Raw genomic sequence first — 63,736 nt, forward strand, 5'->3', positions numbered from 1 at the left:
AATGCTCCTAACCTAACTCTTGAATAATTTGCTGTAGAGTTTTGCCATCAACCTTTTTCCCCCTCTTTTGAAAGTTGAGGCCGTTTTCACTTTTCCAAATTTTTGGCACTTCTCATATGTATTTTTAGGATGTTGCCAGTAACATTACCAGTAATGACGTCAAATCTCATCTTCAGTTCTTATGTTTTACGAATAGTGTTTCAGAATCATGAAAAAAGTCTCCAAAGGTGGAATTCTCTCCCCCCAAGACATGTAAGACATTTCTAGTCGATTTTCACAAACTGCCCATCACGTCAATAAATAAGCGCAGGTAAACTGTACTCAAGCATGAGCCATTTCTTCTCAGTTAAATATTTTAAAACATGTTTTGCTGAAAATTCTACTCAAGAAATGTATTGCAGACCAACTTCCTTTTTGTCAACTTGATTTTACCAGGACTTGAGTGGGGCATTTACACTTAAGTGGGGACCATGGTAATGGAACCCACAGTTTTTGTCCCAGGGCAATTCTTCCATCTATACCAGTTGGTCGCCCTCTTATCCACCGCATGGTGCAGAATGGTTGATATCTGGAGATTATTATTAATCCTCAGGAGTGAGGACTTCTTTACAATTTGTAGTACAGATAGGACCTTAGTGAGCATCTGGTACAGTGAACCAGGCCACCAAAAGTAGCTCAGATGAGAAAAGCTTCCTCTGATGAGTTGGTGGAGCAGTGGAACTAGTCTGTATGACACCATAATGGTGCATACAAGTCATTATGCATTTGTCCAAACCCATAGAACATACGACGCAAAGAGGAAATCCTAATGGAAACTATGGACTTTAGCTAACAATAATGTCTCAATATTGGCTAGTCAATTATAACACATATTGCACACCAGTACAGGACGTTAATAACAGGGAAATCGGAGTGGGGAGTGAGGGGGTTTGTGGGAACTCTCTTTACTTCTCCCTCAATTTTTTCTGTAAACTTAAAACTGCTAAAAAAAAATTAAAGTCTTCTAATTAAGAAAGAAACAAAAATGCCTTCTCTTAGCCAGTGCACAAATCTGCTGCAACAAAACAATAAGAAAGGAGAGAGAGATGAAGGAAGAAAAAATTACAGGACAGGACCCAATTAGGAAGAATGTATAATTTAAGAAATGGAAGACATTCAAATACACCCTAAGGAAAAGGAGAAATTCCCCAAGTTCTTTCTACTATAGAATTTTGAAAACACATGTTAATAAATGACTAGAGAATGTGGCTGTGATCTAGCCAAGGAAAATGTAAAATAACACCGAATCCAACAAGGCAGTAGAGAGATTAGGTGAACCTATCATGTCACAATGTAAATTGGCAGTAAAATGAGCATGGTGCAGAATCCCACTATCCAAGTCAGGGATTAACACCAGAGAAGAGCAGAACTGAAAACACGAACAGTGAGCACAGGATGGGCTGGTTGCAAAACTAAATCCCACCCAAAAATGACGCCTTGGGTTCTCTACTGATCTAACCCTGAGCATGAGATAGGGTGAGTGTGTTCGCCCGTGGCTTGGGGCCACCACTAATGCTTGATCATGTAAAGTGCCTTTGTACAAAGTAGAAAAAGGCACCAGCTCTAGGAGAATAGGTTTATGAATAAAAAGATGCCCTTGTGGCTGTACCAGTTAGAAAAGTGCAAGCCCTCTGGGCAGAACAACTGGTACAAGTGCCCTTCGTCCAGGCTGTTGCACACCCTTGCGGGGCTGTGGCTTGGCAAAGTGCGGGCTGGACTTCAGCTCCCGTAATGCCCCCTTGCAGATATCCTGGTGAAGGGCACAATCTGCACAACCCTGCCTGACTTCTTCACTTGGACAGACTCGTTCTGCAAATGTGGAGCCCCCAGCTCCTGCATCCTGGGCTCAGATCCCTGCTTGACAAGCAACTGAAGTGACGCCTAGAATCCTTGGTCCGGGAAACCCCAGTACACCTGAGGAGGCTAAACTCCTCCTCCTTGCTGAATATGCAAATGTATCAGTACATGGGCCTTTTAAAAATAAATATAGAGACGAAGTAATTCAAACGTATAAGATTATTTATTTGGGTTAAGTTTATATGTATAAATACAACAATAAGATTTCTGGGTTAAACTTGAAGTTTTGAAATTAGATTTTAGCATTTAAAATTTTAACCAGTCAAATATTCATTTTAAGCCAAATAACTCATAAATAATTGTTTCTGCACGCAAAATCACTACTCTAACATTAAAAAGAATTTCATAAAACAATAGGCAAAATAGGATTTTAAAAAAACACAGATTAAGGATTATAGAATTGTAGAGCTGAAGAGATAAATTGAGCACAGAAATAATACCATTACAGAACCAATTAATAGATTAGAAACAGCAAGAGACCAAACAGTTACGGTCAGAAATCAACTACTAACATAGAAGAACGGCTTCAAATAATCAGAGTAACAGTAAAGGAAAAGGACAAATCGCTTACAACAAAGAGAATATAGTAGATGTAAAGTTAATATTCTTAAAGAAAGAAAGTCAGCAAACGAAAAACTGAAAGCTTTCAAATATACACGAAGAAAAGAATTTTCCTGAAATGCAGGTAGAATGGAGCTTCCAGATCATAGGGACACATTTCCCAGAAAATTGATACAAAAATTATGACTATTGAGACTTATCCTGTTGGTAATTAACCTTCCAGGCAAAAATCAAGAATTCTTCAGTCCTCCAAATAAAGAAGGTTCTAGCCACTATCTGGCTGGCCTCAGACTTGTCCACAACAATATTCATAGCCAAAATACCTTGGAGCAATGTCATAAGGGAAAGAAAGCCGACCCAAGAACATTACACCCAACCGTGATGTCACCCAAGGACAAAAGCCCCAAAAATGAATGAACTCAAGAAATGCAGAACCCTGGAGTCCTTCTTGAAAAGCTATGTATTGATGTAGCTAAGGGATAAATAGAGAGACTGAGTACTAACATTTAATGCCTGAAGATAGTGAAGCAACATCTACAAGATTCTAAGGGAAAGTTATCCAGGAACGGGACATCCAGCCAAGTTTTCCTCTCAAGCTTTAAGAATGAAATCCAGCCAACCACGTGATAAATGAAAATAAAGAAACAAAGAATAGAATAGGCACAATTAAAGAACTAGTGGTGAGTAAGGCATCATTTACAAAGAGGACTAGGGCTAAACAACCTATGGTGACAGAGTGAGATATAAGTGTGACACAACTTAAGATCATAGCAGAACAGGAGTGGGGAGGCAGGAAGAAGAGCAAGTGTCCCCAGCCGTCCCGTTTTCCCTAGCTGAATCCACCGTATCCAAAAGTGAAATGCGCCTCAAAGCAACTAACCACTCCTACCACTTAGTTTTCCTCATCTTTTTCATTAATCATAGGAGAATCTCTTAAGGAAAGAATCTTTCCAGGAGGAAAAACCATCAATCTGAATTCCTGAAATCCCTTTGTTTTACATATGTTTCTGCTTAATTTAAGAAAACTTTAATCCTTTTAAAAAACAGAATGCACAGCTTAATCCCATCTTTATGAGATGATGTTGTAAGTTTGTCAATGTTTTTATTTGTATATGTTCACAGAAAGATGGCTGGAAATTTGTTCACATAATGCTAATGACACTTAATTCTTTGTGATGAGACTTGGGGTGATTTTTTTTCCCTTTCTTTGTATTTTTATGCTTTGCTTAAATTTTTATAACAATTGTGTATCATTTTTACAAAAAGTGTAATGTAGTTATTCTTAAAGGAAAGTGAATTAGCTTCAGGGGGTGAAAAATTGATGAATAGGGAGGGAGAAGCTATGTACACAGATACTCAGTTTAAAAGGCACTCCCACAGGCACAAAATTAACCTTAAAGACAAGCAGAGAAGACACTTCGCTACACTGTGTGATTTGAAGACACAGAAAGACACCAGCCCATTCAAAATTATCATCCCTTTGAGTTACCAGCTATGGTTCCATCCACATGAATTCGTTTAGCAGATTCCCTTTCAACCTGCTGGTGGCTGCAAGACAGCGATGCGAAGGAATGAAGGAGGTATGTTGGCAGCCTGGACTGAGCTTGGAAAAGCAACACCCAAGGTCAGCAGGTGCCTGGGGGCCTGGAACCCCGGAGAAGGAGGATGGGAGAAAGCAGAGCTGATGGACAGAAGCAAAACTGGCTAAGGAACAGATATTTGCAAACCAGAGACCCCAAAGACTGAGTATTGCATGAAAGGAGGCCAGTCTGAGAACCAAAGTCAATGACGGACTAAGGGCCAGATAGAATGGAAGAATAAGGTTGAGATGGGGACACTAAGAGTAATTTCCTTTGGGCAAGAGCTATTTGCTGCATCTTTCTTTGGGAGGTGCTGGCTCACATTACAGGCTCAACTTGCTGATTTGGGCCCCTGATAAGGGTTTGATAAGACTGAGATATTAGGCATAGTCTGAGATGGGCTAACTTGGGTGGGTCCCATAAATAGCCTGGGAGCAGCAGGAGACATCTGAGTCTCCACTGGGAGTGGGGCACAGCGCAGCCCTGAAAGGAGGGGTGTGTGTGGAGAGGCGCAAGGAGTAAACCCACAGATGAACTTCACAGTCTCCACGCTTGCCCTATCTCCAGCTAGTCTTGTCCTGTTGAAGCGGCAGGACACAGCCCCACAATCAGCCAAGGCAAAGATGCCCAAGAGCCACTAGGGAAGTCTGTTCAGGTGGCAAGCAGCTGGTCTTCTTTTGATCAGCGGACAGGGATCTCTCCATGCTGGTCACTCCGCGCACACAGTCATTCCCAAGACTCCCACCTGTTTCTGAGTTTTACACTGGTTAACCATAGGCGAGGGCAAAAAGCCTGCTCGGCTCAGTTTGCACAGCAGTAGCATAGAAATAGCACCGAGCTCCTGTTAAGGCAGCTGACTCATGCTGAAACTCGGGATTCATCTCCAGTTAGCAGTGACGTGAAGTAGAAGGTGCTCCTCACTCAGCCTCGAAGCGCTCCCACTGTGTCAACACGGCTCACAACGACTGTGTTTGGAAGCAATATTATACAGCCGGCCAAAAACGGAGAAGGGATTAATTTTAAGCAATAGAAATGCATTTAAAAACCAGTGTTAGTCACTTTAGTGTACACCCAACGACTGACAGAGGCCAAGTATGCGCACTGCCCACGGAGGTGAAACTTGGAACAAAGGCTAGAAAAAACAGGCGTGTACAGGGGCAGATGAGGAGCAAAAGCCACAAGTGAAACAGAATAAACGGTGTTCGCCCTCTGAAAAGAGGCAAGAGGCCTCCCTGAAAGGAAGTCAAGAACTAAGAGCTGTTCTGAGCACAGCTGCTGGAAGCAGCCTCTTGTTACCACTGCCGTCCTCATGGCCCCGATGAAGACCACTAGACAAACACCATCCCTCCCTAGCAGCTACGAGGGTGTAAAATCACTGTATAAACACTGCTAGTGAATAAAGTGTAGTATGAATACTAGAGCAGTATGGCAGAAGACAAGGGCTGTCAGGAGACCTTTGGCTATGGCTCCTCCACTGGCTGACATTCCAGCCTCGGACAGTCACTGGAACTTTCCATCTCAGTCTCCTCATCTGTGAAATGAAGCACTGGTTATCAACACCATCCACTCAGCCCCAAGCGCGAGCCTGGGAGTCGTCCTGGTCTTCCATGCCTAGATTCCTCAGTGGGCCTGCAAGTCTAGGGGATTCTGTCTTTTAGCATATTTTGCATCTTTTCCTCCTCGGTCATCACCCAGCAAACAGCTTGCCTCAGGTCCTGCGTCTCTCAGCAAATTCACTGCAGCATCTTCCCCTTGCCTGAATCTCACCCTCTTCTAACTAGCATCCAGGGGATTTTCAAAAAGACTTCCTAAAGCATGAAGCTTCTTATGACTCTCCTCCGCTGAAGGCCATTCTACGGCTGCTCCTGGCTTCCCAGTGAAAGCCCCTGATTGGGCCCAGGACGATCAGGGTGCCATTACTCCCACCCGCCTGGCCTCATCTCCTGCTGTTCCCAGGTGACCAGGCATCCAGGTTCGCCCAGGACTGTCCTGGTTCAGCCCTGCAACCTGAGAAACCTCTCAGTCCCTGGCCAACCAGGACGAGTGGCCCCCTTCCTGGGCCTTTCTCTACGTCCCTAAAGCCTATTCATAGCTCCCCAAAGGCTCCCCAGCTGAGCCTTCACCCTTGGTATTTTGCAAGCCTGGAATGGTCTTTTCTCTCTCCCCTCCTACAAAACCCAGCCAAGCACCTCAACCTTGGCAACAGTGGTTCTCAAAGGTGGGCTCCCAACCAGCAGATTCACATCCCCTGTGAACTCCTCAGAAATACACATCCTTGGGCCCCACCCAGACCTACTGCATCAGAGCCCTTGGGGCAGGGCCCAGCCATCTACGCTTCACCAAGTCCTCCCGGGGACGCTGATGCTCCCTGAAGTGCAGAACCACCGCTCTGGGAAAGCTTCCCTGAGCCAGTCCCCCTCCCCAGGCAGCCTTGCCAGGTCCCTCCTATCCAATACCGTGAGGCCTGGTTCGTGTTTTGTGTGGTACCCCTCACTCTAAATTGCAATTCTTTGCTGACACCCCTACCTCCCCAATCTGAGTACATGTTCTTTGAAGGCAGCATAGCCTCTTTCCGTGGCTTTCCAGGTAAAATCAGTCTATGTTTATAAATCCTTGGCAGTTTTATTAACTCTTTTATTATGGGAACAGACTTATTACATTATATTTAGTTTCCTAAGTCAAACCATGTTGCAGAGAAGTGTGTAATCCTAGGAGAAAGGATGTCAGAGAATGACAAAGGAGCAGGTGTTCACATGCTGCCTTGAAGCATGTGTATAAGTCAATTTTGCCCTATTTCTCATTAAAAGCCACAAGTCTTGGCTACTCTCATTTAATCATAATGATAGACATTCTTTTCCTGCTCAAAAGATTATCACTACTTTTCAAAATCTTATCTCTTGAGCCCTAAGGCTGCACACTGAATTTTTAGGCATAAAGAAAAAAAACCTCCGGGAGACTAAAAATCGATTTTGCATATTTCATGGCCTCTGAGTTTGCACCGTCTTTGTGCTGTGAAGAGTCCACACTTTTGGTCTCAATTAAAAGCACTCCCACATGTCTGCTATTAATAATGACAGCAATTTACTTCTGTTGAAATTGAAAGCCTTCAATTCTCTTTGAAAAACCTAAATGCATTTCACATGGTTTACAGACATGTTCCAAAGCTTTCTTCTCCTTTATAGTTTTTTAAAATAGACTTAGTCTTCAAAGTTTATGATTGCCATTTGGTGTCTGAAGATAGAGATCTATGCACACACATACGTCTGTGCGTGTGTGTATTTACATTGATGTTGATATTTATATGTTGTGGTCAACAAAGAGTTCTGCCTTTTGAGGCAACTTGTTAATGTGCATGTGAATATAATTTAACTGGTTTTTTCCCTAGCATTTTTACTTGACATTTTAAGAGGCAGTGAAACTATGAAAAGAAAAAGAAAAAACCTTTCAATGAAGAAACATAATTGTTTTCAGAAAACCACATGTAACATTTCAGATGTATGTTTTATATGGTATTGTCTTAAAAGAGTATACATTTGTGAAGTTTTCCTAAAATAAATCATAAGGAGAAAACCTAAAACAACTAATTAACATTCATCAAACACATAAGAAGAAGAGATGTGACGCGGACCACATCAAATGTTCAAGTTTTAATAGTCCAGTTTCACACAGAGAACACTTTAAAAAAACAGATTCTGATTCAAAAGGCTTATGCCCTCCCCAGGCAAGTGCACATGTTCCAGAGTTGCTGGAATGGCCAGGAAAAGACATCTGGAAGCAACTGGGGCAAGACTCTCCCAGTACTCAATAGAAGGCAAATTCTAGGCCAGCGCCTTGGATTTCTGAAGGACTCAGACAATTTAGGGACTTAGAAAATTTAGAGTCAACATTATGTAGAAAGTTTTTAAGGCAGCAACTTGGAAAATTCACTTTAAAATTATCTTAAAGTCATTAATAACAAAGTTTGGGATTTTATTTGGAATTGGTTCAGTTTGACCGTCTTCATTGATCGTATTTGTTGAAAGAGCTTTGCTGTTCCATTTTGCTGAATAAACCCATATGCAATCATGAAATCACCTACAAAATAGTTCATACAGAAAATGTTCTATATTTATGATGGGTCAATTGAGCAATTTCACTTATTCCTTTATTTATTGCTCATTACTGAAACAGTGTTTGGTTCATTATAGATGCTCAATAGATTGGATATTTTAGTAATTGCTCAGGAACTATTGTAAATTCCTAACAGATATTTATCTTGCATTATGTTGCCTTTTTTACTTAACTTTGGGCCTAGCAGCTGAACAGACCAATATTTCCAGGTTATATAGTTCAGCTGTGTGCAGAGACATGCTGTGAAAACAGTATATATATATGCAGGTGGTGATTATGAGAAACTAGTTGGAAGTCACAATATATTGGTAAATCAAAAGTAATCAGGTCAAAAGACCGAAAACCATGAGATTCTATAATTAAATCAAGTTAAATGTGAATCAGAAAGAGCTAAATTAAAATAACTAGATTTCACTGAACATGTAGACTATATAAATCTTTGTGATAAAGCTAACGTGGCATAAACATTCCCCCAAATTCCACTTTAGAGCATATCCTTTGTAAGAGCCCCTTTTTAAAAAAAAAAAAAAACGAAACTCTGATATGATTTAGTAAAGCACTATTTAAAATGTATCAATATTAGAAGCTGAAAATAAGCCTTCAAAGATAGATAGAAATTAAATTAAACAGGCTAGAATTCCTTTTACTGTGTTCAGTTGGTCAACAATTTCTGTACTGTAATTTTTATTCTACTGCTAACAGCTACTTGATCCTTGCTTATTCAGGTAATGTTTAAGAAATTTTAATGATCAATATACTTATAAATAGCTCAACAAGTAAAATTATACACACTTTCTGAAGTTAATACTCTAAACTTTGTCCGTAACTTCTTATTTGAGACACAAAATTAGCAAAGTTCAGTAAACCCCTTGAGGTTTTTAATTTCGCTTTATCTGGTGCAGGAAAGCAGTTCCACCCAAGGGAGGGACGATTGTCTTCCATTTGCCTTGCCTGGAGGAAAGGATCCAATTTCCTCCAATTTTAGAAAACACCTAGAGCTGAGGTCTCTGAACATTTTTGATCATACACCCCTATGGGTTGGAAAAAAAAAGTATCCCTCTACTATGTCTTTAACAAGACATACATAAAGACCATGATTTTTAAAAGGTTAAACCAGGGGCTGGCCCCATGGCCAAGTGGTTAAAGTGGCCTGGGTTCATGGGTTCAGATCCTGGGTGCAGACTTACTCCACTCATCAGCCAAGCTGTGGAGGCGTCTCACATAGACCACATAGAGGAAGATTGGTGAGGATGTTAGCTCAGGGAGAATCTTTCTCACCAAAAAAAAAAAAAAAGGATAAACTAAATAGTATATTAAATATTATTAATGATATTAAACATTATCGTTTTGCTTTATGATTAATTATGCTTCTTTGAAAAAAACTTTGAAAATCTTGCTTTAGTACTTTGTGATAAAGAGATTTAAGCATTTGTCCTCAGGCTTGGCTCTAATAGCTATGATGGCTGAAGAAGGCACTCCTCAAAATCACATAGCTCCAAATGGAAGAAACTTTATATTGGTTGCATATTCCAAATCATGACACTTGTTTTTCAATCCTATCCACCAATTTCATGAAGATTTCATTGAAATTGGCTAAAAAATTTCCATTTCCTTTATGTCAATCAAGACTTTGTACTGTTCTGTTTCTTTGCAAGCTAATCAGAAAGCTTTGCACTTTACTGTTTGGGTGATAAATTGGACAGTTTAAACAGTTTTCTTTCCAAGTGTTTTACAAGTAGAGATATGAGGGCTTTGATATTATTTCAGCAACAAAATCGTACAATGATTGAAACAATTGCAAACATTTATTTTCGATATTTTTGGGTAGCGAGAGTGTTTTGAAAACCAGTTTCTTCCTCATTTATTTTTTTTAATGTCACCTTTGCTTGGAGAGAAATATAATAAATAACTGCTGTTACTTATTTTTGAGCTTTGCTTATCCAAGAGATTGCTTTCTGCCCGCCCCCTCGCCCCCCAAAACCCTACTAGGTAGCTTTCCACTGACATGGACTTATTATTACAGAAAAGGTCAGAATTTCTGAAGCATCTTGCCCTTTATGAAGAAGAAAAATATACTACTTATTTTATGCTAGACAACTCTCCCAAGAAATTTCCCATAAGATAATGGTGAACCTCACGGTGATACAGAAGATGTTCATGCTAACTCAAAATCTCCTTAGAAACGTTTGTAAAGGTTTCCCATCTAAAGTTCTTAGTTCATGAAAACAGCGCATCCAAGGCATCTTGGGATGCATACTGCCCCACTGGCCTGGGCTGAAAGGGAAGCTGGGAGACAGGTGGGGCTCCCCAGGCTGTACGTGCGATACGAGACTTGAGACCTCCTGACCCGAAGACCCAAGAGGGTGATGGTCAGCCTCTGCATGAAAAATTAGGAAAGCTTAATTTTTCTCCTATTTTTAATGTAAGAATAAAAGTAAGTAGAAATGCTGTCTCCCCATGAGGCAGGAAGTGCACACACTGCACTTGAAAACCGCTGGCTGAGTGGCTTTCCCTGCAGTGTTTGTATGTTCCACCCTCCTGTCTCCAGCCTAGGGTCTGGGAATAGGCAAGGGAGAACCATGTTGTAAGATGCAAAATCAACACATGCCCCTCACACCCAGAGAAAGCTGATGCTGGTAACCCTTCCTCGCACAGAATGCACCGAGGGGGCAGGAAAGCGTTGGTGATCGTTCTGGGACTTTCCTGGCTTGGCTTAAGGAGGAGTACAAGTTCTGAGTGCACCCAGTAGGCGCACAGGAGCATCTTCAGTCCTCCTCCGTACACAGGGCTGGGGCTCAGACAGTGCACGCCAGAGCCACCAACAAGGAACAAGATGCCCTGAGCTGCCCTCCCAGCACCTAGGTGCCCAGCCCCTGCTCAGGAGTACGGCTCCCTGTGCTGGTGGTTTTGAGTAGTTGTCTTGGCGTCCTCTCTTCTCAACATTCAGTGATCTGCCTTTCATACACACTGGCACAGTGCTTTCTATTCCCAACTTGTTTTCCCTCATTTAATCCTCTGGATGTCATCTCCAAGGAGGCCCATCAGTTTCTGTCTTTTGAGCTTCAGGGAAAACCGAGGCTGGTACAGCTGTGTGGGCCAAAGCAAAACATGTGGGGTATCCAGAGGCCAGCCGCCATCCAGTCCTCAAATATTCCTTCTTGAGCCACAGCGCCCAGTGCTGGAATCGACTCCATTCCCTGAAGGCAGAATCAGGCAGCCCCTGGAGGGAGTGGTGCCGACAGCCTGAAGGAGAAGAGCCCCTCCCCCCCCCCAAGAGCAACTACCAGGGGTCCCAAGGGTGCAAAACAGAACCCCACCCCTCCGCCCCAGGTTTGTGGCTGGAGCTCATGGTGACAAGAAGGGTCCCCTGGGAATCCATTCTGGTGTGAGTCAACTGGGCAGGGGCAGCAGTTCGAGTGGCTGTTCCCCGGGCCCAGTGTCAATGGTGTTCACAGGGCAGTCTGCGTGGCCTGCTCCAGTGGCAGCAGTGGCTATGACTTTACCAGAGCAGCTCTGTGCTTTCTGTTTAAACTAGCTAAAGTTGTTCTCTGGCTTCACAGCCAGCAACCGTAGCTCATACGATCAGTGACTTCAAGGCAGAGGTGAAGAGCTGCGATCAGCTCCGAGCTGGTGGCCAGCACAGGCTAGCCCCAGGAAGAACGCTTCTAGTCAGCTTATCTCAAAGGCTACTCCACTATCACCACTACCCACTCATTCAGTGACATTCACTAGACGCCAGGCACTACGCACAGAGCTTTATGTGTTATCTCATTAATCCTCACAATAGCCCTGTGAGATCCACACTGCTGTTGTCACCATTCACGAGTGAGAAAACAAGCTTTCTGAGAGAGAATAATGCACCAAAGTTACATGGCGATACTAAAGATCTGAAACCAGGCCCATCGCACAGCAAAGTGTACCCTCTCACTGCTGCGATCCTCTCACCCCGTGCATTTATTACCATGCACATCAGCAACTCATTTCTGACCCTCATTGGACCCCACAATTTGATCCAGTATGAACTAATTTTAAAATGGGGAGCAGTTTTCAACCTAGGCATCTGGACCTCTGCTGCCAAAATGCAGGTGTGAGAAACAGCTGTCAAAACGACCAGTCCTGATTTTTGTAAGGTGTGGCTGTGACCGTCAGTGTAATTGAAAAAAAAATTGCTTAAACCATTGTTGATGCCGAAGCCTTAAGTAACTGAAGAGAAATTGGTTTCCCCCCATTCAGCGGCCCGTGGTACTCTCTCCTGGGAGCCCGCGGCAGCGCACCGCCTCCGAGGCCAAACACCCCATCAGTGAGTAGAGGTCTAGCCATCTCAGCTTACGAACACTTATAGGAGACACCACCGGAATTCTTCCTAAGTGTCCGATCAGCTGCCTTGTCCCAGCCAGTCCTAACCACATCAGTGCTGAATAATTAGACACCTCTTTTGTCATCTGTCTGGAGGCTGGGCAACGCCATCACTAGGAGTTGGGACAATAGAAAATGAGTGCACCAAACACTCTTTCACTGTGGATACCAGCCCCATCGTGCCTCCCTGCGCCCTGGTCTTGCTGAACAGATGGTTTGGTTGAGTTTCACAAAGCCGTGCTGTCGAGTCTAGCGACAGCATCTACGCTTCACACACGTCACAAAGGCAGTTGGTTCTCTATGATATGGCTGTAATGTTTTCCCTCTTTGCATTAACGTTAGTGTTAAAATGCTCACAGGAGATTGTCAACTGCTGGCAGCATTAATTAATCTGTCTGGTTTGGTTTTGTTTTTCTCCAGTGTGTTCATATTAGCATGTGTATTCTGTGAACACTATGAAGCAGGCACCACACACACACACATACAGAGCTTGATTGTTAAGCAACTGCCTGAAGATGGCTTCATTGCCTCGTAAGATACAATGTCATTTGATATCGTTATTATTTTTCTGTAATTTCAGGCTGGTTTTTAGCCATTCTGTATATTTTATGGACTGTAAGGAGAACTGCACCCCCATCAAGCAAATGAGTAAAGCTAAACTATTCCATTTCTCCTTTGTACCACTTCTGTGTCCACTTAAAACGAAATTAGCTTAATAAGTTGAAGATGCCACATCTTCATATCACTGGGAAAAGCTGTTCTACTTTGAAAGAAGAAAATAAACAAAGGGGAAATTTTAAATAAACGTGAACAGCCCACCTCTTGGGAAGACTAAAAGAAAATTTCTTGCATTTCCTATCTCTGAAGGAGTCACAGGGAGGACCTACTGCGTCCAGGGAAATGTTTTTAGTTTTACTGTTTGGTTTCTGTCTTTTTATTTCTATTTATTTTTAACTTCAAAGGGTTTTATATCAGAAAGGAGCAGAAATTTTGAACAATTACTTTGGAATTCTGGTAAGAAAATATCTCTGCTTTCACCTGCAATAATGACAAATCTCTTTCCGCAGTAAAAGAAGTGGTGGGAGGTATCTGTTAGAGTCTGTCCTATTTATTTATTTAAGCCAGGTACTCCCATTTTCATAATGAGCTGTAAATAAGTTTGTTATTGCTGACATTTATCATACCAAAGTCTCAGATGTGAAAATAGACTACTTTTCTTTTCAGTAGGTAATATTGAAACATCAGAGTAATTTTCTTGGGTCTTGGACCAGCCATACCCCAGCCCCAGGCCAGCATCTCCATGTTCAGTCTTTGACCCATCTTGAGGTCCATCTAGAGCCTGCAAAGTCCATCACGGCACAGAGTGCTGCTTCAGGGGTCTGCAGCATTTTCCTATTTCATAAAGTGTTCTTGGACACCACGGAGGAGCATCAGCACATTCAGTTATGGGACCATGGTCCAGCTCTCGAAATGCATGACTTCCCGTCTATTGTAGGAGACCTCATTGGTGAGGCCACTGGCCAGTAGAGAACAGGGAACGGGAATCTTGCTTGGATCCCCAACTTGCTGATGATGGAGAAATTGCCACCAGGAAGTGGAAGGTGCAGCTATCAGGGCAAAGCATGCAAGGGAGAGCAGGTCGAGCTTTTGGTTACTGCCTTGTATGTCAAGTCTTTTCCCCAGGAATACCTTGTAGAAGATATAGTGACTGACCAAGGGATAGTTTAAGAGGAGAGGAGAAGAGAGAAAGGGAGGGGGAGGAAGGGAAGGGAAGGGAAGGAAGGGAGGGGAGAGGACTACATGAGAGAAGTAAAACAATCCTGCAAATCTAACTAAAGATATATGGTGACTATCTGCGCCATGTCCCACTCTTTCCCTTTGTTTTCACATGGGAAAGGGAAGGGTTTTGCAACTTGATTAATGGTTCAGATAATTTAGATACTGAAATTATATTGCATAAGGTGGAAAACAGAACAGAACTAGATAACATGTACAAGTTAGAACAGAACCAAAAGACAACACTCCAGTGGCATTACCAAATTCTCCACCCCCACTTAAAAATAATAAATAAAACAACCAGAGCCATAAAGGAAAGAGAAATCTGGCTTCCCTGGAGTTCAAAATAAATGCAGCGAAGCCAAGTACCCCGCACGCCCTCGCGCACACCCCGCGGGGAGCCAACACCCTCTTACGCACAAGCGCAGAGGCTTGTGGGCAGTGCCCGCGCTCAGACAGGTAAGATGCCCGGGGTGACCCAAGACAGCGTGTGGGTGCCCCTCTGTCCTTGCACCTGATCCCGAATTCCACCTTTCCTGTTCATGCTGGTGAAAGGCTTCCTCTGCAGTTTAAATGCTAACACCTTAGACTCATTAATTCTCTATATATGAGGATGAATGTATTGATGAGACCAATTCTTGTTTTGTGAAGGAAGAGCAGAGGCTATGAGGGCACTGGTGTCTCTGGGGAGGATGGGGCAAAGGCAGCAGCCCAACAGATGAGTACTGAGCATGGCGGGGTGGAGCGTGACCCAGGGCAGCGCCAGGGGAATGCATCTTTCTGCGAATCCTTCATCTAGTCCTGACGCTCCTCTGTGTTGTTCTGGTGAAAATAGCAGTAACCTTACGTAGACATCTGTGTCTAAAACACGGCTAAATCATTGCTGTGGAATGAATAAATGACTTACGGTAGACACAAGGGCTCCCCCTTAGCCTGTCGGTTCCGTTCGAAGCAACAGTCGTACAGAAGGCCTAGAATGTGGGAGGACGCAACAGGAGGAAGCCCAGGCTGCAGCCCCTGGCGCCCGCCCCTCCTGGTTCCTAGAGCCTTGACTTTGAAGAGGACCAGGCACTGTGCTGAGTGCCTCATACAACGCGTCCCTCGTCCACCCAGCAGCTCAAAGAGGTCACTATTTCACTTTGCGACCATTTCACCGATGAGAAGCCTGAGGCTTGGGTTGGGCTCATAGACAGTAAGTGGTAGAGTCAGAACTTTAATCCGATCTGATAAACCCAAGGCCTGCACTGCTAACCACAGAAAGGTTTGGAAAGGTCCTAGATACAATTTAGTAGATCCTCATGAGAAATTTTAGGAAACCAACGGTTTTCACGTCAGGAGTGCAGCTGCCAGTAGTAATTCCCACCACGTTTCACTATTCTTGTAACTGCAGAGATTTCAATTTTCAAAAACATTCCCAAAGTTACAAATACTTTCAAATGTGTAGATGCGTGTGCATGTGTGGTGCACATGCGTGTTGCTGTACGTGTGTGAAACGAGGGAGGCAGGAACAGGGAGAGCGAAAGTCCTGTGCCTTTGGGGACTGTGTGTGTCTCATCCCAAAGGATTCCTCTTTTACAGTGAACGTCACAGGCACATCAGAGAATCCTGGGCACCAGGCTGGGGTCGGCACTGTGCATGGGCATTCTCCTGGGGTGATCTTTGGCTCCCCTTGTCCTGTCCTGCAGCAGCCACTTGTTTCTGGGCACCGCTTCTTGTGCAGATGCTGCTGCTCCTCGCTGCCTGGCAAACAGGTGCATGCTTATCCCACCTCCCGGGAAGAGCACACACCTGTTCAATGGCTCCTCGTCCCCCAGGGCCCAGCTCTACTCACGCTTCTTTGAGGAGGCTCTCTCCAGCCACCCCGCACCGCTTATGCTTGGCATCGCCGGCTCTGCCCCCTAGCCTAGCTGATCCCAGGACAGTTCTGTAGCTAGGAGCACAGGATCTGGAATCAGAAATGCCTGGACCTGAATCCTGCTTCAGACCTTTCCTCTACCCTTGGAACCTTGGGAAATGAACACCTGTGGTACAGAGTTTCCTTGTGGGTAAGACGAGGACAATAACAGCTCCTCACTCACCAAGTCTATGAACTGGATGAGTTCACTTGGGTGTAGCTGGAGCCCAGCATTCAGAGGAATGTGAAGGGCAAGCAGCAAAGGGGTTTCCCAGACCTTACCCTGATGAATACTTCAGTCTCACTGCCACTCTTCTCTGCCAGGGACACTGGAAAGGATGGTATTTCAGCTGGTCACATTTCCACCCTAAATAAAAGGACATTGATATTAAATCAAAAGGCTAGAACAGTATTAACAGCCAGCCTCTGTGGCGTTGGGTTATATATTTTCCATATCCCATATACATGCCATAGCCATGTATATCTTTGCTTCTACACTTACAGAGGTTGAATAAAAACATCATTCCCTCACGCCAAAAGTACATCCTTTGGAGAACATATTTTGTAAGATCAAGAGTTCACCTTCGATGGCTTCTGAACAGTACATAGCATGGTGCTGGGAAATCAGCAGACAATTTTAGAAATACCCCTGTCTCCATCTTCTCCTCCCAGCAAAGCCAAGTTGACATAAAAATTCTTCTGCTCCTCCTTCAGGGTAGGACTCAGTACCAGGAGGGCCTAAGGCCATTAACTATTAGGAGCAGAGTCAAAAATAAAGCCCCTCCCCCGACTCTCCTCATCATCTCTCAGCTTTCCCTGTGGTCTCATGGTGCCCCACCTAAGGTTACATCGAATGTGTCCAGAAGTTAGGATTCTAACACATTCTTCACGCGGGCTGTGAGCTACCGGGACAAGGGTTCGATTTGATTCCCATTTATATTTCTAGCACCTGGCTAGATGTCTGAAACATAGTATTCATTCTTTCAATCATTCAGCAAACATTTATTTAACGTGTAATTGTGTCATCCCCTGTCCCGGATGCTGGCTTGAGGCCCTGCCTTCCCACAGTCATACAGTCAAGTAAACTGCCCTTGGGGTTCCTATGGGGGCAATGGAGGGATGTGTGGCCTGAGATCCAGGAAGGCTTCCAGGAGGAAATGACATCTAAACTAAGATCCAAGGGATGTGTAAGAAGATAAATAAGACTTAGTTCTCAATAAATCTTTGTTGAACAAAGAAGAAAGTTTCTATATATTTTCCTTTCTTTGCCGTTTGGCTCTCAGTATGCTTTAGCTTTGTTCTAAGATTGCTCTGTAATGTCTCTTTTCCTTATTCTTAGATTGTTCCTGTTCTTTGGCTTATTGGAGAAGCTACTATTTGTTTTCAAATTATTTTGTACAATATGACTTCAGTGATTGCTGCTGCAGGAGTCTCGGGTCACAGACATGCTCAACCACCAACCTCTCTCTTTGAGTTAACCTGGCCAGCAATGGAGCGTCCACTTCAGCACCACTTATTATCCAAAGTGAGGATTTTAAAAGTGTTGGAGCTGGACAAACGCACGTATGGACTTGTCCCCTGCCGTCGTCATAATAACTACTTCCGTCGTCGTACAGAGCTTTACGGCTCTTCCTCTCCAGCACCCACTCTCCACACCCAGGCTCAGCCCTGCACAAGCGCTTGGGCTCGGGGCAAGGACATTTCTCTCGGGCAGAGCTGTGGGTGAGCGTGTTGAGGCAGAGAGGGGGGGAGCTTCTATGTAAAGTTTTGTGCAGGAGGTTGGGTCAAGGTTTTCAACCTGAGTTACTGAATTCAGTATAATATGCGGGGTCAGCACTTTTCAAATGGCCTTCTAGCAAGCTGTCCCACCTCTATAAGTGTCAGGTCTCATGGGATCTGTCTGCCACAGTGGCTTCCATGGAACTGGCGACAAGGTAGCACCATGTTAGACTCAGAGTGGGCTGGGAATGCCTTAGTCTCCCTTCCGTGAAGCATGGAGCCAACCACTGCCCCTCTCCTCATCTGCGGTGTTCTCGGGGAGCTACTAAGTCTTGGCATACACAGATGATCGAGCTATGCAATGGCAGGGACAATGTCTCCATGTTGCATTCTGCATTAAAATACTGGAAAGATGGGTCAGAGGATCTTGGAAGTATGGCAGAATATATATCAGAATGTGGCCTCTAATTTTTGTCCTTTGTCATCTCTCCCCAGGCCTGCTCTGCAGCATGAATGGATTCTCCAGAAGTACTTCTCCCCATGGCTCACTGTCATGGAACCACAATGGCCACCCTGCACAGAGGGGCTTGAAGGAAATAGCTCCTAAGATGGAGACAAAAAAGCGTTGAGTACCATATATGAGGTTGACTCACTGAGTTCACAATCTGAAAAACCTACCTCATGATTATAAACCAGGACCTTGCTGTGAAGTGGAAATTCTTGGATACTAGGACAGAAGAACCTAACATCTCCAGAAGCAGCTAAGGCAGAATCGATGCAATGAAGGAAAGAATTAGTGACGCAGAAACATATTTAAGAGGAAATCCAAAACACTATTAATTTAATAAATATAATGCCTCCTAAGGTCCTGCTGTCCAAGTTTTTAATCATTATGAGAGAGAAAATATGGATCTGTGGAGGTGGGGGAGGCTCTGAAATGAGATGGGGAACCTGGTGTCTGGTGCCAGCTCCAGACCCCGCCCCCAGCTTGGCTAACTTTGGGAAAGTCTGACTTCAAGGGGCCTCAGTCTCCTCTTCTGTGGGCCTCTTCCTCCTCCTCTTTGGCTGTGACTCCAACTTCTTTGCCCCCATCACAGGTAGTGCCCACCTCCCGTAGTTTAGGAGTATCTGTTGGCATCGCTCCCATCAACTTCACGGTCAGAATCCTTCTTGAATTCCCAGATGAAAGAAGTGAGCTCTGGCCTAAACGCCAACAGCCTGACTGTGCAGCTTGACTACCTGCTCCATCTCCGGAGCATCTGCAGACACTGTGTGTGATGGCAACTGTGCAACCATCCTCACAGGTGCTATTCTGCCTACAGCTGTGTGGCCATCCCCACTAATGCAGGGTCAGCCACCTGATCAGAGTTAGACTCTCAGGCCCAGAGAATCCTTCCTAGACAAGCTGGCCCTTTTGTTCTGGATGAGCTTCCTGTATGTTGACCTCTTGTTCTATGAGCCTGGCTGGTGTGCTTGACCCAGTTTCTTACCTCCTTGTCTATCTTCCAGCACAATTTGCCAGCCTATGTACTGCTCTTCATTTGACTCAATGGGTCCATTGTAGTAAAACATTGTTTCACCTAATTGATTGAGAGTCAGTGAATAGCTACTGATTTAGGCACTGGGATAAAGCATATGAAAAATCTAACGACAAAATGTGAGAAAATAAACCATATACATGTATGAAATTTTCCTGGATGTATAGGGTTAATTCATTTTCCACTGAACTTGGGGCTTCTTAAGTTCTGGGTCTGTTTCTAAAAGCTTCTCCCATGCTGTCTGCCTGAGGATAGAGGCACAGAGACACCAAGTTCTGTGTAAGAAAATAACACAGAAGTTAGGACCTGATACACTCCCATTGAATCAAGCACACGCCGTCAGCTCCTGGAGACGCCGAGAGGGTGCAGTGCTGTGTGTCTTGAGGGGATTTTGGTGAGACACAGTACACCTCTCCAAACCTCCAGCTTGCACCTCTACAACAGAACAGCCCTGGCTGGCCCATGCCCTTCACAAAATTGCCTGAAGAGCAAAAGAGACAGTTTATTTGGACTTTTTTGAGGATTACAAAGTCTTACAAAAACAGGCAGATGAAGCATGAGTATGGACTTTGTGATGTTGAATTTGGTGCCCCGGAGACTGTTTTGTCTAAGTGCAGCCCTGCTCTAGAGACCTAAGATTCAGGCAGATGAAGTGTGGTCGAATATGGCCACCCCTACACAGCTCATCACTGCAAATACGCACAGCCCCAACCCCGGGAACACAGACGTGCACCTTCTGAGGGGCTGCTCGCGTCCTAACGCTGAGACTCACAGCGGCGGGCCGCGTTTCAGTGACTATCCGGTCCACCCACCTACCGTACAGATGGCAACAACCTATTCTGAGAACTAAACTGTGTGGATATTTTACACACGAAACAGTGAAACGGAACACGAGGATCCCAATACCAACCGCGATGTGTGCAAACAGCCAAATAGCGTTCTTCAGCTTGAATATCTCAAAACGCATCAAAAGCAGATATCTACTTCAGAGAGGAAAGGAACACTTTTTTGTATAGTCTTAGAGCTGAACAATAGCACTTTACTGAGAGTTAGAAAATCTACTGATACCCTTATAAAGTTGTGTGATTTTTAGACAAACCACTGCATCTCTTTGGCCTTGGTTTTCCCATCTGTAAAGATAGACTAGTAATGGCTGAATTATCTAAACCAAAGAAAAACAATATTGTTACGATGATGTAATCAGATGGTCGAATGCCACGCCAGATGGTCAGTTGAGGGAAAACACACTTGGTTTCAGATAGTCAAAACATATCCAGTGAATTAAAGAAATGAAGTTACTAGAAATGTTGGATATATGAGTAATTACAATAAGACTAATCCTATACTTTATTGCTCTAGTACAGTGTTCCTCAACCTTTTCTTCCACACCCCGCCCATTAAACAGTAGGTCATGTGGATGTACATTACACCTGGTTAAGCACTGTGTCCCTTTGGAGGGCCAGAAACCATTATAATAACTATATATTTTTTCACACACTCCCCCCACAAAGAATCAGTTTCACACACATGGGGACAATTTTGAAATTGTTGAGAATGAATCTAAAGTCACTGTCAGTGGGCTATTTTCAGGGTACACTTACGTAGTGCCTGACTATGTACTACTATTACTATTATCCTTGTTTTACAGCCGTTGCCCAAGGTCCTACAGCTGGGGGAGCTGAGCCGAGTGAATCTGGCTCCTTAACAAGCACACCACAAGCCTCTCATTTGTCAAACAGGTTCCGCGTTGCAAAGTGTGCCCTAACAGCCCAGGGCATGCGCAGATGGAACGCCAGTGTTTTTGTGTCTTCCTGTTTCGGTAGCTGCGAGCTGCGGTGGCTTAGGGTGGTGTTGGCCTCATAAAGACTCTTTCTTGATGGTCTGATCTTATCCTTCCTCATCTACCAGCCCAACAAATGCCCATTATGGAAGCGCTTGCAAAGGGGCTGGGGGAGGAGAAGCCAACATAATACCCAATTTTCTTCCTGCCCTCGAACAGCCAAATAATCTATTTAAACAGATAAAGCAGTTAGACATACAAGGCAGCCAGCACTACAACAAAGAATATTATAAGGGGCACATGAAAGTACAGACAAAAATGTTGCTGAGATCCTTTATTGCCTCCTGCCCCTGGCTGAGCTCATCTTCTCCTTCAGTGGTAAGGTCCTCAGTCTTCTTATCAGCCCCTCAAATAAACCTGTGACAGAGTGAATGGACGGTTAGCTGAATCACCCTCAAACATCTCTATCCCCATTTTCAGATGATTGTACATATATATCTGATACTCAGCAGTGTGTCGGTCACGTTGGATGGATGAATGAGTGAAGGAATGAATGCTAAGCTTACAAACATTTTAGTGGTTTTCTCTGATAACTGCCATGAGTATAAAATGGAATGTAATCTTTAACTTAAGCTCAGAAGACCATGCTGCTCAGAGATAAATCTAAAAGACATTTTATTTTCAAAACAGAGTTTCTTCTAATTAATGTGTTTTAAAAATATAACTCGGGGCTGGCTGGTGGTGTAGTGGTTAAGTTCATGTACAACACTTAGGCGGCCCAGGGTTTGCAGGTTGGGATCCTGGGTGAGGACCTACATGCTGCTCATTGGGCCATGCTGTGGCAGTGACCCACATACAAAATAGAGGAAGACTGGCAACAGATGTTAGCACAGGGACAATCTTCCTCACCAAAAATATATATATATAACTCAGAAGCATGTCCCTTTCTAAGGACTCCTCAGGACAATTGTATTAGCTCTGCCTCTGAGGAGACCATATAGGGTTTTTAAAATTTAACATCTTTACCATTTACTGAAGTCTTGCTGTGGGTAAAATACTGAAAACACTAGCTTAAGTGCTGAAAGGGGTAGCGAGCTGTCGAGGCAGCTTCCCGTCCTCCCAGCTCTTACAGTCTGGAGGAATTACCACGCTGTCACAGGTTTGGCACTGACATCTAGCAAGTTTCAAGAACAATCTGTTCCCAATGACATTTCCCCTCCTCTGAGGATGCAGAGGTAGTAAAATGTTGTCAACCACATTCATAGTTGAACACAATGCAGGATTAATGTTTTAATTCCTCTGATGCTTCTTAAAACTACCATTTTCTTCAAGAACTGAAAGATCTAGAATCTCTGAACTTCCCAATGACTTCCCAATGTGTGATTGCACACCTTTAGATCAATTTTCACAAGTACTGCATAGGAAACCCAATTGTAGCACAGATTGTAAAGAACATTGGTCCTTGCACCTCCCAGCATAACGTTGCAATTGAGCTCTTTATTACTCTGTTCTCATCAAAAATCGAGACACTCTCCTAAGAAAACCAAGCCAAGGTGATTACACGCTCTGTGCCCAGCATAGTGCATCTGAGAAAATTTGCTCATGATTCAATTACTGGGGAAGAGCAAAGGGCTGGTTCTGACTCAAAGACTGAGCCAACTATAGAGGCTCTGCGTTAGGATCAGCAGTGCTCGTGGGAAAAGACCACTTGGTAGACATGTGAGAGGCCTTGTGGGCTGGTGACTGGACAATCATGGGAGTTCCAAGTGTGCCTCTGATTTGCTGTGTGGCTGAGAACTCAGCCCCTTTGAGCTTCTTCTTCCCCATCAACATGACAGAGGTTATTTATGAGAAGCCCGGAAGATTTTAACATACTTATTGATGCTACTATGGGCATCTTGCCCAGCTGTCCCTGCCAGGGACTCTGCCATTAACACCAGGACCCAGCTACACACACTCCTGCTCAAGCCTTGGTCCTTAAGTGGTCTGGGCAAATTCCTCATGCCTGTGTCAGGGGGCAATTCTGAGTTGGAGCTCACACAACCACTTTATTGCCTCCCTGGAAATGCCCTCCTCCCAATTCCGTCACTCTAAGCATATACCCACCTACAACCACACTAAGACAAATTGATACCAGTTTTTTTTTTTCTTTATTCTCTTCCAGAAGTGAGCACACTAACAACAAGAGTAAAAAATAATGCAGACAGTGAACCCTATGGCTAGGACAAGTCCAGTCCTTCCCACCAGGCAGAGGGTGATGAGGGAATTGTCGGGAGTAGCGCCTCCGGTTGGATGTTGTGTTGAGGGTCAAGGATCTAAATCCACGACACTACATGTGGAAAATAAACGGGCAAAACAAATTTCAAACTGATGACATCATTCTGGCTATGTTTACACCACACCAGTGAAACCAGTTGGAAAAAAAAAAAACTGGATCAACTTGACTGTCAAGATGACACCAAATTATAGCTGGTCTGTTGGTTTCTTCTTTTTTTTAAATAACAGAATCAAATAATTATTTAAATAAATGTATTACCTAATTGTTCTGCTAACATGTGATGAATGACCTTCACTTTTTTCAATTGCTCTCAGCCCAGTTGCTTATACTGAACACACCACCCCTAACATTCTGTTACGTTGTCTGTTTGTTTCAAATATTCCTGATAGACTAAAAGGCAGCAAACGACTGAAAGGCATAGAAAGCTGAACACCCCTAGAATGTGTTCTTGGTGACAAGGCTAAGGCTCTGCTTAAGCGGCCAAGTATGTTGTTTACATCATTTCCAAGTGTCCAACGTTCGTTAGGAAATCAAGTGCCCGCTGTAAACCCGACTGACCCTTGGGCAACATTCAAATCCCACACGTCACAATCTGCCACCCAAACCTAGTAACAGGGACAAGCGATCCATCGAGAACAAAGTGAGCCCAGAGAGCTGCCGCAGAGCGAGCCCAACTCAAAATAAATCTGCTCACAGGCGTTGTGACAGCTATCTCCCCTTCCTTCACACACAGGGAGCCTTTCATCTCCGAGATTTGCAAACATTGGCACGTAATCTTCATAACATCCTTGTGAGCTAGGCAGGTGGTACGTGTTATGATCCCTCATATTAAAGATGGAAAGATGATAATGATGGTGATAAAAATTAAAGCACATCAAACAGTATCAGCATCATCACATCAAAAGACCCATGGCTTTCTCAGAAAAAAAAATGGAAACTGTCAAGTGTATTCTCATCTATTTCACTAAGTTTTACACCAATGCAAAGGTCCTCCCAGTTCTGAAGGTCTAAAGCATAAGGAGATGAATTATCACATTGTTCAAGGGGCAGAAAACTCTCTTGGAAGTCAGGCATTCTTTTTTAAGTGTTTTATTTATGAAAAACACCGCAAGAAATGTTCTCTGGATCACATCTGCTCTGGTGGCTGCCCTTATCCCAGTGTGAGGGGGAGGTGTCACTGAGCCCAGGAGATCATTTTAACCTCCTCCTGGGAGCCGGTGAACCGCCCATGGTGAACTTTTGCAGAGGATAGACTTCCAGACAAATCCGAGAGCCCTGGGCACAGCAGCCCGCAGGCGAGCCGCCATTCGCAGAGGGCAGCGGTTACCAGCGCCCTGGGGACGAAGAGAGCGGAGCTGATCCTCCCTTTGGGTCTTAAGAAGTCACCGTAAAATTGAACATACGCCCCAAAGACCCACAGAACATAAACACTATCAAGATTTGGGCTGGGAGAGAGGAGGAATCAGAGAAGGGGCCACAGCGCACTTTCTTGGAGACTGTCCCGGAGCGTTTCTCTGAGGTTTCTCCCGTGTTTCAACAAGTCATTTGCCTCCTGGAGGCGGGAGGAGAAAGAAAGGGCTCCTCTGCCTATACCTTCCCTGCGCAGGTTGCGGCCTGTGACAGGGCTCCTGTGCCCCCGGCAGCCCAGGCACTAACCCGCGGTAGGGGCTGTCGGTTAAGACACGTCCTGCGTGTCTCCCGAGGGAGCGGGGCAGTGCTGCATCCCCACCCTGTACAATTTTCCAGAACGGAACTCTTCTCTTTAATCTCTTCTCTCTTCTCTGCTCCTTTCTGTCTCACATGCGCGCGAGCGCACATGCTCCATCCCCCCACCCCCCATCTTTGCAAGCCCACGTTTCTCAGATCCCACTTGAGAGCCCCAGCCTCACAGCGCCGCCTGCCCGTCCTTTCAGAACACCCTTCACGGGGGGGAACCCGTCCCTGTCGGGGAAGAGGAAAGGTCCCGAGCTGCCCGGGGCGGAGGCAGGGCGTTAAGGGCACATTTTCCTTCCCTGCCGCCGGGCGCGCTGCCCAGGGCTGCAAGCCCCTTGCAGGACGCAGCTCTCTTGGAGAGGGCCGCCGAGGGCGGAGAAAGGGGCGCGCGGACCGCGCGGAGGAGACGAGGTGAGGAACCAGGCGGGAAAGGGGGCGGAGAGACGGGAGCGCGGCGGCAGAGGAGGGGGAGGCGAGGGGGCAGAAGAGGCCAGAGAGGAGGGGAGGGGAGGGGAGGGGAGGGGAGGGGAGGGGAGAGGGAGGAGGGAGGAGGGCGGGCGAGGGGGAAGGGAGCGGGGGAGAGGCGGCGCCCACGCGCCCTTTCAAGTCCCCGCGCCGCACCCCGGCCCGCCCCGCCCCCGGCCCCGCCCCGGCCCGCGGCCCGGCAGCCCCGCCGCGGCGCCCTGGAACTATGAAGAGACGCTGCAGCTGCGGCGGCGGTGGCGGCCACGGCAGTGGGAGCGGCGTGCGCGGCGGCGGCTGCGGCCGGGGCGGGACGCGGAGGGCCGGGCGCCTAGGGGCCGGGCGCGCGGGGAGGGCCGGGCCGGGCCGGGCGCGCGGGGCCCGACGGCGCCGAGGGAGCTCGCGCCCCGCAGCCCCCGCGCCGCGCCCCCCGGGCATGGGGCGCTCGGCGGCCGCCTGAAGCGCGGGCCTGGCCCGGCCGCACGCGGGCTGTGGCCGAGGAGCGGAGCCGCCCCGCTGTGCCCGCGCCCGAGCGCTCGCCTCGTCGCGTCCTCCCGGGCTGGCGGCGGGAGGGCAGAGCGCGCGGCGCCGCGGCGGTCCCCCAGGAGCAGGGTGCCAGGACGGCGAGGGGCTCGGGCGGTTCGGTGCGCGCGGGTGATCCCGGAGGAGGACTGGAGATGTCCTGCCTGTGCCGCCTCCTGCTCACCTACCTGTTCCCGGCCCTCCTGCTTCACGGTGAGTCCCGGGAGGGAGGGTGACTGCCGCCGCCGGGGCCAGAGGATGGGACCCCCGGGAGCCGCAGAAACCCCCCGGAGCCGGGTCCCAATCGCGGCAGGCTCCCGGTCCCCGCGCACGCCGGAGCAGAGCCCTGCCTCCTCCTGCTTGGCGCTTCCTAGGCGCCCCTTCCCCCAGCGGCGCCCACGGCTGTTTGGCGGTTGGAGTTGTCTTTCTGAAAGGGTGCAAAGCGCTCACACACAGACACCTTTTATCTCCTGAATCGATTGCATCAAGTCCTAGGGAAAACTTTGATCCACTCTGTTGGGTTTTCAAACTGTAGCCTGTCATGAAATCGCAGGCTTGGCGATCCTGTTTCCAAAGCGTCAGAGTGCAGGAGGGGCTCCTGATGGGGTCCAAGCGTTTATGGGACTGTAAAGAGAAACTGAGCATTTAAGGGGAAAAACAGCTCGCGGTGTTTCTGTATGCCCTTCTGAGGACGATTGTATGTTGAAGGGGTGGTGATGGGGTTTCTCCTAAGTAGACTGGCCGCAGTTTCAAGGAGCAGGGGGCTTCTAATAGCCAAGATGTGAACATTAAAATAAATCTTCCATGCTCTCGGAACTTGGCACCTTATTGCCCTCATGCTCTAGCTTGATCGTCTTGTTTCTGTTACTCATGTGCCACGTTTTCTCAGGAGCTCTGTAAACCCCTAGCCAGAGACCATCAGCGCTTTAAAGGAGTTCCAGGAATTGCACTGAGAAAAATAAGACAGAATTGCAGGGAGATTGCCAAGGCAGTTTCGGTGTTGGGTTGGTGTTGATCATCAGGACAGGCGGTGGCAGAACTCGTGCTGATTCAGATGTCCTGAGCCAACTTTCCCTCATGGACACCTGACATTTCAGCAGAGCATCTCCACCAGGAGCACCTCGGCTCTGCTTCCTCACCACCTACCACGCTTCCCAAAACCTCTGCAGATCAGATCAGCACCCCGAGGGAGGACGCTCTTAAGTTTCTGAGCAGGACCTGCAGCTGGAGTGAGCTTCAGAATGCATTGTAGCCAGCGCTGAAGATCAGGTTGTCACTCCCCAGAAGATGGAGGAAGGCTAGCCTGAAAGCTGTAAACGGCTGTTTTCTTATAGTCCTGCTTCCGGGCAGGCAGCTGGGCAGCTCAGCAACTCCGGCTGTGTGACCCTGTCCACTGGGCCAGACGGGCCAAATTGCCAAGGTGTGCTCTGAGCCCCAGTGATCCACACTTTAAAAGTCAGGATGGAAGGCTCGCAGTTGGAAGGCCAAAGAGAGAAGGTATAATTATAGGGTTGCACTCCTAGGCCCATCTGCTTAGAATTACAGAGCAGTTTTAATCTTTGGCTGAAACATGAAACAAATCAGAGCCAATGAACAGATCAAACGGCAACTGCCACACACACCAAAAAAAAAGAGGGCGAGAGAGATGAAACAGAGAAAATTGTCCCCTTAAAAAAATCTGTTGTAATATCTAGGAAGAACAAAGATAGTGTGGTCAAGTGATTTTAAAAAGGAAAATTTTGCAAAAACAGAATTTTTTGCGTAAAACCATTGCCTCTTGACTACCAAAGGGATGCTCAGAGATGCAGCCCAGGCGAGCTCAGACTAAGATTTTTTTCCTCCTTTGAGAGGTGGGGTGGTAAGTATACTTCCTACCCTACCAGTCCAAGCTGGGATATTAATAGCTGGCAGGAAACCTTGGTGAGGTTCGAGGAGAGCCCCAAATCTCCAAATTCAAGTCTGAGTTGGGCTGAACTCCTCGGGATCTGGGATTTACCCAGACCCGGTGGTGCCAGGAGGAGAACAGTCTGGAGGGAGCGAGTAAAGAGGGGGCAGTCCACGCCGTAAATGGGAGGACGGTACATATATGCTCTATGTGCATGTGTGTGTATGGCAAAGAGGATAAAAGATATAAAAGGAGGTCTGTGAAGTTTAATTGGATGACAAAATAGCCCTAGAAAAAGTTATCCAATTTCAAAGTGAGTCTGCAATGGCAAAGTTAACACCGAAGCCCACTGACGATCTACTCCAATCCCACAGGCAGTGTTGTACTCTAGCGAAGAAGAGAAACAGAGGGCCTAGTGGTTGAATGTAGAAATCTTGGGAATTGGCTAGGATCCTGTAGAAGACCGGGAGAGAATTGGGTACTCTCCCTTTCTCCTCTTTTTGCCTGATTTTTACTTGATTAAGTCGTTTTAACAAAAAATGGGTTGTAACCAACTTAACCCAGGAGAAGGGCTTGCTGAGTGCATCCTTCTTGATAGTTTGGGGTTTTGCAAGCATTTAAAATTTTGAAGTAGCAAGTGGAGCTTGGTCATTTATTTTAATAGAAGTTATAAGTATGAAGGAAATTACCTGAAATCTTTTCGGAACAGCTGAATGGCTTTTTTCTGATAAATAGCCATTTTAGTTTGATAACCATAGGACACCATTTGTCTGTTTAGGGTAGCAATTAGTAGGTAAAAACGTATTTCCTGTGATTTTGAATGTACTTGTGACAAACTTTAATAAATTAAGTGCAGACATCATTTATAGATTGTTGCACTAACAAGTCACATTTATAAGATTAAAAAGTGCACAGGCTTTCATGATTCTGTGAGGGCACTGCTGATACCAGTACGTCTGGCATCCAGTCTTTGTTCAGTTTTGGGGTGATTTCTGTTTCACCTCATTGAAGTCTTAGATCACCTCTAGGTCCCGTTGGTGAGTAAATTAGGCTCTGGCGGGACTCGAGCCTGTTGTTTATTTTTGCTGTTTTTTAAAATGGTAAGTGTAATGCAAGACTCAAGTTCCAAATTTGATGGCGTAAAAGTATACATGTCAGCTTTCCTTTCCTCTCCTTCAACCTCTGAAAACAATTGCATTTCTTAATCCAAGTAAAACCTATTGAATATCATGAAGGTATGTGGCTGGAAGATGTCCATTATTGCTGTTTCTTTGCTTAGGCGAAGAACCACAGAAATCATTCAGCTCCAGAAACCCAGATTAGCGTGAGGTATTCCAGAATACGTGGTGCTTTAACACGCAAGTAATTCTCCCTGATAATGGAAGGTTCGGTTTTCAGGTCTGGAGCCGACGCTGGGAGAGATGTTCTGTTCCCCAATGCTGTTTGCTTTTGTAGAATTCATTGACTTTTCTGACAGGGGAAGACACTTTTGAGCTGTTCCCTTTCACTCAAGCATATTCTATCCAGATTTTAAAAAACTGTAGATAACCGAATGATAGCTTAATCAACAAACTGTGAGGGAACATTTAAGTAGGATAAAATAGGAATCTTTGAAATACTGTTTTACTGAAGACAGTTTTGTAACCAAGAAAACATTGTTTTTCCTGCACTTTACCCCTCTTGTTATAAAATGAAGTCTTGAAATATGACTCATCTCTACGTAACAGAGAGCAAGAGTCTTAGATGTTAAATATCCTCCTGTGAAATAAATTGACTTGCTTCAAACATGCGGCTAAGCAGATTTATAATAGCCCCGTTCATCCTTTTCTCTCTCTAAATGAGAAAAGACCTGCCCATAAGTGGATGATGTAAGTGTGTAATTACATGCCGTTTAGGGACAGGCTGATGACAACTTGATATAATCAAAGTGAAGCATAGAACCTTTAGGACCAGAATGTGAGAGGACGTTAGTGATGGTATTCGTCTGCTGAAAGCTTACCCACAGGGCTGTCTTCAACACACTCTGCATGCAGAGTGCACGTGATTACAGAGAAGACTTCATTGAAACCTGACAGCGTCATCCACGCACACGTCTCACTGTGTCAAGATTCTATGTGTACAGGTCGTCCTTTCGTTCTCTCCAGTTTGGGAATAAAATTATTCTGGAAACTCACATGATAGGTATCTAGGTTAGAGAAAGGATATGATGTCATCCAAATTATTAAAGGGAGTCTGCTCTATAAGGGTTTTCCAGTTTCATTCATTCAAGTCACCATTCATTCAACAAGTTTGTTTACGAGGGCCTACCACGTGCCACGTGCCACTGCTTGCAAGCGACGGGGGTTGTGAGGAGCAGCAGTCCCCCTCTCCTGAAGAATATCTAGGGGTGAGGAAGAAAGACTCATTGTAGAGCCCCAGAGCTGGGAGGATGGCAAACTGTAGTCGACGGCAGTATTCTCCCTGCTGGGAATCCTGGCAGACCACACTGCGCACACACACCATGCACATACACCACACACGTGCCCAAACACACGCTGTGCATACACACCACACACACACACATACAACACGTGCCATGCACACACTTCACATGCGCTATACTCACATGCAGAAACACATACTCCATGTACACAGGCGCACACATACACTCCACACACACTATGCTGAGGAGCATGGGCGAGGCAGCAGCAGTCAGCTACAGACCCAACATGCAAATTTCACAATCTTTGGTTCGAACCTAGTGTCTAGCCTGGGGACCATGGCATTAGAAGAAAACAACAGAAAATTACCTTGTGTTCAACTAAAGTTAAATGGAGCCAGGGATTTGAAATCTTGACTTTATTATACTTCTCATAAAGGGAAAATACCTTTAGACATGAAGGTTTAAAGATTGGCAAAAGCAGCTTTCTTTGCCTTTAGCTCAAAAAAATTGGAAATAAAAACAAGAGCTTGGTAAGCATAGGTACCTGTATAGCAGTAAAATTCAGTATGTCTGTGATACATACGTGCGTTTATTCCAAAAAATGGGAAGCTGTGCTGGCGTTTATCTAGCAGGATCCACTTCAAAGCACGCATTTACAGTAATGACTGCTTATTTATGTGAGCAGGGCAATTTCAGGACCAAGTAATACCTGCATTTAATCTAATCGGTCACCTGTTATCTGCTTGGAGTTTTCATGTATGACACCAGTTCTAACTTGAGAATACTTTCTCACTCTGATTATCAAAGTAATACATGTCACATTATATAAAGTACAGAAACATGCTAAATGAACAAAAAAAGAGTTATTCAAAACCCTCTACTCAGCAACAACTAGTGTTAATATCTTGACATTATACTTTAGCCTTTTAAAATTTTTCTTTAAGCATTAAAGTACATACATAGACACTAACCTGATCAAAGATTAGTTTAGTCCCAAGTCCCAACAAGTTCAACTTGAGAATTGTTTCCTTCCCAACTGCTTTTACATTTTATGAGTTGTAAATGTAAAATGATTTGGAACTTTTGGTTTTCAATGTAGATGGCAGGTGAAAAACTGCGGGATATATCTAGATGTCAGATTTTTAAGCGTTAGTGAAAAACTGGGGACTTGGACATGGAGCATCCTGCTATTTCACTTCTTCTTCCGTATGTCAACATGCTCCATGCCGAAGAGGTGACCTCACAAGTAGTAGGCATTCAACTGTTGGTTGAACCAATGAATATTGACGTTCAACGGCAGCAGTCACTGCCTCCCTCCCTCCCAGCTCCCTTCCGCCATTCTGCCCAGTCCCTGTCCATGGGCTGGCTGGCTTTCTGAGGCCCTGGGGGTCGGGAGGAAGTTCTGCTATGGATGACAGAAGCAGAAGTCCTACATTTGTCCTCTTGAAAACTATCCTAAGGACTGCATTGTGTGTGCATGATCTGGTGAATTCAGTGGTGTCAGCAGTACCTGGTCACGTGGGCCTTGTATTTAGTGTGTAAATCTCTGTGTAAATGGTCAACCCTATGCTTCCTTTCATTTCAGAAAATATGTTCTTTCATTTGATATCATTGGGAGTTTTCACTCTCTGAAGAGTAGACTATTGCAACTATGATAGTAGTAGATGGTTCTACAGTCATTTAGGATTACTGTTGTGGGTGATTTATCCTATGGGAGTAAACCACTCACACACAGACACACACACACACACATGCACGGGAATAAGCCCTCCAGAGCCCCAGGACCTCATTCAGTTCTCCGGTGCTAATCTATAAAATGGTACCCAAAGGCCTCAAGAATTAACTTGTTTGCCACAACTGAAGAATTTCCTTCCAGAGTCTACCTTTTTCTTCCGCAGTCACTTGAAAGAAATGCCACCTTTGTCATAATTTTATCCAGGCCACGGGGCCCTGGTGTTGGAGACCATTTTATAGTGAAGTCATTTTGATAACCTCCGTATTCAGAGTTCCACTGGACGGGGAAGTGCTGTGGGGAGCTTCTGGGTTAGTTGTACAGCGCACTGGCTGTTGACAGACCACTTCACGTTAAGGAGTGGTGTTCCGCTTCACCTTTGTCTACCCGTATAGGAACTAGCATTTGATAAATGAGGTAATATATGCACAGAGTGAATTGTCAAGTGTTATACAAACTTTAGTTATTATCACCATTACTATAATTTTTACTTTATACAGGGAAAAAAGGGCACACATTAGATGACTTACCCAAAGCCACCTTGAATCCTGAAAACTCATAGCCACTTTCTTCCTGTACCATTGTTGTTTGGTCCCTTCAGATACTCTTCCTTAGATTCATTTACAGCAAAATCTTAATGAATGGAACCTAATTAACTGGTCTTCTCAATTAACTAAAACATCTAGAATCCTCAGTTAGCCAAAATGTTGTTGTCGGTTGTATGCGCTCACACACATATACTTTCTTATTCTTATCTGTTCACTCCAGTACCTCTGTATCCAAGTACCATCCTACAGCACTGATGACCTAACAATGACCTTGAGCTACTTTAAGAACCTGAATCATCAGAGAAAGCTCATAATGTCAACTGTATTCAATATACAATGGCAGAATTTTCAACAGCTAAATATTGTGGTTAGCCAACACTTCCAGTTACACAAGCAATCAAATTAAGTGAAGGTTTTTAAAAGTTATTATATGTAACAAGCACATTTATTATTATAAATAATAGGTATTCTCAGAGGAGCTGTTATCATAGTTAGTTGCCATCCTTGGGTACTGCATTGCTTAGTACCAGGATGACGGACTTATATAATTTAAGATATGAAAGTAGGACATATAAATATTTTGCAAAAGTTTCTCTTCAGACTTAGTGTTGAATTAGTATAGATTCCTCCCTTCTTTCCTTTCTTTTAATATAACTTCTTGGTAATACTTCCCCCACAACATGCCACAAATGGTCAGTGCCTGTCCAGGATGACAAGACAGGGTTGCTGCCATTTGTTGAAAGCAGCTCCCTTCTCTTATCCTTCTCATCTTATTCATTCAGGCAAAAATGATACACTGAACCATTGCGGAAGCTTCATAATTGATCTTCCTGCTTCCATCTGCTTCCCATCCCTCCAAAAAAGGTAGAAGTGGTCTTTCCAAAGTGGAATTCTCACCATGCCATCACATTGTTAAAATCTTTTGGTGGTTTCTCTTCACCTTTCCCGGCAAATCTATACTCATTGTGACACATGCAGCCTCTTGATCACGACCCTGCCTCTCTTTCGCTGCTCCTCTGTCCTAGGCCACCCTGTGATCTCCTCCCTGACCCTCTCCAGTTCCTCCTACCTGAATCTCTCGGGCTGCCTCTTTATGTTTGAATGTGCTGTATGCTCTACGTAGACCTCTTTTGTTCAGTCTTCAAGGCACAGCTGCCTCTCCAAGAACCCCCCAAGGATGAATTCAGAGCCTGCTCCCTCTGTCCTTATGAGACCCTCCACAAGCCCATTTGGGGCCTGGTTTCTCGCTCAACTGAGACTCCCTCAGGGCATAATGTTTGTACCTTCTGTGCCTGAACAGTCCTGCTCTTCAAGAGCCTTTTCTGATTGAGTAAATGAGTTGCTAGATTGAGTCCCAAATTTGGAGTTGACATACTCTGGGCAGTGCCCTGAATACGGGGTCCCTGGGTTGACCAAAATTCTGAGGCTGGAATCCTTGGAGGGCACACCATGGTTGATTCTGGAAAGGAAGTCTTGGGGTATAAGGATGTAGCTATTATACTTGGCTTCTCCTGCTGCTGGACCTTGCGCTTCAAATGACCTTTTAATTCCAAGCCATTTAATAGAAGTAGCACTTGCAGGAAGGCTGGCCACATTTTCCACTCCAGACGAGCCAAGTCAATATTGGAGACCACTGTCAGTAGGTGAGTGCAGACCTAAGAGGCTGATGCTCCCACCTTACGGCAACTCCTGCTTTCACTTGACCCATGTAACTTTGCTCTCTAAGAGTAGTGGAGGTGGTGGGGACTTCAAAGGGAAAAGATAAAAAGACAATGAATATCACCCCTTTTTTCCACCCTAAAAATGCAGTATCATCCCTGAGTGTGAACTCTAAGTCACCACGTCCTGACGGAACCTTGCCAGCTGTGTAGTTCTCCATCTGGCTGCTCACTTTGACACTCTTCTGCACCGACAGCCCTGCCAGGTTCCTGAGCTTGGCTCATTGACAATAGTGAAATGGAGGTTTGCTCTAGGAACCCTGAGTAATTTAATCTTTTCCTGCTTCCTAAGGATTTGCGTATTGGTGACTCTTGGATTTTACTTCTTCCACCCTTGGTTAAAAAGCATAACGGTAGGCTCCCTCCTGTTATGACTATCCTTATGCAGGACCCATACAAATCCTGGTCACCTCTCCCTCTGCCTTTGAACTCCCCAGTTTCCTTCCCAGAGCCCTCCTTCATCATCTCTACCTTTGTTCTCTGACATCCAGGCCAGTGAGACCATAAGAGCCTCAAAGTCAGAAAAACGTATATTCATTCTTCTTTATATTTACATCTCCTAAAATGTACAAAGTAATAGTGAATAGGTATTTGTTAAACTCAGTGGAACTTAACACCCACAGAGCCTGGTGCTTTGGGTCCCATCCTCTTCTACATCAGGGCCGCCTGTTAACCCTGCCTGCTAGCCCGTGTCTTTATTCTGAGCACTCTGTCCTTCTCAGAGCTCAGAGTGAGCCTGGCTCCAGTGACTTTTACCATTCTTTCAACTGTTCTATTAGTTAGGAAGGACTTATTGAGGGCGGGCTAAGAGCCTAATCATTATTTAAAATAGTAACAGCTAACATGTAATGAGGATCAGACACTGTGTCAAAGAACACTCTTATTTAATCTCGAGACCAACCCTAAATGGTAGCTAATGTTCTCCCCTCTCTACAGATGAGTAGACTGAAGTCTGAAGAGGTTAAGGTCACAGTGCTAATAGTGTGCTTCAACAATTATAAGATACACATTTTTCTCCTGTTGTAAGATCTTCGCAGTGGATGTGCATCTTCTGGTCGATGGGGGTTCCAGTCCCTGTTAGTCTGCGGGCAGCAGTCATGAGGAGGGATGCAGTCCTTGCCTTTATAACCTGGACACAGCTGCAAATAGGCTGGTTTTGAAAACAGAGTAAACATTCAAAGAAAGCGTGCTTGTTTTTTTCTCCATAACTCACTTATAAATTACACTTTCACTAAAAAGAGAAAACACTGAAAATCAGACAGGCCTAGGAACAGAGCCGTGGGGTGCTGGTTTGACGTTAGTGAGGCAAATATTTATCCTTGCAGGAGTAACTGCAGTTATGTGTTTTCTGATGTAGTAACGGTCAGTTACTGGGAAAGGAAGATACCCAAAAAAAGACGAGGCTGTGCTTGCATTTCATGATTGAGATACTTGCAGAGCAAAGGGATGACCTACCATGTGTAAAGCAGTGCCACCAAAGGCAGGAGACACTGCCACATCTCTGAGTAGAGAGAAGAAATGTTGGGGCAGTGGAGGCTGCCATGCATGCTTCGTGGGTCTTTCAGGGCTGTGGCTAAGGCATTGTGTCATCAGGTAAATGCAAGTGTTTTTGTCACTGGTGGTAAAATAATGGTGCATCTCAGCAGTCATTGAAGTCTTGGATTTGATGAAATCCTTTAAGCAGCAGGTCCTGTTTCAAACTCAAGCAGTCCAGCTCCTGAGGACATTTCACCCACGTCCACGACCCTCCCAGCTTTTTCATCTTTAGTGGAAAACATTTGCAGGGTGTAAAGGGGTTTACAGGTCAGGTTTTGGAACATAGTTGGGTTGATAGTAGATGATGGCATGTTTACTGAATGTTTAGTGTCATATTTCAAGCAGAATCTTCCCCAACACAACACCTCGTGACCTGAATTAAATTCTGTTTTAAGTTGGCCACATAATTATAATTGATCACACAATTGACCCAGCAGACTGCGACTCGTATGGTTTCATTCCTGGACTGCCTAACAGGGAATTCGGGAAGTGCTTCCTATATCCAGATGATTTCCACTGTTGGCTTTGGTGGAGGGACAGTGAATAGTGGCCATCTCCCTCCTCTAGTTCAAAGTCAACTGAGAGATCAACACAAGTGTCAGACAAGTGGGGATTAAAACCTGAGAATCATGATAAAGATCCATCAGGAGACACTGTATAGATGGATGTCCATGGTAGGATTGCTAATAGTCCATCCCTGGATGTTTCAGACTTTCCCCCCAGGGTAGTGCCACAGTGAACAACTGAAGGGGCAGGGTCCTTGCTACATGGGGCAGGGCGGTGGGGAGCTGATCAAAAGGCATGCATTGAGAACAGGCTTGTTTTGCAAAGGGAAAGAGAAACACGGCTGAGTCAAGCAGGCTTGTTTCCTTCTCTGTCCTGCACGCTGTTCACTCCGGGAGGGTTGAGCGAGGGGTGGGGAGAGGACACCCCAAGTGTCACTCTCGTGGGAGCGCCTGCCCTCCATGGATGCGCACGGGCCAGGGAAAGGAGCTCCTCGCTTCATAGCCACAAGGATCAACGTCAACACCACCAGACATGGATTTCTGAGTTTTAGTGTTCCCTTTTTCTAGCTCGGGTCTGAATCCACTGACTTGGCTATTAGTGCCTGGTGGTGAAGTTGCATTTAATTTGAGCAAGCCATCATCATCTTGTTTTAGAGTCTGTTTTCACAGTTTCGTCTAGTCGAATTGTACCCATAGGTGTCTCTGCCTCGTTGCCCTTCACTTCACTTAGGATCTGCAGGAGCAATCTGAGGCTGTCGCTCCCTCCCAAGGCCAGCATCTCACTCCGAGGAAACCCCGAGAGTTCCATGGGGAGACTCTGTCTTCTCAGTGCCAAAGACTTTCAATAAAAGATTAGTCCAACCCTCTTAATCATGGCAAAAATCTGACTATTTTACAAATATCTGAAGGTTATCAACCTGCGGGTCTGAGTTTCTCCAGTAGATTTTCCTTCTGTTGCTGTCAGTCACTAGATTCTGGGTCTAACTTATCATTTTCAAATGATCTTTCATAAACCATGGTTTCTCTATGAAGTTATTCGGATGTTGATTAAAAAATACATCATTGCCCCCTCATAGGTAGCGTTCTAATAGATGCATTTTAGTTGTTTTGTGTATGTTTATGTTTTTCCAAGAGAGTTAATAATTTTATTTTTCAAAATAAATTTTTTTCTTTTAGTTTTGAGATATAGTTGACATGCAACACTGTGTAAGTGTAAGGTGTACAGTGTGATGACTTGACTTATGTATATTGTGAAACGATCACCACAGTAAGTTGAGTTAGCCTCCGTATTGTATTTTCGTATGTTTGTCTGACTGGCGTCCTCTTTGCTGAGTGTGTGTGGCAGGCTCACAGTGAAGACTGCGGACTTGTCAGCCACTCGGGAGTGACCGAAGAGGCACCCGATGGGTTTCCCATTATAACCCCTTTTGTTTTCGTTGCTTTTCTCTGAACACCAGGCTGGGAGCAGTTCTGCATATGTAATGATTTTGGCCAACCCGAACTATTTATACTGAAGATAAACTTGGTCCTTGTATTCCTTTACCCATGGAAAATTAAAACGTGCAGGCTTCTTTAGTTACTCTCAATTTTAAGCTCTATGATGTATGTTTAGTTTGCTGCCGACTTTGTGGGGGTGAAGAGCTGGATTTCGAAGATAATTGGGGAACATGAGACCCCCTTCCCCCTTTGTAGGCGGAGTGTGTGATTTGCACCCCAGCCGTGGGCAGCCCTGTGGAGGGTATCTGTTTGGAGACTGAGAAAGCCAAAAGATGCATGACTTGGTGTGAATAGATGGGAGCCAAGGCAGAGAGCACATCACAGTTGGGAGACTTCCGAGCTGTTCCCTGGGCCTTTCTCTTTCCATCTTTGTCCTTTTCACTGAGGCTGATCTCCTCACTCTGTCCCTTCCTCACTTTAATGTGTCACTGCACTTGTCCACCCTTCCTGATGACCCCTTTCTTACCTGTTTCTTCAGTCCCGTCTTCAACTCTTTGGTGACTCTAGAGCACGTCCATTTTTGTCTTCTACAACCCCTGTTAACATTCATTTGTCTGCGCAGCTCAGCTGCTCATTTAGATGCACGACCTTGTTTGCTGTTTCATAAATGCTTGGATTTGAGCTCAGGCTTTGTGAGGAACTAGCAAAGTGACCTCGTGCAAGTCATATCCGTTATCTCCGTGGACCTCGGTTTTCTCAGTTGGGGAATGATGTCGCGGGACACTTCCTGCTTTGGAATGTGCATTCTATGAGAGCAGAGACTGGGAAAGGCTGGTGGAGCAGGAGTGTGATTTCCCTGCCACAGAGGCGCTGCTCCAGCCTGATGCCTGTCTGCTGCCGGCTCTCCTTCCTGCTAATCTCCACTCTTCGTTTACAGGGCTGGGAGAGGGTTCTGCCCTCCTTCATCCAGACAGCAGATCCCATCCTAGGTCCTTAGAGAAGAATGCCTGGAGGGCATTCAAAGAGTCACAGTGCCATCACATGCTCAAACATCTCCACAATGGTGCAAGGATCACTGTGCAGATGCCGCCTGCCATCGAGGGCCACTGGGTGTCCACCGGGTAAGACGGCCAGGGCCAGGTGGGCCTGGAGAGCAAGTACGTCTATGGAAGGCTCTTCTTAAGGTTTCTCAGGTGCATAGAGATTTTAATCTACATTGGTTTTGGTGCTAAGCTCTAACTAAGAGCCAAGCAACTCTTTGAAACTCTGGTTGGTAAAGAAACAGAGCTAAGCACCTAGAAATCTTAGCTAAAGCAGAGGTGATACGGTTCCACTGTTAACCACCCGCTGTGAGTGAATGGGTCCTTGTTTACCGAACTCTGTGGGACCACTCGTATATAAAAAGAAGCCATTAGCAAGTGAAATTAGGAGTCTGTGTTTCAGCAACCCTGAAACATGACTTGCAAGCTTCTGATGGTCTGACTGTTCTATCCATATTCTGGTAATTTAATACATGGCTTCAGGGTTCTAAGAGTAAGTTAAAAGGTACTCAGACTACCTCTACTAGCCAGGGTGTAGTTCTTGGATTCTTTTCCAGGCTGCAGAGCTGAGATTTATCCCAATTTGAGCTCTGCAATTTTTCCCCTCATTAAGTTGTTGAGAATTAACAAGGCTAACTCTGGGATCTGATCACTTCTCCTTCAGCCTCCTGAGTACCTTGGGGAGGGATCAGATGAATGTGGAGAAGAGAAAAAAGGAATTTCATAAGATGATGAAGACCCAGAAGGTTTTTTTCCCCCCTAAAATGGGGTTTCTCAAAATAACTGCATGAGAATTATTTGCACAATCTTAATGTGATGTACTTTTAAATAATTTATCATTTTATTCAACAAATATTTATTGTGTGCACAAATATTTACTGTGTGCCAGCACTATTCTAGATTTGTGTGTATAGCAGTGAAACAGACATGGTCCCTGTCTTCAGGAATTTTACAAACAAACCCACAAAGAAGTACTAAGAAGAGGGAAAAAAACAACAGGTGCTGAAGGAGAATACCAAGGGCCCTATTTTAGGACAAGGGTGGGGTCAGGAAAGGCTACGGAAGAAGAGGACACTGGAGCTGAGATGTCCTTGGCTGTGCAAAGACTGAGGGAAGAGCTGTCCTTCTGGAAGAACCGGCAGAGGCTGGCCTGGAGAAATGAGTGACCGGAGCTCTTGTGGCCCTGATGTGGTAAACCAGGGAGAGCAGCCCCAGGGAGGCTGCGAGGAGGATGGGGCCGCACCCAGGCACCTGCAGGCCGGGTCTCCTCTCTGAGTTTGACTTTTAATATAACAAAGTGGGAAAGCCATTGAAGAGTTTTCAAGTAAGGCCCATGTTTAAGACGATTCCACTTCATTAAAAGGCAACTTTGGCTGCTGTGTGGCAAATGGATGGTAGAAAAAGTGATTTGGGACCCACCAATTTAGCTGTTATAGCAGTTCCGGCTAGAGAGGACGGGGGCTCGGGTAAGGGCAGGGCAGGGATGATGGAGAAGTCAATGTACGTGAGATCTGTTGATATCGTCAGTGCTTAGATAACATATTACGATGAAGTGGCTTCTTATCTAAACCTCAGCAGACATTTGTTACTGCTCACAGTGAACTTCTCCTCTCTCCCTGGGGGGACATCTAGGGTCTCCTCTCACTCCTTTTTCACAGATGATGGATACTCAAAGTTCTGCTGAGGGCTCTATGTGCATACAGTGTTATTTGACATCAGCTGACAATCTTTACCTAGCAAAAGATGCCCACTTCTAAATAGTATTTATCTTTCACCAGTTTGTTAACTAAAAAATGGAAATATTAGCAATTTTGAGAACCACTGGCCTTTTGGGTTTCAGCCAAAAATTGATGAGGCGGAAGTCATGATGTACCTGAGACTAGGATCTAGCTAAAGGTTACGGACACACGAATTCTTTGGCAGTGCAGTGAAGAACCACCCCGCACCCCTGCCTCCCTGATGTGGGCAGTGCTGCTCGTATATGAAGTGATTGCAGTTGGAGTGGTGGGAGGAACGGGCCTGAGCTGAAACCTGCCAAGCCGTCTGTGCTCTGTAGACCAGTACTGGTGTTTCTGGCCTAGGAATCTAGCATTTATCTAATGCCACAGAAAAAACATTTTGTCATTGTCAACAGCACAAACAAAAGGAGCCTTATTTCTGTTGTTGTGTTAGCTGTGCTTTCACTAATTGCCTCTATTTTTCTGCTAGAGGGAAAATTAATTTTGACTGGATGGGAGGGTGAATTTCCAATTGCCTCTAAGTGATACTTCCCAAGACTGGATTCCATTTCAGGACAAGGGGCATCTGGCACCTGTCTGCTCTAGACAAGGTCCATAAAACGGAAGTGTTAGGAAACCACCTGTTTTTAACTAGCTTAAGGGAACTCCTTTTATAGGCCAGCACTATACTCTTGATCCTACCAGAAAGAAAGAAATTTCTCTGTAGCTTAAGCCCACAGGTGGGACTGAGGATGGCAGGTTTCTGCCCTGCTGGCTTGTTAGTAAAGTGAATGAAGGACTTTCTGGTGTAGAGTGATTAGGAGCCCAGGCTCTGGAGCCAGACAGCCGGATTCGTGGTCTGGCTCTGATGCTGGCTGGTTACATGACCTTGGGCATGTCCCCTAATCTCCTGTACCTTGATTTCCCCATATGGCCAATAATAATACCTACCTAACTCTTAGATAGTTGTGAGGACTCAATGAATTGGTGTCTATAAGGGGCCGAGAATAGTGTCTGGCCCAGGGGAAACATTTTGTTGTTATTCCCATTGTTGCTTAACACTGTAATGAATCTCTTCCTCAAGGCTTTGGGCTTAAACACGTCTTTGCTTTGCCTTTTCTCCTTCAGCTGTGAGGTGAGGTCAGGCCCCGAGTTCCTCACAAGGTCGTACCGATTCTACCACAACAACACCTTCAAGGCCTACCAGTTCTATTACGGTGGCAACCGCTGCACGAGCCCCACCTACACGCTCGTCATCCGCGGCAAGATCCGCCTGCGCCAGGCTTCCTGGATCATCCGCGGGGGCACCGAGGCCGACTACCAGCTGCACCACGTCCAGGTCATCTGCCACACGGAGGCGGTGGCTGAGCGGCTCGGCCAGCTGGTGAACCACACGTGCCCTGGTTTTGTCCCCACGGGAGGCGCCTGGGTGCGGGATGTGCCCTACGACCTGTGGCGGGAGGAGAATGGCTGTGAGTGTACCCGGGCGGTGAACTTCGCCATGCATGAGCTGCAGCTCATCCGGGTGGAGAAGCAGCACCTGCAGCACAACCTGGACCACCTGGTAGAGGAGCTTTTCCTTGGTGACATCCACACCGATGCCTCCCAGAGGGTGTTCTACCGGCCGTCCAGCTACCAGCCCCCGCTGCAGAATGCCAAGGTACCTCCCACAGGCCTGCGGTCTCCTCTGTATTTAGCAAGATGAATGACCCTGCGTGAAGGCCTGACCATGGGGTCACGGGGCCAGTGAGGGGGAGCCCTGCCTTCTGGGTAGGCTGCTGCGAGGTGGAGGGGATGAAGCATTTGGGGGACACATAGCAGAGTCAGGAGACCTGGGTTGCACCAGCTTGCTCAGTGACGGGGGCCTGGGTTTTCCTGTTTGATGCGGGTGGTGGGAGTCGGGTTGGTGGTGTGGAAGGGGCTAGAAAGGGCAGTGGTCTTAGAAAGCTCCTGAGGCTCCTTTTAGCTTGAACACTCCAGGAACCTCCTCTGTGATTCTCAGAGGAGAGCATGGAGGAAGCGTGGAGGTGTTCTAGCCACATTTGGGAGAGACACAGCAGCAGTGGTGGCCCCGGCCTGGAGGAGGTGACAGGGACAGTGCTGATGGCACAGTGTAGTGCTGTGGGCCCTGTAAAGACTTCCCACCCACAGTACTGCTTTCAGTCCTCACAGCCATCCTGTAGGGCAGATATTCTCACCCTCTTGGGCAGAAGAGGCGGCTAAGGCTTGAGGCGTGACTCTCCTACCGAAGGTCTCCAGTTAGTGAGTTTCACTGCCCGAACTTGAACCCAAACCTCCTTCTGCAGACCCCAGGCTCTTTCCATGTGACTCTGTGAAATGTCGATTCCTGCGATCAGGAGGGTGCACAGAGCCAGCAGGAAATGATTAAAATCTTCTAATGTTCTTCTCTTGAACGATGGTCCAGCAGTTGTATTTGGAACCCACAAGGCATTTCCTTCCCACAGGCTCAGGATCGGTGTGGGGGCAACGCCCCCGTGCCCACAGCAGCAGCCGGGGAAGCTGGAGGCGGGTGGGGCGAGGCCCGGTGGGGTTGTGGCTCTGGTTCCCGGGGCAGCCGTTTTCTCTAGAGTGGCTCCCCACGTCAGCTTGGCTTTTCTGGAATCCTCAAGACAGCAACTCTAATTGCAGGGCCCGTTTGACATTTGTTTGGCAGTTTATTCGTTTTTAAAAACCGTTTCTCTTCCTAGTCCCCTAAGTCATTCATGATTGGTGGACACAGCACAGAGCGCTGTCCCTGCCGAGACCACGCAGTGCGCTCACCTTATCTGCGTTACTTGTGAGCTCGCGTAAGGACAGTGCCTTTATGTAACTGGAAAATCTGCTGAGGAAGCCCGCCTGGGGAAGGCTGCTTCCTCGGGTTGTGCCTCGTCGGGGACGTCCCACGTGAGGAGGCCGACTGAGGGCTGAGGGCCCCACCCCCTGCAGCCCCTGGGCTCCCGGCGCTTGGGCCGCATGCCGGCACCGCTCAGAATGCCAACCGGGGGCTCCGCGCTCCGCGGTGTAGGTTCAGGCCCGCGGAGGAGGAAACGGTGAGTCAGGGCAGAGAGGGAGAGGGCAGCCTCCATCCCGGTGGCTGCGGGATCTTAGGGGTTCTTGCAGGATGAGTTGGGTCCGGGGGGCCGCAGCTCTGCGTTCCTCACGTCGATGCAAAGCCATCAGGAGGAGAATCGGCTGCAGGGAGGCACCTGGGAGTGGGCCTGCTTTCTGGGCTGGCTTTAGTGCATCTCCTGGGAAAACCGATAGGGATACCCGGCTTCCAGTTCCAGGCGGGACCTTTCAGTTGGTAGCGTCCTCCACAGTCAGCGTTGAGTGCTGAGCTGAACAGCATGCTCTTGAACTCTGGTGTGAGGCAGCAGCAGAAGGAAGGGGAGGGCGCACGTACATGTGGCTTCCTCGGAGTGCAGTCTAGCCAGCTTTTAAATTGTCTCTGTAATGGGAGGTACACCTGTCGTGAATACACATGGTCCACAGATAATCCAGAAACCCCATGCGAGCCCACAGCACCAGCCCCTGTCTCACCCTGAGCCTCTACGAAGCTCTGCTAACCGAGCAGAGGCCGCTGTCCCTGTGCACCCTCCAGCGAGACTCTAAGGAGCAGCCAGACAGCCCAGATGCAGTGAGGCAGGGCTGAGAAAGGAGGCGAATGGCTCCAGGCGGAGTCAGGGGCATCATGGGCTGGAGTCAGGACCGCACTCCTGCTCCCTGCCTGACCTTGGCTGGTCGTTTGCACCGACTCAGATTCAGAGTCCGTTTCCTTACCTGCTGACACCCATGTAGGCTCTTCGATCTCTTAAGCTCACTCTAGGACTGGAAAAAAAGGATGAAGCATACCCACCTTTCTGTTCTTGCCTCTGCGTCTGCCCCCTCAACTCACTGTGTACTGGGAGTGGCCTGGCTCCTCAGAAGGAGGTCTGAGAGGGTGAGTCAGTGTTCTGAGACTCTCACACGGCCCTGGTCCTGCAGGAGGGCCTCCTTGTTCTGCTCAGCGTCCCTCACGAGACACAGCCCGTCTGTTGGGGGAGCAAAGGCACACGCCTGTGGCTCCTGGAGGAAGACTGTCTTGAAAGTGAGTTATTAAACGTTGGCACGGGGATTAAGGATGCCCATTGTGAGGCTGACCTTCTTAGAATTTTTATAAGCAAAAAAGTTGAAGGGTTGCTTTTTGTTTTTAACACCGTCTGGATAGATTGGGGAGAATATGGACTTCGGAGTTGGTAGCCAGCCCTGGAGTCCAGTCCTGGTTCATCAGCTGTGGGGCTTTAAGACCTCTTGGAGCCTTAGTTTTTCTGGTCTATAAAAATAGTAAAAATAGAAGAATTGACTGGGTTGATGTGCAGAATGCTGTCTGGCGTTGGAAAGGGCCCCGCGACAGCTCCCGCCTCCCCAGGCCTGGAGTAGGAAGCCCTTCTGGGCAGATGGCTCCTGGAGGCATGAGAAGACGGTCAGCCAGGGGCCTCCAAGTGTTTCCTGAGGGCTAGCTGTAAAGCACTTCCTCCCATGTTCTACCCCCTCCTCTGCAGTTGAGGGAACATTTACCCAGATTCCTAAGAAGTAAATTTTTTAAACACTAGGCCTGATTTCCGCATTCAAGAAATATTAAAAGTGGAAAGAACCTTGGATCTTAGATATTATTCAGGACACACTGTTAAGTGAAAAAGAAGGGTACAGAATAGCAGGAGAAGTGTGGTACCATTGCGTAAAGAATAAAAGAATGGGGGCTGGCCCAGTGGCATAGTGGTTAAGTTTGTGTGCTCTGCTTCAGTGGCCTGGAGTTTGTGGGTTTAGAGCCCAGGCATGGACCTACACACCGCTTGTCCAGCCATGCTGTGGTGGCATCCCACATACAAAATAGAGGAAGTCTGGCAACAGATGTTAGCTCAGGGCCAGTCTTCCTCAAGCAAAATGAGGAAGAGTGGCAACAGATGTTCACTCAGGGCCCATCTTCCTCACCAAAAAAAAAAAAGAAGAAGAAGAATAAAAGAAGGATAAGGGGTGGGCCCCGTGGCCAAGCAGTTAAGTTGGTGCACTCCACTTTGGTGGCCCAGGGTTTCACTGCTTTGGATCCTGGGCAGGGACCTAGCACCACTTATCAGGTCATGCTGAGGCAGCGTCCCACATAGCACAACCACAGGCACTCACAACCAGAATATACAACTATGTAATGGGGGGCTTTGGGGAGAAAAAGAAGGAAAAACATAAAATCAAAATAAAGTTGATGACAATTGTTAGCTCAGCTGCCAATCTTTAAAAAGAAAAAGAAGGATAAGAAACATTTACCAAGGAACCCGTGTTTCTGGAAAGGTGCGGGGGAAACGACGATTGTCTCTGAGGAAGGGACCTGAGTCGCTGGGACAGTGGGACAGGGACGCATCACTGCATAGCTTTCTGTACCTTTTCCAATTTGTGTCATGATTTTACATGACCTAAACACAATCACCACACAAAATTAAAATAAATTTTAAAAAGCTAGGACTCTGAGGCTCAGAGGACTATTGTGGCCACAGCTGAAGATGGCGGCAGGGCCGGGAGGAGGGGGCAGGCAGGCGTCCAGGGCCCGGCGTGTGCCCTCCGCCGCCTGGACTGCCGGCTGGTCTGGCTGGGGGCTCCTTCCAAGGCAGGGCCCCACGGTCCACGTGGCTCTGGGAGTGAAAGGGCCCGTTCTTCTCGTGTTGTCCCTGGCCTCGTGCATCTTGGCCTGCAGTGTGCAGCAGAGTTGTCAGGAGGCTTTAGATCCTTCCCCAGGATCGCTCTGAGGAGGAAGAAGTGGACTTGCCCTTGGTGCCTTTCCAGACACAGCAAATGCAAAGCCCCAGGTGCTCCCTGGCGGGAGGGAGGGAGCGCGTCCCTTGTCCCTCTGGAGAGACTGCACGCCCCTCCCTCTTTGAACTCTTTCCTAATTGCCGCTCCGGAGAGGCCTGGCTGGAAATTAGTTTAAATGCTAAATTGAGTTTGAAACCACTAGTCTCAGCCTCTCTGGAAATGGGACACCATGTAAAAATAGACACTTGAAATCAACTTGTTTTTCTAAGCTTTATACAGCTTTGCTGTGAGGTTCAGCGTCCTTTGGCAAATAAGCGTGTTTGAAGAGAATCAGGTGTGCTGGGAAGATTCTTCCAGGTTGGAAGTGGCTGCCCTTCATTAAGAGACCAGGACCGCCTCAAGTGTCCCTGGAGGAGGCTGCCTGGCTGCATCGAGTTTCACATCAGGGCCACGCTCCCCTCTGCTTGGGTTCCTGTGCAGTGGACGGGTTAGCGAGGTGCGTTCCTTCCGTGGTAGAATCAAACAGTAATTAAAAGCAAATGATTGCGGGGTTGTTGGAAGCGCCAGAGCCTCAGGACCAGACTTGTAAGCAAATGGAATTGGTCTTTCTCCAAAATCCTGCGCTGATTTAGCCACAGGGTCGTAAATCAAAGGGGTTGTCTGAACACCAGACGTCTTTCCCCAGCGTGTATCCTAACTGCTCTGCCCAGCGCGCTCACAGCAGCGGGCTGCACGTCGGAGGAAGCAAAGCTCCAAAGTGTTTTAGGGGGCCTGAGCACTGCAAACCAAGAAGGCGGTCCTTGTGTGCCTTCTCTCCTAAATTCTGTAGAAACTTCTAGGCTGTGAATGAGCATTTATTTTTGAGGGAACTTGCCTTTCCAAGCCTTTTCAGAGAATGTGAAAAAATACTTAGTAACTGTGAGACATTCTGATATCTGTGTCGTCAGAGGGACTTTGGACCAGGTGGCCGTGGGCAGCAACCTTTCAGCCCAGCCCCAGGAGACGGCTCTGCAGAGGAAGGGTCTCTCCTAGGCTTAGCGTGGCTCCTCGGGGAGTGGGTGTCGCAGGAATTACAGCAGAAGGAACCAAGTGCTTGTGGAGGAATTTGTATCCCTTCTCTTTCTGCCAGTGGAGGGAAGGGAGACGGATTTGCAGAGGTGATGGGAGACGGAAGAGGTGGTAGATGGTCCTCCGGAGGTCCAAGGAGTCAGGACCTAAAACAGTTTCAGGAGCCCATCTTGCATTAAGAGTGACTCCTGAAGAGCACTGTGACCTGCTCGCTGGGGCTCGGTGTTCACTATTAGGCAGCAGATGTTGCATGTTGTGGGAATAAAGGGATCTGTCAATAGGGGTCAGATGATGGGGTCTTGACCCTGAAAGGCTTGCTTGTGTGGACGTTTTATTTGGGCCAGTGTATGAAATGTCACCTCATTGCTGCACCACACAGCCACTGGCATACACTTTTATTGCAGAAACAGTTCATTATATTTCTTGATTCCAGAGTCTTTCAGCAGATAAACAGGCATGTGAGGTTGCTTTGTTTAAGGAGTTAGCTGACCAGGAAATACTTGTTGTCAGAGACAATGCCAGTGGTAAACATTTCATCCCTTAAAAGGCAATTTCTTGACAGAGTAGAAGCCTGGGCATGCAGGAAAGCAGCCGCTCAGAAGGTCTGTGTGCACCCCTACTATGTGGGAGCGCTGGCTCAGCACTGTGGGGAGACGGGAGCAATGCGCCAGCCCAGGGGATCCCCTGCACTTACAGCAAATTTATTTATTAGGATGAGTCTAGTTTAACTATCGAAAGGAATTTAAATTAACAGTAGAAGAAACCATCAAACAAGTAAAGATAAAGAATTTCTCCTGAAACCATCCTTAATGTCATTTCTATTAAAGAATCAGCTTATTATAGTTCTCTTTATCTAGCTGTTGGGTCTGTGCCTAGTGTGTCTATATGGGCGAGGTGGAGGCAGAATTCTCTTCTGTGTGATTTACTGGTATCTCATAAAACAGGAAAGGGCTTTGTGAGCTAACCTCTTAGTTTCTAAACTTCTAAGAAAACTCATTTTGAGAAATGTAGTGTTGCTCCCGAGGACCTACGAAGTCCCCTTCTTAACTTTAGATGCAGAAGAGTTTTCAGTTGACTTTTGCTCCCCCTAATAACTTGGCAGTGGAATACAAAACCCGAGGAATTGGCAGTCCACCTTTCTTGCTTTCTCCCATGGTCCTTTTGGCTCAGGCCCCTTCGTGGATCCTTGTGTCAGGCTTTGGGTTGCTGGGCAGTATCTCCGTGAGGCCAAATCCTCTGCCCTCAGAGCGCATGCTGCCTCCCGGCAGGCAGTGACCAGGCGGAGTAAGCGTGACGTGTGGGGCTGGCGTGGCTGCCCCTCCCTGTGGAAGCAGATGCTGCACTGCAGGGCAGACAGACTGCCAGCTCCTGACGGTGGCCCCCAAAGCTGCAGTTAAAGAGACTTAACAGCTATGCACACAGCTGTTCACCCTGCTTCCTTCTGAAAGTGGAATCATCCTGATTCCTGCAGGTGGTCAGAATGAGCCCCGAGTTTATAAACTCCTAGGATCCTGGAACTGAAAAGCACCCCAAGAGGCCCCTCCCACAAGGGTGGCAGCTCTTGTCATTTGTAATGGGTGCTGGCCCACTCTACTAATATTTTTAAATACCCAGGGACAGCTTTCTGTCAGTCATGAACCTTTCTCATACCCACTGCAGTCTCCTGGACGTCTCACGGGAAATAGGAAAAAGGGAGAGTGCTTTGGTCTTGGCCTCAAAGAACTTATAGTGAAGTGGAGAAGACCCGGGAAGGATGGACGTGTAGGAATACCTGCAGTAGAAATGTAATCGAACACGTGTTGAATTACACGTGTCAAAAAAGCCTTCAACATCCGTCACTGGCCATGGCAGGTTTCTTTCTGAGAAACTTAATGTGTTTTTTACCCCATGGAACAGAACTCTATGAAAGGACGTTTCCAACATCTATTCCCATTTCTCCTCCTCCTTGAGCAAAACTTTGAGTCGAAGAAATGTTTTATTCAGCCTGCCTCTCTATACACAAACAAGATCGTATCAAGTAATTTCTCCCACTCTAGGAAGATGCAGTCAGCAAATATTGTTGATGCTCCAACTCTCCAGAAATAAATACTGGCAGGGAACGGGAGAAAGCCTGGAGAACCCCCACCAGTCGTCCGTCAGAGAAGACCTTTTCCAGCCACTGGAGCCGTTGTTAGGGACACGTGTGTTCTTTGCAGGATCTGAGCCTAAAGGCAGCCTGGGGCCAGGAGGTAGCACTCAGCAAGCCCCAGGACCAAGTTATGTTCCAGATTCTATGTTTGGCTTGTAAAGTCACCTGAGCCACGTTATTCGGTCTCTCTGTGCTTTGGTAAAGTGCACTGTGCTCTCTGGGAGGCCGTGAAGCTGAAGCAGATGAGTACTTGAACTTCCTCAGAATCAGACGTTCTGTGCGTGCAAGCTGCGGTCATTTAACATGTGACCAGGGTGCTGGGCGGGAATCCGGAAGCACAGTGGGCAGAACCCCACTCTGCCTAGAACATTACTCACTCGTAAAGTTCAAGGTCGATTTTTCATTTTTAAAATAAGCTTGATTTTTTTAAGAGATTAGTTGTGGAGGGATCTTTTTTCTCCCCTCTTCGGAATTGAAGCTTTTCATAGATTGGCAACACTGAAGCATGTTCCAGTCCCCCTGCTTTAACCTTCAGATCTTTTGTATGCAGAAACCCTGGCTTTACGCCGGCCCTTTCTGAGATGCGGGGAAGGGAATGATGTGGAAGCCCAGTCAGAGGGCCTGGGACAGGACAGCTCCTCACATGAGAATCATGTACTGGATCGTGGAACAAAGAGAGTAACTTCATAAAGCAAATGATATTTCACAGTACAAATCACTCTTCATGTTGAAAACTCCTCCCATTTATTCATTTTCAAAGGCTACTGTTCAAGAAAAGCATCTTGGAAAAGAGAAACTTTAGAGCCAAAACAATATATAGGCCTTAATTTCTGCTCCACTATAGTTGTCCCTATAGGTCTTTTGGTTTTTATTCAAGCCCAGGATGGTGGGATTTAAGAGCACAATCATGTTTTTTAAAAATCTGTCCACAAAACAGAGAGGTGTCCCCCTTATCCAGCCATGGCTAAAACTGTCCCCTTGTTGACAGTATGCACAGAGGGCCAAAAATCCCACCCTTGTTTATGATGTTTGGTTTCTTCATGCCGGCTAAAGAGTTGTTTAAAACAGTCACTAGTTGGGCCAGCCCCAAGGTGTAGTGGTTAAGTTGGGTGCAGTCCGCTTTGGTGGCCGGGGTTCGCAGGTTCAGATCTCAGGTGCCAACCTACACCACTTGCCAACCATGCTGTGGTGGCATCCCACGTATAAAGTGGAGGAAGACTGGCACAGATGTTAGCTCGGGGCTAATCTTCCTCAGCAAAAAAAAAAACCCCAAACAAACAAAAAGAAGTAACTAGGCAACTCAGCCAGAACAACAAAACAACCCAATTAAAAAATGGGCAAAGGACTTGAATAGGCATTTCTCCAAAGAAGACATACAAATGGCCCATAAGCACATGAAAAGATGCTCAGCATCACTAATCACCAGGGAAATGCAAGTCAAAACTACAGTGGGATGCCACATCACACCCATTAGGATGGCTACTATCAAAAAAAGAAAATAACAATTGTTGGTAAGGATGCAGAGAAATTGGAACCCTTATGCACTATTGGTGGGAATGTAAAATGGTATAGTTGCTACGGAAAACAGTATGGCACTTCCTCAAGAAGTTAAACATAGAATTACATATGATCCAACAATTTCACTTCTGGATATATACCCAGAAGAATTGAAAGCAGAGTCTCAAATAGATTGTACATCCATGTTCACAGCAGCATTAATCACAGTAGCCAAAAGGTGGAAGCAACCCCAATGCCCACTGAGGGATGAATGGATAAGCAAAATATGGTCTATACAGAGTGGAATATTACTCAGCCTTTGGCACATGCTACTACATGAATGCACCTGGAGGACGTTATGCTAAGAGAAATAAGCCATTCACAAAAGAACAAATACCATATGATTCCACTTATGTGAGGGACCTAGAGTAGTCAAATTCATAGAGACAAAAAGTAGAAGGGTGGTTGTCGCGCCGGAATGGGGGAAATGGGGGACTGGTGTTTAATGGGTACAGAGTTTCAATTTGGGCAGATGAGAAAGTTCTGTAGATGGATGGTGGTGATACTGATGGTTGCACAACACTGTGAATGTACTTAATGCCATTGAACTGTACACTTAAAATGGTTTGGACGGTAAGTTTTTACGTTATACACATTTTACCACAATAAAAAATGTAACTAGTTTAGGAATTTGGCAAGACCAATACCTAAAGGCCAGGTTCCTCTCACTCCCTCCCTAAATTCTCACAGACCCAACTGATGGACAGCAAGCTTCCCTAAAACTATCTGTCCTGCTTTTCTCTGCCGCCGAACAGAAACACTTCAGCCCAAGGCCACCATATGCCTAAAGCAACCAGAGTTCAGCCAGGTCCTCATCTTGGAGCTCAGGACCCCTGTCCCTTTGTTCTTAAAGAAAAGTACCAAGTGAACACCACATACTGCCAGCTGGGCGTGGTGCCTTTCTGGAACAGCCTGAGCCTGACATACCCCAGCTGTGGTTGTTGTAAGAACTAAGACCCCTTCTTTCCCTGCCCCATCTAAGATGCTTTCTGGGCAGTTCCTGAATTGATACTGGTATTTGAGGAAACAAATCTTTTCAGGGATTGAGAAGCATCTTAGAATGGCCAGAAATGAAGTAGTCACAACTGATGTTTTTAAATTCCCAAATTACAGACAGCAAACAAAGTTGTGGGGAATGGGAAGTAGGGCAGTGGAGGCTGGGCTGGCACATAAGTAAACAGGCAGTCCACTTACATGGTTTGGGAGCTGCCTGGCAAGTGGGTGGGGTCACTAGCAGGCTTCTCTGCCAGCTGCTGAGCGGCAAGAGTAGCACAGAGCTCCTCATGGCAATGTGGCAGCCTTCCGGCTCATGCTTCTTACCTTGACCTGACATGTGCTCCAGAGGGTCCTCTCTTTCCAGAGCTGTCTGCTGAACAGCTCAGTGGCCTTGCTCATAGACACCGGCACCAGAATACCACTGGCCTGTCTGAGAGATCTCAGAGGTCTGGATCCAAGTAGGGGGCTGGTTCCATCAGAGTGTGGGCCAGGCAGGGACGTCAGGTGCTGTCTGATGAAGGTGCTGACGGTGATGATGCTCACTGGTGGTCATGGGGCTGCTTCCTGGGTGCAGGAGCCTTGTGCTGGGCATGTTACAGATGTCATATTAACTTTCCATCCCAGACTTTCGAGTGTCAGAACTCCCTTTTAGGGTAAAAAATGTGGAACCTTCACCTCCTAGTAATTTGCTAAGAAAACACATAGTGGCAAAATTACTAAATTCAGTGATGCCTTCTTAACTAAATTTGTATCTTATTCACCCTAACGCACTTTCGAAAGACTGCACATTTAGGGGGGGACATGCCGTTTAATTCGTCTTCTGTCTGTGTGCACACGTGCGTCCCCGCCTGCTCTGCCGCTCTGAGGAACTCCTCCCCGCAATGGTGCTGCTGCGCTGGGTGGGAACCACTTTCATCTACTGTTCATTTCTTGCAGCAGTTATGCGAGTAAGTAGAATGATCCCATTTTATACATGAGGACATTGATACAGAGAGAGATTAATAACTTGCCCAGGGTCACCAGTTGCTAAGCAGCAGTCGCTGCTAAAAGCGGGGGGCTGGCCCTGGCCCGCACCACCTCCTTCTGTGCACTTAGGCTCGGCCCTGATGGGCTGTGTGCAGGTGTTCTTCCCTCCCTACTTGCTTGCTGTAGGTTGCAGACAGCAGCTCACTGCTGACCACAGGCCGCAGAGCAGTTTCTCCTGTGTGCCCCACAGAGCCCTTTGGAGGAAACCATAGGCCAACAAAAGCACCAGGACCCCAGGACAGTGAGCACCCTGCCTTCTTCTCACTCTGCAGCTGCCCATTTGGTCTCATTGTCTACAAGCCAAACGACGTTAGCAAAGGAAGCCTTCTCTCCCATAAATTACAGCTCTGGGCTCATCTAGGGAGCACAGCAACAAGTTAGCGCTGAGTTCTCCTTGGAGGAGAATGCAGGGGGATGGCAGCAGGGGAGCCCTCTTCTCCCACTGCTGTCCTCCTCCAAGACAGCAGAGCACCTAACCATCAACCACCACAGCAATCTTACATTGAGTGAGCTCTGGAAACGAAAAAGCCTTGGAGATTTGAATTTCCAGCTTTAGAAAATTCAAGCCTGCCCTTGGTGGTTGCCTGTTGGTCCCTGTCTGCAGGCCTGAGGCCACACCAGTGAGCCGCTGCACCCCACAGACCTCTAGGCAGGGGGCGCACAGGGCTGGGTGTCTGCGAGCTGTCTACCTGAACACTGAGTACAAGTCGCCTTCCCACCATAGCACTGATCCGATTTGCGTCATGCTTCTGGCGTGGCCAGTGTCTGTTAGCCTAGGTGGCTTTATGACACTCTAGGTGGGAGGGAGACCAGCAGAAAGATGGTCCTCACGTCCAGGGGGAGGCAGCCCTTGGCTCACAGGTATCGTGTGACTTAGGTCAGACAGCCAGGCAGTGACAGGTTTGGTCATGAACCCAGATTTCCTGACTTCCAGACCTTGCCTTTTTTGTGTGAGCTCGGAGACCTCTAGGCAAACAGCATTTACGTGGCTGGCAGTCTCTGAGCCACAAGCCTAGATAGCCCTTGGCCCAGGGTCTGTGTGAGTGTTAGAAAACAGACTCAGCGAGAGAGGCTCCTGGAAGACAGAGCTGCGGCTATCTCACACTAATTAAATGGCTTAGAGCTGTAAAGCAGGAAGCCAATTAAGAGCCTATCAGCGTCCCAGATGGAGAGGCCAGTGGACACAACGATGAGGGTGTGTGCGCGGATTTCCCAGACACCTGTGGCTCCCGCCTTCTGTCGGGCCTTGTCCTTCCCTCCCGGCTTTGAAAAGACCCCTGCCTTTACTAGACAGCCCCGCTTGTCAGCCAGAGGAACTGGAATGCTGTCCTTTTTTTTCTTTTGTGTGTCGTGTAATTTTTTAATGAAAAAATCTAACGGGTAAAATATACATAACATAAAATTTACCATCTTAATCATTTTTCGGTGTACAGTTCAGTGGCATTAAGTACATTCACATTGTTGTGTAACCATCACCTCCATCCAGCTTCACAACTTTCTCATCTTCCCAAACTGGAACTCTGCACCCATTACACACTAACGCCCCAGTTTCCCCGCCCCCAACCCCTGGCACCCACCCTTCCACTTTGTGTCCCTGAATTTGACTATTCCAGGGACCTCTATCAGTGGCATCGTACAGTATTTGACCTTTTGTGTCTGGCTTATTTCATTAGTATAGTGTCTTCAAAGTTGATCCACGTTATACATGTATCAGAATTTCCTTCCTTTTTTAGGCTGAATGGTATTGTTGTATGGATAGACCACATTTTGTTTATCCAGTCATCTGTCGATGGACGTTGGGTTGTTTCCACATTGGGCTATTGTGAATAATGCTGCTGTGAACGTGAGTGAACCAATATCCATTCAAGACCCTGTTTACAATTCTTTTGGGTGTAAACCGGAGATGGAATTGCTGGATCATACAGTAATTCTTTTCTACAGCAGTTGCATCATTTTACATTCCCACCAACAGTGCACAAGGGTGCCAGTTTCTCTACCTCCTCACTGTGGAGGAATATGAAACAACACTGCTATTTTCTGTTTTGTATTTTCTGATAGCAGCTGTCCTAATGGATGTGAGGTGATGCCAGCCTTTCTTTTTGAAATCAAGTGTCCAGCACATGTGGTCTGAAAACGTAATAGAATTCTAAAGAGAGTCCATGTCGCAGCTGAAATATTTAGGCAAGTCTCTAATGTCAGCTAAATACGCGTGCACTTGTGAGCACAGAGACACATGCACACACACTATGTGCACACCTCCCCATCCCCCATCTGTGCACAAGACCATTGCTCCAGGTGCTTCTTAGGTACCTGGGTGACAGGAGATGGTGCCCTGGGTGCCTTGCCCAGTCTGCTGTGGTGAGCCCCGTTTGAAGGAAGTGCATGTACACTACTCTGTCATGAGGATGACGGTCTTTCCTTGTGCTTGTTTCTTGACTTCAGAATCATGACCACGCCTGCATAGCCTGTCGCATCATCCACCGGTCGGATGAGCACCGCCCGCCCCTCCTGCCCCCCAAGGCTGACCTGACTGTGGGCCTGCATGGCGAGTGGGTGAGCCAGCGCTGTGAGGTGCGGCCCGAAGTCCTATTCCTCACACGCCACTTCATCTTCCACGACAACAACAACACCTGGGAAGGGCATTACTACCACTACTCCGACCCCGTCTGCAAGCACCCCACCTTCACCATCTACGCCAAGGGCCGCTACAGCCGGGGCGTGCACTCCTCCAGGGTCATGGGAGGCACGGAGTTCGTGTTCAAAGGTAGGCTTCCTGCTTCCATTCTCGAGTGAGCGCCCAGTGGGCGAGGGACAGGGACGGTGAGCAGCTTTGTGACGTTTTTGTTGAAGCAGAGCCTGAGGGAAAGGGCTGCTTTTCTGCTAGAGACATGGGGAAGGAAATAAGGGAGTACTTTCTGCAGCACAGTTGTCCTTCACAGCAGCCCCTGAGCTCGGAACAGGCCAGCCAGGGTGGAGGGCGCTGTGCCAGCAGCCCACACTGCGGCCTGCGTCAGGGGTGGCCAAGGAGTCTGTTACTAGGAGGGGAGTTTCAGGTCTGCGTGTTTCCTTTTATGCACAGCTCGTGGCGGATGCTGAGTGGGCCTGTGATGATGCCACACTTACTTGCTGCATGCAGTGTGCTTTCTTGAGTGGGCAGTAAAGAGCAGGGGTCAGTCATACCTCAGGTGCTCAGAGTTGTCATTTCCAACCCCGAGTCTGTTGTGCGCTTGAGATGGTGTTGTGCGCTCGGAGGAGGGAGTTTTGGGCTACACAGCGATCCCCTGAGCTGGGGAGGTGAGGGCTGAGGTTCGCCAGGCTGTTTTCAGCAAGGGCGGTCTTGTGGTCTCTATTTCTAGGTGTTTTTGTAAAGCTTGGACATCTTTGTAAGATGATGTCAGCCCTGGGATGGCCGAGAGGGACGGCCTAGGTTCTGGTGTGACCCCTTCCAGGACGGGAGTCCATGTTTAGTCTATTTAATATAGAATATTTCTGTAACCCAGATAAATCCCAGGACAACTTAGCCCTCCTCTTAGGAAGGAAGATTTGCTCCAGGAAGGTGGACCTCTGATAGAAGGCCCAGGAGAAGCCGTCTTTGATTCCTTCCCAGAGCTCTTGTGGTATACCCAGAATGTAGTCCCCTGAGAGGGCCTTTAAAAGCAGAACTGCACAAGTGCTGGGCTTGTGTTTAATATATTTGCTCATATTTTTCTTGCTTGCAGCCTAGTTTATTTTAGATGCCTGATTTATGGGCCAGTATTAATTTGCAAGAATGCTAACTAGAAGAGGTATTTGGCACCAAAACTATTAAAAACCCTCAAAACCTTTTCACATAGACAAAATCCCAGTTTTTGTTGAATATCTTGTCAATCCCAAAGAGTCAGTGTCACCAAAGATGACTCCCGGGAGACACTTGGTGTGATAGTTTGATTTCACAATAACAGGGACAGTCAGGGTCCAGCATTTATAGGCCAAATGCAGGTTTTTCCTAGTCACACCTGCAGTACATTTGGGTGACCTCCCTTCAGATCAACGTGTCGACCTCCTCACCTGCCGATGCTGTGACGCAGTCTGAGGTCCGCGGGCGGGCATGCGCTGTGGGCTGTAGGACGGAAAGCTTGGGGCTGAGGCGTGCAGCTGTATTGCTCCCGGGGCTTTCTGCTCCGCACGCTCACTCCCTGGGGGTCACGGAACTGTCCTCTTTCCGCAGTGACTCACATGAAGGTCACCCCCATGGATGCGGCCACGGCCTCGCTCCTCAACGTCTTCAACGGGAACGAGTGTGGGGCCGAGGGCTCCTGGCAGGTGGGCGTCCAGCAGGATGTGACGCACACCAATGGCTGCGTGGCACTGGGGATCAAACTACCTCACACGGAATACGAGATCTTCAAAATGGAGCAGGACGCCCGCGGCCGCTACCTGCTGTTCAACGGCCAGAGGCCCAGTGACGGGTCCAGTCCCGACAGGCCTGAGAAGAGAGCCACATCCTACCAGATGCCCCTGGTCCAGTGCGCATCCTCTGCACCCAGGGCTGAGGACTTCTCCGACGACCACAGGGCTCACCCGTCCGGGAGCCACGCCCCCAGGAGGAGCGCTTGGCCCCTGCTCTTTGCGGCCCTCTCCTGCCTTTTGACTCTGCCGCCCTGGAACCTCCTCAGATAGAAATTTTTAAAAAGTTCTATTTTTCCAAACCAGGGTTCTTTACAATTTACACATTATCTTTACGAAAAGAAAGGACACCACTTCTGATGCACTTGAGCCCCCGAGAACCGTCTTCCTTTTCGCCTCTGCTTCGCGCCACCTCCCCACCTGGGTCCTGAGCAGCGCTGTTCGAAGTTTCTGCTGTGAACTCCATCCAGTCGGATCCCTGGCCTGAGCGTCTTCACAGTAGAAATTGCACTTGGAGACGCCAGAGGGTGTCGGGCCGGTGTGTTTGGTAGAGGGATCAGGGTGACAGCTGGGGCCTCTTCTTTTCTTCCTCTTTATTATTATATTTCAGAGTTGAACTTAGAAGAAACAAATATTAAGCTTCAGCTTTTCCTGCCACTTTCCTGCGGTTGTTTCCTGTCCTCCTGTGAAACTATTTACTCTCCGAGTTTTACAACCTGGAATCCGGTGCAGAGTTGGTTTGGGAATGTGATCAAGACACCTTTTATTAATAAGGAAGAGACTTGAGTGTAGATATGTACAAAGGAAAAGACGCAAAGTCTAACTTAACCACCTTGACCGCCTTTATGCAAAACAGGAGAGAATCCAAACTTTCAAATGTTGAGTAGGAAAGTATCTGTAATTAAAGTTTCAAAATATTTAAGCTATTGTTGTTTTAACTTGTTGGGAAAGAGACGTTGGTTCTATGCTGGTTCCTGGGTGGCTGCGGAATGCATGCTGTTTTCTTACGTGCTCAGTAGGCAAGGGTGGCCAAGCAAATACCAGAAGCAGTCCCGTTAGCAAACAGACAGGAGCAGTGGTGCCCTGCATGGTGGCAGGGCATTAAATGCCCCATAAATGATAAGGTGCCCGTCCGTTCCAGTGTCCTCTTTGTGGGACCCTCTTCTTGGCTCACGCTGCATCTGGTTGGGGCCGAGTGGATGGAGCTTCACTCTCGCTCTCTGCTCCTTCAAAGACAGATGCTCAGAGACCTTGCTTGGTATCTAAGGGCCTGGCTGTTCAAAGAGAGAGCAAGGGGGCGCCCAAGCTGGGGGCCCCATTAGACCCCAACCCCAACGTGTATGTGAAGTCCCCTTATGATTGGACATGCCAGTTCGCTCGGTCTCTGTCCTGCTGTTACCTTGGCCCTGGCTGCAGAGCCTCAGGGCCACCTTACGTAGAGTCCCTGGGCTTCTTTCAGACAGACATCGGGAGGGTACGTGAGCCATGGCCACCTGTTACTTTGGATTATTCCAATGGTGCTATCTGAACACCAAGTGTTATTGCCAGTAGAGACTGCTGGAGGGAGACGGTGGGTAACGGGAAAGCCTGGTGTGACTAATAGTGAGCACGGAAACCATGATCAAGGTTGAAAGGCATCCTGTGTTTAAGAATTAACCTCATGCAAGGCCGTGGCACTCGATGTGGTGCGGAGTTGTAAGGATGGCATGGAGCACCCAAGTGCATTATCTTTAGACTATATTTTAAGTTGTGGTGCATACTGAGGGGGTTTATTCACATGAAAATACTAACTTAATGTCTGCCAAGTTTAATAAACAACGATGTCAAAAATACGCCCACAAAATACATTTTACCTGTGGATCTATTTAATTAATACTAATTCTATCTTTAAATGATGTAATAAAATTATATGAAAAACTGTGTTCACTGCTAAGAATACCTCAGTGATTTACTATAAAGGTTGTAGATTTGTAGCCATTTAACTCATGGCCACTCACCTAGATTTAGCTATTCACACTTTTAAAGAGTACACTGCATATATATATATACACACACACATATACGTATATCCAGATATATAGGTATTAACATGTACAGAATATATGTGTATATGTCTAAGGGATGACATGAAATTCATGTGGTCATATCACTTTCTGATACACTATAAATCATTACAGAGTGATAATTTAATCACAATTATTGACAGTTATATTTGTGCCTGTTACTTGCTATATCACCCACGTATGTGACATCTTATCTTGCTTAGGTCATGTTAACACAAATAAGGGTCTCTGAAAGTAAGCCCCCCCCATGTAGCCCATGAAGATCTTCATCCTCAGTGATTTCCCATCTCTAGAAGAAACGTAGTGATCTACCTTTAAGAGTCATTCAGGTTTGAGAGTCAGAAATTTTAACTCAAGACCAAGATTCTTTCTCTGGGTGAAGGTATGGCTAACTGTAGAATATTCCATAACAAGCTTAAAATGCTCCATAATATGCAGCCGGGGGCTGGCAAGTCTACTCCTAAGCCAGTGGCAGGTAGTTCTACTTGTGAATACTAGGTTTGGGGAAAGTGGTGAGTAAATGAAGGGTGGCTCCTCCAGAATTCATCGGCCTGCTGCAACTAGACTTCTCTTCCTGGGTAGCAGGCTGACAATGGGTAGGGTCAAAAAGATATTCTTTGGGCAATGATAAAATTTGAATGTGAGCTCAGCTTCCAAACTCTGTAAAATCCAAGTAGATCCTGGACTCAGAAAGGAGCTTCCTGGAATCCCATCTCCCAGGTACAGGACAAAGGTAGTTTGTTCGGACATGATGATCTGGCCATGTGTCATGGAGCACGCATCATGCCAGTGTCTGTGATTTCCAGGTCATGTCCATCCTAAACAGTCCATCACAGCGTTCAGTGTTGTGGTAGCCCCCTAGGATAATTCTCAGCAGTGCCCTACATGAAAGACTCCTGTTTGAGAGACTGGCCATCCAGGATGTCCTCAATAGGGCCTCACACACCTTGTGGAAACAACTAGAATGTAAGACTCTTGTGGTTCCTGTTTGAAGGGAAAGCTTTAACAAAAATATATTGAAGAGCCATTTTCTATTCCATCAACTCTTTATATCTTGGAAACAAAGATGATGTTCATAGCTGTCCACGCAAACAAGGCAATGTTTAATTTTAAAATGGTACATCCATCCCTATAAGACATACTGGGTACCTGGCAATGGAACATGGAAACCAACAGACAGCATCTAAGTTGGCATTTTAGGACACTGTCCTCAAAGGAAAATACTGACCATCCTGCGGCGGGTTATTTAGGAGAAGGGGTGTTGGGTGGGGTTAGAGGGAGAGTGGGCCCACCCTGAGGCAGAGAACTTCTCTAACCTTCATAGACTTCTCTGGCCTTTTTGAGACCTCTGAGATTTCATGAGTCCAAACATCTTTCATGACGACACATCTGCATCGAGAGCAAGTAAAAGCTTGGATAAAGATTTCCTGTTGATTTCTAGATTCATAATAAATGCATAAGCATTCTTTTCTTGCCAGTAAGAGAATCACATGTTCTAAAATACTAATTGAATTCTTCAGATCCCTATGATGACCCAAGAGGGTTTCTGGCTTGCAGGGTAAACAACCTTTGAATATACATGGGGTCCCTATTTATTACAATCCTGTATTTCCCTGGTGTTTCAAGAGACAAAAGTAACAGTATCATTAGAAAAAAATATTAGAGGAGTTATGCCCTCCAACTTCTCCATTGGCCAAGATGAGATGAAGTGGACATGGGAGACCTAACTGACGCCACAATGTCTGCCTCCCAGGGGGTGAGACTGACAAATGCACGTCTCCTTCACTCAGATGCACCATTGCCCTGGAGAGCAGGTCTCAGGATCTGACTCGTGGCCACCCATTCTAAGAAGAGGGCCGTGCTTTCCATGGATTCGCTTTGGTCTCTTGATTTCTGACATCTGTTGTGCAACCACCTCCGAGGCCCCTACGCCCTCTGGAATACCACCTGAGCAATTCCATCCCTCCTTCTTTTAATCCATCTCATGTGGCCCTCACATTAGAATTCAGAGGCGTGAGAGTTTGTGAGCGCAGAGAGCTGCACTTTGCAGCTGCGGGCCTCTAGAGCTCCTCTGACCACCACACTAGCTCTCTCGTCCTCATCCTGAGCTCGAGGAGCAACTGGCACTTTGGTCGGCCTCTAGGGAACTACTCCAGCATTTTTATTTCTCATGAAATCGCTTCCTCTCAATTGATATTAAAGGCTGAGGAAGATCCTTAGAAGATTGGGAAGTATATTTTCCAAGAATTTTAGGCATTTGAGGCCCAATCCCTTCTGCAGCTGATGAAGCAACTTACTTAAGACAATTGAGAGGCTGTGACCTTCAGGAAATCAAGGTTATTGTAAACAAGCGAGGGCCACCAGTTATTAAGAGAGCTCATTTACAGAATGTCTTCCTGTCCCCTAAATAAGGTAGTCCGGGTTCTCACAGGCTGGGCCCAGGGTAACACACCTGCCCTGGGATCCATTTACATAGATTGAAAAATTGAGAGATCTGGTGCACGTGGTGGTTTTATCCTCCAGCTCATTTTGGAACTAAAGCTATATTATATCTCAGTGCCAGCACTGCTTATGTGAAAGGAAATAGTTCATTAGCTTCATAGCATCCTGAACTCATCGCTCCCAAGCAGAGCACTGAAGCAAAGTCCCTGAGAAGAGCCTAGAGTCTCCAATGGGTCTCAAAGCAGGAGAGGGTATACAGCATTATATTAGAAGCAAGCAGCTTGGAGGGTTCACTGAGGTAGGCAACAATTCTGTGAAACAGGAGTGTAACAGGAGGGTAGCTCTCCCCCACCATCGCTGCCCTGCTCTACCTGGAAATAAGAGGCACCTTAGCAGCACGGAGAGCTGCTTTGCCTTCAAAGTCCTTTGCACATATTAAGCTTTATCGAAATGAACTCTCTTCCTCATATCAAATGGAGGGCGCAGAAATGCAAGTACTGTAGTCTACTAAAAGCAGCAACATTCTTTATAGAATTCTCTGCCATTTGGGTAGAAGGAGAAGCCATCAGTATCTAATTCCAGCGTAGACCTTTATCCATTTTCAGTGCTTTTTCAGCACTTTATCAATGTGAAGATCTTTTTGTTTTTCAATTACACGTATGTTTTGTCAATGTATAAATCACTTCTTCCCTGCCAAGTGTTCCAGATTACATTGCCCAAGAAATTTGACCAGGTGTTAAATGTTTATTAAAATGAGGCTAGTGAATAGAGCATTAAATTCCCTGGAAACTTTGTCCAACTGAAGGGAGACCAAGAAGGTATTATTAATCTCATGTGACAGGAGATAAGAGTGACGCTCCGTGAGGTTAAGGATTAGGGAACCAGAGAGCTTTTATTGCTCTGCTCTCCTTTCTATGGCCTAGAATTTCTGCCTGGCTTTCTCAGCCACAGCAGCCACGTCTTGAATGCACACTAAACATAGAACATCGTAGTTGGTTCTTTACATACATTACCTTATTTAATTGTCACAACAACCTAGCATTCAACCTTTACAGTTTTGAATTCTTACTGAAAAATCTAGTTATGGTTTGCCACATGCTTGTCCTAAATATCTACAAACAAACGTCTTTTTCTTTAAGGCCTTTAACACCCACCCTTCAGAACATGGGGACACACAGCGAAGCTTACAAAGTATGTGTCTAGTCCCTGACTTCAGGAGAGAGAAAGTGAAAACAAGTGCAGCAGCAGTCTCTGCTTTGAACTTTGAGTGGAAGCCCCCATCCCTACTCCCTCCGTCAGGCTTGGGAATGCTGAGGGAGCCTCTCCTCATTCGGGAACCATCGGGACAGAACAACGGGTGCCTTCTTTGCAGTGAGTGGGCAGTTTCAACTTCCAGACATCTTTGGGCTTGAGTGACCCTCAGTTCTTCAGCTAGCCCAAGATTGATTCCTTTCAGATCTTTCCTGGTCCAAGGTCTGCAGACCAGTGAGTGCAGGTGCCTTCAGGATGGGCTCCTGCGCACACACGAGCACACTTGATGTTCAGGTTCAAGTGACAGATGT

The 63,736-nt window shown here is 46.7% G+C and overlaps 1 protein-coding gene across 1 annotated transcript; it reads left to right on the top strand.

Annotated features, from left to right (window-relative positions):
- Positions 1-26,005: 26,005 nt before the first annotated feature.
- On the top strand, positions 26,006-59,591 carry APCDD1 (APC down-regulated 1). Its single transcript, XM_008522731.2, has 5 exons — positions 26,006-26,398; positions 38,907-39,090; positions 41,856-42,387; positions 55,726-56,047; positions 57,491-59,591. Exons 1-5 carry the CDS (start codon positions 26,341-26,343, stop codon positions 57,940-57,942), a joined length of 1,548 nt encoding a protein of 515 aa, XP_008520953.2. The 5' UTR covers positions 26,006-26,340; the 3' UTR covers positions 57,943-59,591.
- Positions 59,592-63,736: the final 4,145 nt, after the last annotated feature.

Source organism: Equus przewalskii, chromosome 7 (assembly GCF_037783145.1).
Source record: "Equus przewalskii isolate Varuska chromosome 7, EquPr2, whole genome shotgun sequence".
NCBI lineage: Eukaryota > Metazoa > Chordata > Mammalia > Perissodactyla > Equidae > Equus > Equus przewalskii.

Coding starts and splice junctions, on each gene's coding strand:
- APCDD1 (XM_008522731.2), top strand. CDS start 26,341: ATGTCCTGCCTGTGCCGCCTCCTGCTCACCTACCTGTTCCCGGCCCTC. Junction 26,399..38,906: donor CCCGGCCCTCCTGCTTCACG/GTGAGTCCCGGG, acceptor CTTCGTTTACAG/GGCTGGGAGAGGGTTCTGCC. Junction 56,048..57,490: donor CACGGAGTTCGTGTTCAAAG/GTAGGCTTCCTG, acceptor CTCTTTCCGCAG/TGACTCACATGAAGGTCACC.